Source organism: Helianthus annuus, chromosome 14 (genome assembly GCF_002127325.2).
Source record: "Helianthus annuus cultivar XRQ/B chromosome 14, HanXRQr2.0-SUNRISE, whole genome shotgun sequence".
NCBI classification, from domain to species: Eukaryota; Viridiplantae; Streptophyta; class Magnoliopsida; order Asterales; family Asteraceae; genus Helianthus; species Helianthus annuus.
The window spans coordinates 84,827,154-84,899,242 of record NC_035446.2 but is presented as its reverse complement, the minus strand read 5'-3'; the positions used below and the strand labels follow the sequence as shown (position 1 = coordinate 84,899,242).

The window sequence follows — 72,089 nt, the reverse complement described above, 5'->3', positions numbered from 1 at the left end:
TTCAAACGGGTTAATTTGACTGCACATAACCAAGACCGGTTAAGGTCAATTCCCCGACCAAGCGGTATTTTATATACCGTACCCCAAGCCCGTATAGGGAAAATAAGTTAAACGTATTTACCTGAGCAAAGTATAAACCAATATAACGAGGGCACGTAGCTTTTACTGGGCTCCTAGATCTAGAAATTAAGGTTTTAATAACCTATTAGAATCCTAACGGGTCTTAAGCTTAGACCGGTTAGTTTTATATAAAGATTACGGTTTTAAACGCACAATAAGGCGAAGACCGTTTAGAATGTTGTTTTGTCCCAACAAGCTTGCACACTTGTTTTATATGGGTAACATAATCACATTCTGGATTTTGAGACCAAAAAGATATGGTTTAACCCGTTTCGGCTATAATGGTCAAACTAGTCACATAAGCCGATCCAAATGCGTATAGTGCGTAACGAGTAACCATAAGAATCAAATACAAGTTTCTGAAGTCAATATGCTTATAATATGTTGTGATATCAGAATGATACCTTCCATTATGCCCCAAATGATTTTAAACCAAAACTATGCCTCATAAGGGTGTTTTGGTCATTTTATAAGGTGTAAAAGGGTTTAATTAATCACCTTAGTTACAGGTCTGATTACACTAGTAAATATACTTAATTTACTAAGTTATATCAGTAGGGTATCAAATTTATGTGAAATTTATTATCTTTAACCTTACTATGCACCGTAGGGGCATTTTGGTAATTTCACATGTGCCTAAAAGGTCAATTCTAGAATTCTGAGTTCAAAACATTTGCCTACTGTTTAATATATAACAATTCACTAATTACATCAGTAGGTTCAACCTCTTAAGCTTAATAAGGTTCTAGTGCATACTTATGCGTTAAAAATGCCTAAAAAGGCGATTTGGAGTCATTTCCGGGTTTTCTGTAAAAAGCTGATATTTTTAATATTGCAGAAGGCTCAAAATAATTTATTTATCATAACAAATCAGTAGAAATTGGTTTGAGGTCAAAAGGATTGTAAAACTCATTTTATGGCTAAAAAGGGTAAAATCGGCATAAACCGAATTAATCCTAGAATACTAAGTTATGCTCAACCTAAAAATAAATAAAAATCACCAAAAACCCCAAAATATTATTTTATAACAGTGGGTAAAGAGTTTGGTATAAAAATTTGGGTTTTGATAGGCTATACGTAATTTACGCCATTTAATTAGTAAGGAAGCTCTTAATTACGCTATTGAGCATAACTCTAAATCTAGACCTCAAACTGACTTGAAATTTTGGGTGCAAGTTTATAAATCAGTAGCTAAGGTGCCTACCCTTTTATAATTTCAAAAATCACGTTTTAAGGTCAAATGGGCATAATGGTCAACATATAAGCGATTAACGGAAACATGCATGTGAATAGGATATCCAATGAACCAAGTTGTATAATCTCAGAGAGTTATACTAACATGCAAATAGGTTCAAAAGAAGCTCTAAGGCAATCCTAATCTTGGCTTAAACGAGTCAGAACTGAAAGTCAAAGCAGAAGTCAAACTTTGCGACTTTCGGTTCCAAACCGAGCCTAAACTGAAAATTGTCGAGTTGAACATGTTGGAACATGTTGGAAAATTGTCGGGATATTAGTGAGTAATTATAGACTAATCCCGAAGTCAAACCTTAATTACGATGGTTTGACTTTTAGCTAAATAACTAAGCTAAAAACAATTAGAGAGGATTAAGGACACTTACAAGAGTCCTAAGAATGCTTATGGGGCCTAAGAAGGATTTGTTGTAGACCAGGAGCTTCAGTAATGACTTGAACAAGAATGCAAAATGAGCAAGTCTAAGTGGTCACAACTTAGCTTCTTATATAGTGGTCCAAATGGTCCAAGATCATGACAAGCAACTCTACAATTGATGTGAGATGGTTCCAGGTGCCTGATGCGTGTTAGTGTATATATGTTTTTAGATGTTTATTTAAGCCCTTTTTACACTTTTAGCCAAGTTTTAAATTTATAAAACACGATATTTACTAACACTAAGCACACATATGGGCAAGTGCACCCATCGTGGACGTAGTATAGTGTTGGTAAGATACCGAGGTCGTCCAAGGACACAAGAGCTTTTAATATCGGTTTATCCTCAACGTCTAATCAAATCAAAAAGTTAGAAAAATGTTTTAAACTAAGAAAAATAAAAACTAACTAAATGCTGAAAAATAAAATAAATAAAAACAGATAGACAAGATGAATCACTTGGATCCGACACGTGTATTAGTATAACCTTTGATTATTTTCGCACTTTTGCACTTGTTTAAGAGATTATCTTAGTTATTGTAGTAGGCCCCTCTTTTGAAGGCGACGTTACCCTCAACCCAGTAGTTTGAGTCAGCAAGGATACAATCCTAAAGGGTCGGATTATTGAAAGATAATGAATTAAGTTATTAATGCAAATTATGGTAGGCCCCGCTTTTGGCGGTGACGTTACCCTCGGCTAAGTAGTCTGAGTCAGCAGGGATACAGTCCTAAATAGCCGGGTTATAGTATTAATAGTAGTTAGCTTATGAGGGGGTCAAAGAGTTTGGATCCCCGCCATCCAATACCTATGGGCATTGAAGGAGATCCTACTAAATTTGACCCAGGTCCCAAGCAGGACCTCTAGACGCTGAACAAGGGCAAGACCTTTACCAAACCGTTCCCTTAACCCCCGACCAGGTAGCCAACATACCTCCATATAGACCGTGGAGATATGAATGGTGAAAATCTTTTATTTTATATAGACAGTAAAATAATGCCAAGACACCACGGACAAACGATAAGGAAAGATCACCTTCAACATAAGTAACTAGTTATTAAAGTCATTAATACAAAACCAAATAAAAAGTGCAAAAGATTAAAAATAAAAAGTATTATACTAAACACTTGTCTTCACCAAGTGATGTAAGAGACTTAGGCAAACATGGCCTTGATTGTCAAGAACTCTTACTATCAATCTTGGATCCCGAGACGACTCACACACTCTATGATGGACAATGGATGATGGTGTTATGGTGATGATGGGTGGTGGATGAAGTGTGAGAGAGGTGGTGTGCCAAGGGATGAGAGAGAATGAAACCAAGCTCCTCTATTTATAGGCTGAACAGAACGCTGGACACGGCCCCGTGTCCGCTGGACACGGCCCCGTGCCCGTCTGACATTCTCTCTCTTCATTAATTGTAATTGCGAATTACAATTAATGCGCCTGCTGTACTTTCAACACGCCCCCGTGTCCGCTGGGCACGGCCCCGTGGTGAGCAATGGAAGCTTCTACTGGTTTGTCTTTTCTGCTGCTTCCTGGGCACGCCCCCGTGTTCACTGGACACGGGGCGTGTTCAGACTTCTGTTCTCTTCTCTTTGTCTTGGGAGGTGCCGTTGAGGGTCCGGGCAGTTTACTTTTGTTCCTTTTCTTGTATTTATGGTAGAATTAGTGGTCTTTTTGCTTCTTTTGTGATTTTGAGCTCATTTCATCCTGAAAATACAAAAGGAAGACAAAAACACTCTTTTTCCAACATTAGTACTTAAAAAGGGTTAGTTTTATGCCTTAATTGATGTGTTTTATATGTTGCATTTTACACACATCAAATACCCCCACACTTGAACTTTTGCTTGTCCTCAAGCAAAACTCTTTTAATGTGGCTTACACTCCCAAATGGAATAGGTAGAAGAGAAGTTTTTTAACTTGTCCTAGAGTGTCGGGAATCCAAGGTTTGTATAGGTTCTATTTTTATTTTATTTACAATCTTATTCGTCATGGTTTATTTTGAACTTTTCATAAGATAAACTACTTATTTGGGCATAGCATGCCTTATTAAAATTCCATTTATATACAAGTTCACATACCTCACGGGAGATCACTCAATCACTCGGCCGAAGGTGTATATTTAAGTGAATCGCTCGAGAGCGGCACGGATTTACATTCTCCATATGCTTGCCAAGCGATCAATCCTCCTCCTTTTTAACTTTTTACCTTTGTAAATATCAAGAGGTCTTTTGGGGTGAAGGCTTGGGTTTAAAGGTGGGTGGTTGGTTAGTGGTTAGTAAAAAGGGCGAAAATCGTAACAAGTGTCGGTTTTCGTGAAATACCTTATTTTTGGTGACATTTATTTTTGAAGTATTTCTCCAAACAAGCTTTTTGTAGCTTATGTTTGTTTTTGACTTCATTCATTTTTTTTTTTTTTTTTGTCACGTAAAGGGTATGTTTATGAAAAACCGAGTTTGTTACTAAAATAAAGGTGAAAAAAATGAAAAAGGTTTTTGGTGGGTAAAAAAAAATTGTTTTGGGGGTAATGAAATGAAAAGTTTAGGCTCAAAGGGGTTTTCTAGGGGGGTTTTGGGTAGGTAAAAAAAAAAAAAAATAATGGTTTTGAAAGAAAATAGTTAGTCCTAATGCCTCCATCATTTACTTACTTGGGTTTAAGTTGGTAAGGACCGGGAATGTATCGTCGTGGCAAGTTCTAGATTTGTAAAGACCGAGCGGCTATTCACACAAGAAACGAAAAATGAGCATTTAATCTAAATATGTGTATTTTTATGCTCAATAAAGGCTCAAAACTCACTTTTTGTGGGAATGGGTTTTTAATGTGACCAAGCATATATAATCGAATTTTAGCTAGACTTGTTATACCGTTTCATAATTTTCTTATGTTAGTTCTTTTTATCACGACGCTATCGGTTGTAAGTTTGTAAAAATATAACCCTTTTATAACTTGTTATTCCCAACTTAAACTAAGACAAGTAAATAAAAAAAATGAAAAAGTTTTTGAAAAAATTTGGGGTGTTTAGCGGTTCCAATAGAGTTTTGTGTAAGGCTTGTTTTAGGATTTTGCAAAATTCCAAGGTTTTAGCATCCCCCCCACACTTAAATTACACATTGTCCTCAATGTGTCCAAAAATAAAGTTTTTTGGTTGATTAGAATATATAAAAGTGTGTTTAAAAACAAAGATTTGTGTTACTGGCACTCTGGACACGGCCCCGTGTCCATTGGACACGGCCCCGTGGCGAACTGCCAGTAACGAAAAACTTACAGAGGGTGAACACGGGGGCGTGTTGGGTGAACACGGCCACGTGTCCGACAAAAATCTGCAGGTCAGTAGCCAAACAGCAGAACTGGGAGATGGACACGGGGGCGTGTCGGCTGGACACGTCCCCGTGTGGACAGTCTGTTAGCCAGAAAAAATAGGGTTTTCTCCCGGTTTCTTCCTCCTAGGGCTGCGAGTGCTAATGTTTAGCATTCCAACCCTTGCATTGCACCTGTTCAAGCATTCAATACCATCCAAACAAACACAAACCATCCTAATCTTACCATAATCAAATATTATCCAAACATAAAGTAAAAACAAAATAAAGATAAAAAGTAGTTAAGGAAAGTAAATTGTCTTGACAAATGGCACGCAGGCCATGAATTGTTCGATGGATAAGAAGGGTAATCAAACCTGTGGGCTCATCACCAGCTAGCCCTTTGCTCCTCCCAGCCTCCTACTCCATATCTTCATCACTGTCTTCACCTCCGCCTCCCTGCCTCGCCATGTACTCCCGGATGCTACCGATATCATCTTGTATATCGTTGACACTGCGTTCGATAGCTCCTACCCGGAGGTGTGTGTTGTTGGCGAGGTTGTAGGTGTTCCGGGTGCACATGAGGTTTTCCTGCAAAAGATCATGTAAACTTTGGAAATTAGGAAAACCGCCTCCTTGAGAGGAGGATTGACCCTGTTCGCCTTGGGGAGGGTATTGGTACTGTGGAGGTGGTGCATGAAGAACTAGAGCCTCTTGCGGGTTCCATGCGTAGCCTTGCGTCCTCTGAAAGCTCACCGTCCCGTCCTCCGCTTCATAGAGCAAGTTCATGGCCCGGCAGATATGGTAATCAACCCGTCCCGACCATGGACTCCTTTCGAAGGACTTCGGGATGTTTGCGAAGTGCTTGAAAAGACGGTACACCCATCCCCCGAAGAAGATTGGTGTAGGAGCAGAGGCAAGGCGGTTCAAGTGCATGTTCCGCAGTAGGAGGTAAGGAACATCGAGAGGCTTCCGGTTGTGGATGCAGTGAAGGACAACCAAATCTCTAACCCCAACAACGCCACTACTGTCGTGACGTTGGTTCAGCGAGTACGTGAGGAGCCTGTGGATGTAGCGATATAACGGGTCTCTCAGTTTGGTACTCTTTGTGCTGCTGGAGTTGTAGATCCCCTCACCGATTTGAGCCCATGCGGCTTGGCGTTCTGTTGCGTCCAAGTCTCGCAATCCCCCGGTATTCTCTTCATTCCCCGCTTCTTCGTCTTTGTACAGCCCAATGATTGATCCGAACTGCGCCATGGAGGTTCTATAGGTCGTACCCCCACATCAAAACTCGACCGCCTCGTGATCAAACGGGTCGCGTCTCGAGCTGAAGATGAACGTGCTATAGAACTCCAATGTGCATTGATGGACCGACCGAAGTCGGGTAGTCAATGCAACGTGCAGTGGACCCGTCACTATGTTATTGAAGCGGTCCAGTTGGTTTACCATTGTCAGAAGATCGGTACATGCCCGCCTTGGATACTCTTCGGGCCTTGTTTGTAGGACCTCGTAGCGAGCCCTGGCGTCAAGTTCGCTGGCATTGAACCGTGTGAATTTGGACATCTGAAAAGAATACAGCGAAAGTTAGTGCGAAACAAGGAAATTCGGGTTGAAAACTGCAAACAGTGGGCTGGACACGGCCCCGTGTTCAGCGAACACGGCCCCGTGTTCAGGCGTCTGTAACACCTAATTTTCATTTTTTCGTCCCGGTTTCGAAAACCTGAAAATTTTTAGCCTAATAGCAGCGGTTTCCCCCGAAAATGAAACCCTAAGTGTCATTTTTCCAAAATCAAACCATTTACCCTTTCAATTTTGTGTTTTTCGGTTCAAGAACAAGGGTTTGTGTTTTTAGTTGGAAATCGGACAAATCTATCAACAATACATGTCTATTTACTCCCTACTACTCTATTCTAAACTACTACTAACAATTTTTATCAAAAATTTTGAGTTCGATCCGGATGAACAAGAAGAACCCTAGATTTCCCCCAATTTTTGATGTTTTAACTACATGCAAGTAACTAATCTAACTACTAAGAAGGATAGAATCATACCTTGACGTTGTTAGGCTTGGTGGTAACGTTCGAAATCGGCAGAAAATCGCTCTAAACCAGAGAGTTTTCGGCGAAACGGGGCGTGTGGAATGGTGTAACTGATAGAAAAAGAGGGTTTTATCCCGACAGTCGCCTCGACACGGCCCCGTGTCCAGTGGACACGGCCCCGTGCCGGGTGAAATTTTTGAAATTTTTTTTTTTTTTTTAACGTGCTCGTGTGCATGCCCCTTATCTCCGAATAGTGGTTAGATGATTTTACTGGTTTCGAATGTATACTTACCTGTAACATGTCGGGTATGAGTTTATTCGTTGACCGTTTGAAGTGCGATTTCCTCTTCTTCATCCTCAATGGATCCTCTGTAGAGTTTCAGCCGTTGGCCATTGACTTTAAATGGTATCCCATTTCGAGTTTTAATTTCTACTGCACCGTGTGGAAAAACATGGGTGACTGAAAAAGGTCCCGACCACCTAGATTTTAACTTACCAGGAAACAATCGAAGTCGCGAATTGAACAATAGGACTTGGTCTCCAACCCGAAATTCATTAGATTTAATATATTTATCATGCAAATTTTTCATTCTTTCTTTATAGATTTCGGAGTTAGAATATGCATAATTCCTAAGTTCTTCTAATTCGTTTATTTGACAAAATCGATTCTTACCGGCAACTTCTAAGTCTAAGTTTACGTTTTTTATTGCCCAGTAGGCTTTGTGAGCGATTTCTACTGGCAAGTGACAACTTTTTCCATAGACTAGTTTATATGGGGTTGTGCCTATAGTGGTTTTATAAGCGGTTCGAAAAGCCCATAAAGCGTCGTCTAGTTTGTCAGCCCATTCTTTTTTATTTATCCCTACGGTTTTCTCAAGTATTCGTTTTAAACCTCGATTCGTCACTTCGGCTTGCCCATTTGTTTGAGGATGATATGCTGTTGAGACCCGGTGATAGACCCCATACCGTGTTAATATTTTAAACCTCTATCACTTATTAATGCTTTTGGCGTCCCGAAACGAGAGAATAATTTTTTTAGGAATTTTACCACTACTCTTCCATCATTTGTTGGAAGAGCTTCGGCCTCTGCCCATTTAGACAGGTAATCGACTGCCACAAGTATATATTTGTTTCCTTTTGAAGGTGGGAAAGGTCCCATGAAATCGAGTCCCCACACATCAAAGATTTCACAAACGAGTATGCCATTTTGAGGCATTTCATTTTTGGAAGAAATATTACCTGATCTTTGGCAGGCATCACATGTCTTTACAAGGTTTTGTGCATCCTTGTAAATGGTTGGCCAGTAGAATCCCGAATCAAATACCTTTCTTGCGGTACTTGCGGCACCATGATGTCCTCCGTATGGACTTTCATGACAATGACGGAGTATTCTTCGTGCTTCATTACCATGGACACACCTTCGGATGAGTTGATCGGCACACATTTTGAAAAGATAGGGGTCTTCCCAAAAGTAATGCTTTACATCAGCAAAGAATTTTTTCCTTTGATGATGTGGCCATCCTTTGGTGACTATACCGCTGGCTAAGAAATTAGCGTAGTCGGCATACCATGGTTCTTGTCTGCTTTCCATCATTTCCAGGGACTCCGTGGGAAATTTTTCGTTGATTTGCTCGTCCCTGGTTGTCTCCAAAGCTGGGTCTTCTAAGCGTGAGAGGTGATCTGCAGCAGTGTTTTCTGCTCCTCTTTTGTCCTTGATTTCAATGTCGAATTCTTGGAGGAGTAGAATCCACCTTATCAAACGGGGTTTTGCGTCTTGCTTCTTGAAGAGGTACCTGATGGCTGCATGGTCTGTATAAACTATTGTTTTAGAAAGAACAAGATAAGAACGAAATTTATCAAAAGCAAGCACCACCGCTAGTAACTCTTTTTCTGTAGTTGTATAATTTTCTTGTGCATCATTTAGAGTTTTACTAGCATAATAAATTGGGTGGAAATGTTTTTCTTTTCTTTGTCCCAATACTGCTCCAACAGCAAAGTCGCTTGCATCGCACATGATTTCGAAAGGAAATTTCCAATCTGGTGCTATCACGATAGGTGCATTGACTAGCATTTCCTTGAGGGTTAGAAATGCTTGATTGCATTCCTTGTCAAAGATGAAGGGTGCATCTTTTTCAAGCAATTTTGTTAGAGGTCTTGAAATTTTCGAAAAGTCTTTGATAAACCTTCTATAGAATCCGGCATGCCCTAGGAAACTTCTGATTGCTCGCACGGAGGATGGAGGAGGTAATCGAGATATAGTCTCAATTTTTGCTCGATCAACTTCCATTCCTTCGCTTGAGATTTTATGTCCGAGTACTATTCCCTCTGTTACCATGAAATGGCATTTTTCCGAGTTAAGGGCGAGGTTAGTTTCCTCACACCGGGATAGCATTCGTTCAAGATTATCGAGGCATTGATCATATGAGTCTCCAAAGATGGAAAAGTCATCCATGAAGACTTCCATGGTTTTTTCAATCATATCATGGAAAATGGCGACCATACAACGTTGGAATGTTGCAGGCGCATTACATAGACCGAATGGCATGCGTCGATATGCAAAAGTTCCGTAGGGGCATGTGAAAGTTGTTTTCTCTTGGTCTTCTGGTGCTATCGGTATTTGGAAGTAACCTGAAAAACCATCTAAGAAACAATAAAATTTATGACCGGATAATCTTTCTAACATTTGATCAATGAAGGGCAAAGGAAAGTGGTCTTTCCTCGTTGCTTCATTTAATCTCCTATAGTCTATACAGACTCTCCATCCTGTGACGGTTCTTGTGGGTATTAATTCATTTTTCTCGTTAGTTATTACCGTCATACCTCCTTTCTTTGGGACTACTTGGACGGGACTTACCCACGGGCTATCGGAGATAGGGTAGATTAGTCCGGCGTCGAGTAGTTTGATGACTTCATTTTTAACCACTTCTTGAACATTGGGGTTCACTCTTCGTTGTGGTTGAATCACCGTTTTGTAGTCATCATTCATTAAAATTTTGTGCGTGCACATGGAAGGACTTATTCCCTTAATATCTACAAGCTTCCAAGCGATCGCATTTTTGTGTTTTTTAAGTAGGTTAACTAATTTTTCTTTTTCTATGCTAGTTAATTTAGACGAAATAATTACAGGTAAACTACCATCTTTGCCTAGAAAAGCATATTCCAAACCCTTAGGGAGTTCTTTGAGCTCGATGGTTGGGTCTTTAGGAGACACCTTATTTCGTGGCTCATCTAGATCAAGAACTTTAAAAGTTTGTTCTATGGCTACCTCTTCGTCGACAAAGTGGTCTTCCTCGTGGTTTGTATCAGGTGGTTCAGCTTCATCTTCAATTAGGGGGTCATTGTTGCCAAAAGGATATTTCATTGAGCGCTCAAGATCTATGCTCCTTTTGAATGCCCCTAATTGAAGAGTTAGATTGTTGAATTTCCGGTTTTTCAAAGCTTTGTGAGTTTGTACAAAAGGTTTTCCCAAGACTAGGGGGGCATCATCTAAGATGACGAAGTCGGTTGGGATTACCATTTGATTTGTTTGAACCAAAATATCTTCGACTACACCGATTGATTTCATTACTTTTCGGTCGGATAGAAAAATGGGTATTTGAAGTGGAGTAAAATCACTAATACTTAACTTTTCAAAAATGTAGTTGGGCATTATGTTAACACAAAGATCTTTATCAATAGTGACATTACTAATAAACGAATTTTGAAAGAAACATGGAACCGGTGTGATGTTAATTTCAAAAGGATCTTCCTTTATTAGCGAGGTTTGATCATTAGTTAACTTAACACTTACTATTTCTTTGATTTTAGCACTAGTGTTTAACTCTTTTAAAAACTTGGCATGAGGGGTTATTAAACAATGGTTTTCGAAAGTAGGTGATAAGAGAATAATTTCCTCTAAATTAGACTCTTCTTGAATTTTAACATTATCGGACTCACCATTTTCGTTGTTTAACTCATGTGTCTGTTTTTCACTTTCTTGTTCTTCCATTTTCACACTTTCAACTATCTCTACGTTTTTATCATTTTTTAGCCCTTCTCTTGCACGGGATTCCTCTTCCCTTGCGCGAGATTCTTTCATGCAACGTTCGATAGTTTTAATGTGTTCTAATATCCTATTAGTTACTTCGGTGAGATTGAAAGAATTTGGATCCTCTAAGCTTGAATCCGGTTGTTCGATCCTTGGTTCCTCATAGTACTCATATGAAGTAGATGGTTCACACCATTGTTCTTCATTATAAGTATATGATGGATAAGGGTCGAAACTTTGTTCTTCATAGTACTCATATGAGGTGGGTTGTTCACGCCATGGTTCCTCATAATAAGTGTATGAAGGTGGTGGCTCATATGTTGAATCTTCAAAGTATGAGTATGAAGGCTCATACCTTGGTTCATCAAAATATGAGTATGAGGAAGGAGGTTCATACCTTTGGTCTTCATAGGATGTGTATGAAGTTGGTGGCTCGTACCTGGGCTCCTCATAATGGTTGTATGAATTGGATGGTTGATATGAGTTATTATATTGAACCGAGCGTGCATTACGACAATTAGTGCAATAATTACCTCTATAATCATCCTCATCATAGGTGTAGTTGTAATCTCTTGAGTATTGATCCATAGGAATCACTCAACAGACTACAACTGAGTCTCGGGACCAGAAAACAAAAATAAGACGGAAACAGAAGCTGGACACGGCCCCGTGTTGGGTGAACACGGCCCCGTGTTCAGGGACTGTATCTGGGCGTTTTAATTAAATTAACTGGTCACGTTGAGCACGGGGGCGTGTTGAGTGAACACGGCCCCGTGGTCAGACTCTGTATCTGGGTATCTACTCTAAAAATATGCAGCACGGGGGCGTGTTCAGCGAGCACGGCCCCGTGTTCAAGCTACTGTAAATGCAAAACTAAACTAAAATGCAGAAAAAAAAATGCGCGCGTTTTGAAAAGGTTTTGAAAAACTGATTAGGCCGTCGATTTTAAGCTTTCTTAAAATCCTTGTGTCCCCGGCAACGGCGCCAAAAACTTGATGCGTGTTAGTGTATATATGTTTTTAGATGTTTATTTAAGCCCTTTTTACACTTTTAGCCAAGTTTTAAATTTATAAAACACGATATTTACTAACACTAAGCACACATATGGGCAAGTGCACCCATCGTGGACGTAGTATAGTGTTGGTAAGATACCGAGGTCGTCCAAGGACACAAGAGCTTTTAATACCGGTTTATCCTCAACGTCTAATCAAATCAAAAAGTTAGAAAAATGTTTTAAACTAAGAAAAATAAAAACTAACTAAACGCTGAAAAATAAAATAAATAAAAACAGATAGACAAGATGAATCACTTGGATCCGACACGTGTATTAGTATAACCTTTGATTATTTTCGCACTTTTGCACTTGTTTAAGAGATTATCTTAGTTATTGTAGTAGGCCCCTCTTTTGAAGGCGACGTTACCCTCAACCCAGTAGTTTGAGTCAGCAAGGATACAATCCTAAAGGGTCGGATTATTGAAAGATAATGAATTAAGTTATTAATGCAAATTATGGTAGGCCCCGCTTTTGGCGGTGACGTTACCCTCGGCTAAGTAGTCTGAGTCAGCAGGGATACAGTCCTAAATAGCCGGGTTATAGTATTAATAGTAGTTAGCTTATGAGGGGGTCAAAGAGTTTGGATCCCCGCCATCCAATACCTATGGGCATTGAAGGAGATCCTACTAAATTTGACCCAGGTCCCAAGCAGGACCTCTAAACGCTGAACAAGGGCAAGACCTTTACCAAACCGTTCCCTTAACCCCCGACCAGGTAGCCAACATACCTCCATATAGACCGTGGAGATATGAATGGTGAAAATCTTTTATTTTATATAGACAGTAAAATAATGCCAAGACACCACGGACAAACGATAAGGAAAGATCACCTTCAACATAAGTAACTAGTTATTAAAGTCATTAATACAAAACCAAATAAAAAGTGCAAAAGATTAAAAATAAAAAGTATTATACTAAACACTTGTCTTCACCAAGTGATGTAAGAGACTTAGGCAAACATGGCCTTGATTGTCAAGAACTCTTACTATCAATCTTGGATCCCGAGACGACTCACACACTCTATGATGGACAATGGATGATGGTGGTGGATGATGGTGTTATGGTGATGATGGGTGGTGGATGAAGTGTGAGAGAGGTGGTGTGCCAAGGGATGAGAGAGAATGAAACCAAGCTCCTCTATTTATAGGCTGAACAGAACGCTGGACACGGCCCCGTGTCCGCTGGACACGGCCCCGTGCCCGTCTGACATTCTCTCTCTTCATTAATTGTAATTGCGAATTACAATTAATGCGCCTGCTGTACTTTCAACACGCCCCCGTGTCCGCTGGGCACGGCCCCGTGGTGAGCAATGGAAGCTTCTACTGGTTTGTCTTTTCTGCTGCTTCCTGGGCACGCCCCCGTGTTCACTGGACACGGGGCGTGTTCAGACTTCTGTTCTCTTCTCTTTGTCTTGGGAGGTGCCGTTGAGGGTCCGGGCAGTTTACTTTTGTTCCTTTTCTTGTATTTATGGTAGAATTAGTGGTCTTTTTGCTTCTTTTGTGATTTTGAGCTCATTTCATCCTGAAAATACAAAAGGAAGACAAAAACACTCTTTTTCCAACATTAGTACTTAAAAAGGGTTAGTTTTATGCCTTAATTGATGTGTTTTATATGTTGCATTTTACACACATCAGTGCCCCTATGTGGCTAAATACTGCCTAGCAAGACCCTGGTTTCGAAAACCATTCATTTAAGTTGGTGTAATAGGCTGAATAGGCAGCTGTCCATTTTCTGCTGCCAGCGACTGCCTTACGGACCGTAAGCTTAAGGCCTTGCGGTCCGTAAGCTCCTCTTGCGGACCGTATGCTAAAACAGTTACGGTCCGTAACCGACCCTTGCTGAAATCGCCCAGGTACCCTCCTTACGGACCGTAAGACTAGGGCCTTGCGGTCCGTAACCGGTGATCAGAAAACAAAAATTTCACAAACTTTAAGTCTTGACCATGCAACCTCGTGGATTCCGAATTACATGCTAACTTTCTCAGTTGTGGGACCTAGTGGCTCAGCCATTGCATGCTTGTATGTCCCTTTCATATTTCTACAACCTTGGCATCTTGTAATCTCTTAAAGTGACGGATATTTCCAAAGATTTAAATCTTGGACTCTCACAAGAGTTGGTCATGTTAGTTAACTATTATTAATTTCTTTTACACAAGAATTTTATTCAGCATTTTAGTACCAACACTCCCAATAATCCAAATTCCATATAAAAGATGGAACTTTAGAAACGACCGGCTAATATATATATAAGATGTTTGTCAAATGATTTAAGGATCTCGGGATTTATAAATTTGGGTCGCTCAGAGGTATTTTAATAATATGTCACCCTTGGGTCGTTCAGAGGTATTTTGAAATAACATGACGCCCTTGCATTTAAAATCCTACCATACATCTTTATATTTAATCCGGTTTTCCTGACACCTTTGTCCCTCATGACACGTGTCTTTATTTTATTGGACAGGAATTTCCGAGGTGTTACATCCTCACCCCCTTAAAAGAAATCTCGACCTCGAGATTTTAAGGAAACAAATGAGGGTATTTTTCCTGCATTTTGGACTCTAACTCCCATGTATATTCAGGACCTCTACGAGCATCCCACTTTACCTTGACAATAGGCACAAGCTTTCTCCGAAGCTTCTTTACCTGTCGATCCTCAATCGACACAGGTTTTTCCACAAATTTTAAGCTCTCGTCTATATGCACATCCGTGTGTGGTATGACTAGCGACTCGTCAGCTAGACATTTCTTCAGATTGCAGACGTGAAATACATTATGAATACCATCGAGCTCCTCAGGTAAGTTTAACTTATAAGCCACTGATCCTACACATTCGATGATTTCGAATGGTCCTATATACCTTGGGCTTAACTTACCTTTCTTGCCAAATCGCATCACCCATTTCCAAGGAGATATTTTGAGCAAAACTTTATCGCCAACCTCAAACTTGAGAGGCTTTCGCCTTTCATCCGCATAGCTCTTCTGCCTATCTCGAGCAGCTTTCAGGCGGTTGCGAATTTGGACAATCTTGTCCGTTGTCTCGAAGACTAAGTCAGGACCTGAAAATTGAGTATCTCCCACTTCTGCCCAGCAAATGGGCGTTATGCACTTTCTACCATATAGTGCTTCAAAAGGCGCAGCCTTAATACTAGTATGGTAGCTATTATTGTAGGAGAACTTGACCAACGGTAAATGCCTGTCCCAACTACCTCCCAGATCAATTACACATGCACGCAGCATGTCTTCCAACGTTTGAATGGTACGCTCACTCTGCCCATCCGTCTGAAGATGGTAAGCCGTACTGAAATTCAATTGAGTGCCCAGAGACTGTTGGAAACTCTTCCAGAAATGAGATGTGTATCTAGTATCCCGATCTGAGATAATAGATACTGGTACGCCATGCAAGGCCACAATCTTATCCACATACAGTTGGGCTAGCATGTCAGAGCTGAAGGTTTCTTTAATTGGCAGGAAGTGTGCTGACTTAGTCAGTCTATCAACTATGACCCATATAGTATCATTTCCCCTCGGCGTCTTAGGCAATTTGGTGATAAAGTCCATTGTTACCATCTCCCATTTCCAAGTGGGAATTTCAGGCTGTTGCAGCAAACCTGACGGCTTCCGATGTTCAGCTTTGACTTTAGCACACGTCAAGCATTTAGCTACATAAGCAGCTATAGACTTTTTCAAGCCTATCCACCAATAATTCGCCTTTAAATCCTGGTACATCTTATCAGCTCTAGGATGGACGGAATACTTGGAACTATGGGCTTCCTTGAGGATAACATCACGAAGTCCTCCGTATACAGGAACCCATATTCGTCCATTTAATCTCAACATTTCGTCTTTGTCGTAGGACAACAGTTCTTCAGTTACTCCTAATTTCTCCTCAGGATAGTTAGCTACCAACACAGCTTCCTTTTGTGCAGCTAACAACCTTTTATTCAAACTGCTCTTAATTTCAATGCTCTTGGCATTGATCCTTATCGGCTTCACTCTTTCCTTCCTGCTTAAAGCATCTGCGACTACATTGGCCTTGCCTGGATGGTATCTTATTTCACAATCATAATCGTTCAAGGTTTCCATCCATCGTCGCTGCCTCATGTTCAAATCCTTCTGTTTGAACAGGTGTTGAAGGCTCTTGTGGTCGGAATAGATTACACACTTCGTCCCATACAAATAATGCCTCCAAAGCTTTAGTGCAAATACAACGGCACCCAACTCCAAGTCATGGGTGGTGTAATTCTTCTCGTGCACCTTTAATTGACGTGAAGCGTAGGCTATGACCTTGCCCTTTTGCATCAACACACAACCCATTCCGGTGTGTGATGCATCACAATACACCACAAATTCTTCAATGCCTTCAGGTAGAGTCAGCACTGGTGCGTTACTTAACTTCTGTTTCAAGATATCAAAAGATTCTTGCTGCTTAGGCCCCCAATTAAACTTAATGTTCTTACGTGTTAACGACGTCAAGGGTGCAGCAATTCTTGAGAAGTTTTCAATAAAACGCCTATAGTATCCAGCCAAACCTAGGAACCTACGAATCTCTGAAGGTGTCTTTGGCTCCTGCCAGTTCATGATAGCTTCTATCTTTGCGGGATCCACTTGAATTCCACGCTCACTCACAACATGACCAAGGAACTGGACTTCGCGAAGCCAAAATTCACACTTTGAAAACTTGGCATAGAGTTTCTCTTGATGGAGCAGCTTTAGAATGCACCGAAGATGCCTCTCATGGTCAGCTTGGTTCTTTGAATAGATGAGGATGTCGTCAATGAAGACGATGACAAATTTATCCAGATAAGGCTTGCATACGCGATTCATGAGATCCATGAATGCGGCAGGTGCGTTAGTGAGCCCAAAAGGCATCATGAGGAACTCGTAGTGACCATAACGAGTCCTAAACGCGGTCTTATGTACATCCTCCTCCTTAACTTTCAATTGATGATAGCCTGACCTGAGATCTATCTTAGAAAAGTAACTCGCTCCCTGTAGCTGGTCGAATAGATCATCGATTCTAGGCAAAGGATATCTGTTCTTGACAGTAACCTTGTTTAGCTCACGGTAGTCAATGCATAAACGCATTGATCCATCCTTCTTTTTAACAAACAGAATTGGCGCTCCCCATGGAGATGAACTAGGTCTAATGAAACCTTTAGCTAGCAAGTCATCTAGCTGTGTCCTTAATTCCTTCATCTCCGTTGGTGCTAATCTATATGGTGCTCTGGCCACTGGTGCAGCTCCGGGGATGATGTCAATCTTGAATTCCACCTGTCTATCTGGTGGCAAACCAGGTAGTTCTTCCGGAAAAACCTCGGGATAATCAGAAATGACTGGTATGTCTTCGATCCTGGGCTTCTTCTCGTCAATGGTTACTTGTGCCATATAAATGACACAACCCTTACTCGTGCATCCTGATGCCTTAAGCATGGCCACATGCTCTGGTATTCCGTGTTGAGTATCACCCTGAATAGTGAGTGGCTCACCAGATGGGGTCTTGATTACTACCTGCTTCTTGCTGCACATTATCTGGGCTTGGTTACGCGATAACCAATCCATTCCTATTACTACATCAAAGCCGGCTAGCTTAAAGGGTAACAAGGACAAAGGAAAAGAGTGGTTCCTAATGGATAGGACACATCCTTCTAACACAGTCGAAACTGTTTCTATTGTTCCATCAGCTAATTCCACTTCATATCTCATACTTAAAACTTTAACAGGTAATTTCAACAGTTCACAGAACTTATTATCCACAAAGGACCTATCCGCTCCAGAGTCAAACAATACCCTTGCGTAGACATCATTAACGAGAAAAGTACATGTTATGACATTATCATCCTGAATAGCTTCCTTTGCATCCATGTGGAAGATCCTTGCATTAGTCTTCTTTCCCTCTTCTGTTTTCTTGGCAAGCTTCGGGTAGTTGGGTCTGATATGTCCCTTCTCATTACAATTGTAACAGGTGGCATCCTTAAGTTTCTTACAATCTAATTCCTTATGATCCGGGGAGTTGCAAATCCCACATAGTTTCTGCTGAGATTGGGATCTAGACTCCTGCCTGCATTTCCCGAAATGGTGCTTCTTACAAACTTTGCACCTGGGCTTTTCACCCGACTGTTGATCTCCCTTCTTGGATCCCGACCCTTTCTTGTGGTCGTCATTGCCCTTACGCTTCTTATCTGAGCGTCGCGAACCATCATCTTCGCATTTTCGTTTCTCGGCATCTGCGGCTCTCAGTGATCTCTGTCTAACTGCGTCTTTTGTAAGGGACAGAGATATGTCAGCCACTGATCGAAAAGTAGTGGGCCGAGAGGCCTTGACGCTTGCTTTAATTTCTGGGGCCAGACCCCCAATGAAACGGGCTATCCTTTTTGGTTCAGGTGTTACAAGGTAGGGAACTAGCCTTGACAAGGTATTGAAGGTTGTGAGGTAAGCCTGGTAGTCCAGGTTCTTCATCACCAGAGACAGAAAATCAGACTCTATTCCTTCGACCTCGTGCTGAGGGCAGTAATTCTCCTTGATTAGGGCAACAAATTGTTCCCAAGACATGTTGTATAGCGGTATCTTTTCGGTGGCTTGAATCAGCGACTTCCACCAATGCAGTGCATCACCTTTAAAAGATTGTGTCACAAACTTCACAATATCTCTTTCAGCACAGCCACTTATATCTACTACTGTCTCCATTTCATCAAGCCAAGTCATACAGTCCACTGCCCCCTTCTCCCCAGTGAAATCCCGGGGTTTACAAGACACAAAGTATTTATACGTGCAACCCTTGGCACGTGGGGCATCATAAAGCACAATCTTCTTGGAATGATTATCATTTTCATTCGAAGAATGTCTATCGTCATCCTTCTTAGATTCTTCCTTTTTAGACTTGGGTTTGACAGATGGTGGCTTGCTGTGAGACTCCGAATGAGTCTTAGACTTATTATGCGGTGTAGACAGGGTCCTACTATGGGTCCCACTGTACTCACTGTGCTGTCTTTCTAATGCCTTTGTAACCGCATCATCTACCAGTGCTTTCAACTCCGCACCAGTTAACTGTATCTTTGCATTATCGTGGTTTTCCACCGGACGACTATTCACTTCATCTGACCCCGCCATGTAGCTTCAAATGCTACATATAACAATAATGGGCAAGGTTTTATTTAACAGGTAATACAGTATTTTATGTATTTTATTAACCATGGTTTTAAATAGCCATTGCAGGTTAATTTATTAATTAATTCAGGATCTATATTATAACCCTATATTATAGTTAAGAATTAACATATAACTTAGTCACAAGGACAGTGTTAGTTTATAACCCGGATTCTTACAGAATCAAGGTATTAGGGTCTGAATCACAGTTCATTACCTTATTCTAGACAGTGAGTTGCAGACTCAAACTGTCTTTTAGTCCCTAGGACACTAATTATTACCCGTAGGCACTTCATTCCCAAGGAATGGACATTTACTTACAGGGAATTTCAAATTAACCCAATTTTCAATGATGGCCTATGTGACTTTTACTGTGTCACAATTTGCCCAGTATGTCAACATATTTACAGATGTTAACAAAATTTGGAATCTTCTAGACAGGTTCTGCCATCTTGGCCATGTCTGCGACGACACGTGGCTAGGCTTTACCCCTTAGATTCTCTTTATAACGCAGATCAATCCTAAGTTGAGACGTTAATTATGGACCTGAATCTAATTATGGAGATACCATTTTGGCCTTGTCTTAAAATGACATGTGGCTAGGTCTTGTCCCTTTTTAGATTTTACCATTTTATATTAATGGTAGGTCTTCTTTAATTTAGGAAATGTTGTTTTCATTTTATCTTTTTGTTTTAAGTTTATTCATATACTTATTTATAACAACAATCATGAAAATTTTAAATGCAACATTTCACTAAATAAAGATTCAACAGTACAATACTTGCCCTAAACGGGACTTCTACAAATAACATGCCCACGCAGGGGCGAAACACAACAAACAATAAACAAAACAACAAACAAACCCATGCAGGGGTTAACTGAAAGACATGCCCACGCAGGGGCAGAATTCAAAAAGACAAGCTCGCGCAGGAGCTGAATACAGAAACAACAAGTCCACGCAGGGACTGACTACAACTAAGCAACAAGCAACAAGGTCTTCAGTGACCCCTCCTCTTGGACTTCCCCTTTAGCAAGTCTGACAGACCCTTGAAGAAGCCTTGCCGCTCTTTGCGGTCTTCTCGAACTTCTCGTTCAACTTGGTTCAACCTATCAAGAACCTCCTGCTGACGTTCTGGCGGAATCAGTTGTGGCTGCGGTGGCTGGTACATAGGTGGAGGTGGTGGATGCTGGTACCCATAAGTCGGGTAACCAGTGGTCCATGGTCCTCCGTATGGTCCTTCAGGGTGAAGAGCGTTGTAGTCCCGAGCTACTTGATATGGATCGACCTCCGCATAGCCGAAGTCGTAATGAGTATGCGCTGGCTGCTCAAAGGGGTTATACGCCGCTGAACCAGCGTATGCAGGGATTGGGTTGTCAAAACCCAACGGAGGTGCCACAGGCACTGAGTTGACTTTGGAATGGGGTTTGATGGACCCCCCATTTGTGGTTCTTCCTCTTCCTCCTGGAGTGGCGGATAATGACTACCACTCGATGGTTGGGGAGTACTGATGCGGACTCCCCCTTGCACGGACATCCGTGCGTTTAACCTCCTCCGCCTCGGTGGCTCCGGAGGCGGCTGCTGTTCCACTGGTGGTGGTGGTGGCGGAGTGACTGCCACGAAGGGAGAATCCTGGGAAGGATCCTGCTGCTGATGTTGCTGCTGCTGCTGATACGGGGACGAGTGCTTAGAGGGCGTGAAGTACCAGTCCCACTTCTTGATTCTCTCCTGGTAACTGTCCGGACCGCGATACGGCGATCCGTGGAACGATGACCCATCCGAGATTTCGATGGGGTGGTTCGGCGTTCCTGTAGCAGGCTCCATGGGATCAGTATCCTCGTCCATGTCATTGCCCTCAGAGAAGTGGTCTGCCGGTCCGAGTGGGTTAAAATCCCCGGGTTCTGGAAAAATGTTGGCCGGGTTGAATCGGCTTTGGAAAACTGGGGTTGGGTCACCAAAGGAGTGGTGAGAGTTGGATCTCTGCAAAGGTATGAAAGAGGGTGGTTGCTCGTTGGGCTCATTTTCCGATTGAGGCCCAAAGGAATGCTGGTAAGAAGGTGAAGAGCTGAGGGAAACTGACCGTCTCCCAGGTTCGACATAGAGCCTCCACAGCTCTCGTGGGCTAGTGCTCATGGTAATGGATGGGGTACGCCGGTGCGAAGGCCCGGCTTCGTGATCGTGACCCGTGACTGGTCCCTTGCCTCGACCGCGAAGAAATCTTGGGGGTATGTTGACCTGCATACAAGTTTTAGATAACAACAACAATATAATAATAATAAGAGCCAAAAATAAAACAAAACAAAGTTTGTCCTATGTTCTTTGTCTAGACTCGGAACTCGGAGAATGTGCAATTCGTGCACTGAGACTAAACACAAAAGGCTAGTGTTTAATTCACTCAGTGTTGGCTCTGATACCAACCTGTCACACCCCTAATTTCCACGTGTCACCGGTGGGCCCGGTGGGGGATTAACGTGACGTAGTTGATATCATCATAGTCAAACAACACAAATTATAATGCACAGCGGAAGAAAAGATAGATTCATTTCAACTTAAATTATTGTAATATTCGAGTATCACAAATGTCGAAATAGAATCCACAGGCAAAATCAAATAAAAAGGAAACTTCATTTCAAAAGACTTCATGCATCCTAAGCTTGCGAGACTTCTATGGATGCTTAAGGAGTGACCAGCCTATTACGCGTAGTACCTGCACTTAGTCTTTTTGGAAAATACGTCAGTTTACACTGGTATATACAATTTAACTGACTCATTTTGAAAATGTTTAAAATTGATTTAAATGCTCGTGGCATAAAACTTTTTATAACTTGGGATAATTATTTGCTTAATAATATTGTAAAAGAATTACATGTTCGTTCTGCGTTCGGTAGCCCGGGTCATGCCGGGTTAAAGATTAATAGACACACCACTTAATATAATTCCGCCGCGAGACTTCTCTCGTACCGACGATTATACATGTTGTACAACACTACGGGTGTACGCCTACACCCGAGTGCTAAGGTCGTGGCCATTCTTTGAATGATGCCAAGGATATCCGGGACATGGTCATTAAGCCCCCAAAGGCATTAAACAAACAAAACAGCATTTTCAAACGGGTTAATTTGACTGCACATAACCAAGACCGGTTAAGGTCAATTCCCCGACCAAGCGGTATTTTATATACCGTACCCCAAGCCCGTATAGGGAAAATAAGTGAAACGTATTTACCTGAGCAAAGTATAAACCAATATAACGAGTGCACGTAGCTTTTACTGGGCTCCTAGATCTGGAAATTAAGGTGTTAATAACCTATTAGAATCCTAACGGGTCTTAAGGTTAGACCGGTTAGTTTTATATAAAGATTACGGTTTTAAACGCACAATAAGGCGAAGACCGTTTTAGAATGTGGTTTTGTCCCAACAAGCTTGCACACTTATTTTATATGGGTAACATAATCACATTCTGGATTTTGAGACCAAAAAGATATGGTTTGACCCGTTTCGGCTATAATGGTCAAACTAGTCACATAAGCCGATCCGAACGCGTATAGTGCGTAACGAGTAACCATAATAATCAAATACAAGTTTCTGAAGTCAATATGCTTAAAATATGTTGTGATATCAGAATGATACCTTCAATTATGCCCCAAATGATTTTAAACCAAAACTATGCCTCAAAAGGGTGTTTTGGTCATTTTATAAGGTGTAAAAGGGTTAAATTAATAACCTGAGTTACAGGTCTGATTAAACTAGTAAATATACTTAATTTACTAAGTTATATCAGTAGGGTATCAAATTTATGTGAAATTTATTATCTTTAACCTTACTATGCACCGTAGGGCATTTTGGTAATTTCACAAGTGCCTAAAAGGTCAATTCTGGAATTCTGAGTTCAAAACATTTGCCTACTGTTTAATATATAACAATTCACTAATTACATCAGTAGGTTCAACCTCTTAAGCTTAATAAGGTTCTAGTGCATACTTATGCGTTAAAAATGCCTAAAAAGGCGATTTGGAGCCATTTCCGGGTTTTCTATAAAAAGCTGATATTTTTAATATTCCAGAAGGCTTAAAATAATTTATTTATCATAACAAATCAGTAGAAATTGGTTTGAGGTCAAAAGGATTTGTAAAACTCATTTTATGGCTAAAAAGGGTAAAACCGGCATAAACCGAATTAATCCTAGAATACTAAGTTATGCTCAGCCTAAAAATAAATAAAAATCACCAAAAACCCCAAAATATTATTTTATAACAGTGGGTAAAGAGTTTGGTATAAAAATTTGGGTTTTGATAGGCTATACGTAATTTACGCCATTTAATTAGTAAGGAAGCTCTTAATTATGCTATTGAGCATAACTCTAAATCTATACCTCAAACTGACTTCAAATTTTGGGTGCAAGTTTATAAATCAGTAGCTAAGGTGCCTACCCTTTTATATTTTCAAAAATCACGTTTTAAGGTCAAATGGGCATAATGGTCAACATATAAGCGATTAACGGAAACATGTATGTGAATAGGATATCCAATGAACCAAGTTGTATAATCTCAGAGAGTTATACTAACATGCAAATAGGTTCAAAAGAAGCTCTAAGGCAATCCTAATCTTGGCTTAAACGGGTCAGAATTGAAAGTCAAAGCAGAAGTCAAACTTTGCGACTTTCGGTTCCAAACCGAGCCTAAACTGAAAATTGTCGAGTTGAACATGTTGGAACATGTTCTTACATTAATTACCAAGGTATTTTACTGATCAAACAGGTCGCATGTAACCTACATTGCTAATTATGCATTAATTCGCAAATAACCTTTCTGTTGACTTTTTATAATAAGCTTTGACTCGACAATTAGCATAGTTAGAGTGGGATTCTGGAAATACCCTTTTGAGGGTTTGTTACCCACATAATTACCTACTTAAAGGTATTTTTAATTCGGGATATTTAGTGAGTAATTATAGACTAATCCCGAAGTCAAACCTTAATTACGATGGTTTAACTTTTAGCTAAATAACTAAGCTAAAAATAATTAGAGAGGATTAAGGACACTTACAAGAGTCCTAAGAATGCTTATGGGGCCTAAGAAGGATTTGTTGTACACCAGGAGCTTCAGTAATGCCTTGAACAAGAATGCAAAATGAGCAAGTCTAAGTGGTCACAACTTAGCTTCTTATATAGTGGTCCAAATGGTCCAAGATCATGACAAGCAACTCTACAATTGATGTGAGATGGTTCCAGGTGCCCCTATGTGGCTAAATACTGCCTAGCAAGACCCTGGTTTCGAAAACCATTCATTTAAGTCGGTGTAACAGGCTGAACAGGCAGCTGTCCATTTTCTGCTGCCAGCGACTGCCTTACGGACCGTAAGCTTAAGGCCTTGCGGTCCGTAAGCTCCTCTTGCGGACCGTATGCTGAAACAGTTACGGTCTGTAACCGACCCTTGCTGAAATCGCCCAGGTACCCTCCTTACGGACCGTAAGACTAGGGCCTTGCGGTCCGTAACCGGTGATCAGAAAACAAAAATTTCACAAACTTCAAGTCTTGACCATGCAACCTCGTGGATTCCGAATTACATGCTAACTTTCTCAGTTGTGGGACCTAGTGGCTCAGCCATTGCATGCTTGTATGTCCCTTTCATATTTCTACAACCTTGGCATCTTGTAATCTCTTAAAGTGACAGATATTTCCAAAGATTTAAATCTTGGACTCTCACAAGAGTTGGTCATGTTAGTTAACTATTATTAATTTCTTTTACACAAGAATTTTATTCAGCATTTTAGTAGCAACACTCCCAATAATCCAAATTCCATATAAAAGATGGAACTTTAGAAACGACCGGCTAATATATATATATAAGATGTTTGTCAAATGATTTAAGAATCTCGGGATTTATAAATTTGGGTCGCTCAGAGGTATTTTAATAACATGTCACCCTTGGGTCGTTTAGAGGTATTTTGAAATAACATGACGCCCTTGCATTTAAAATCCTACCATACATCTTTATATTTAATCCGGTTTTCCTGACACGTTTGTCCCTCATGACACGTGTCTTTATTTTATTGGACAGGAATTTCCGAGGTGTTAGAACATGTTTTGTATAACATGCTTCTGGAGCTGAGTGAGGTGTCGTTCAGTTGGAAGAAAATGCTTATCAGGACGTTCAACAAGATCATGGTTGTGCTCCTCAACAAACTTACAGACCTTCCATGATCCAGCCTCAAAAATTACACATAACAGTGCACCACAATCAGTCCTCTTTGAAAAGTTGGATCACACAATCCGTTCCTTTTGATTCGGGTCCAACGTATCAACCTTCCTGTCCTTAAATACTCCAGCTCCCGTACACAAGTAATACTTAATATGTCTTTCACCTTTGGCGTTTATCTTTTCAGTCCCTTTCCTGACTGAAAAACTACAAGCCTTAACATACGTAACATACATTGAATAACAATCATCGATGCTTGTGAATATCATGTCCATTTTGGGCTTTCTAACACCCCAAAAATATAAAACTTTATATTTTATTAGAAAGTATTAATCAAACAAGAATCAACTAACTTGGAACTTATAACCCAGTTAGCTACAAGTCTTAAAGTAACTTATAATAACGTTAAAACACCTAAACTTAAAGTTAAATAAAAAGTTGAGGGACCAAACTAGTCAAGACTGAAACTTAATTGTTAACATAGTAAACAAACACACCAAACACACACTTGTGTGTGTGCTTGGATCGAACAAAAGGAAGGGCGACCAGGGGATTTCCTTCAAACCCTAGTTCTTCACAAAAAACTCAACTTGGAGGCCTAAATCAAGACTGAATTGAAATCTGATTACATATTAGTGATCACCTTGACAAAGGGATCATAAGGTATGCAAAATTGTGGTATTTTGATGCATCTTGAATTCTAGGTTAATTATGAAAAACGAAAATTTGGCTTGATTATGTGTTGGATAGATTAAACTAGAGGTAATATGATGTCTAGGGATAAACCCTAGATGATCTCTTGATAAAACCTTGCATGATACTTGTGGTGTTGTAGTCACCATTTTAGGTGATTAATGGAATTGTAGAAATTAGATGAACACTAGGATCATAATGCTTGTTCTAGTGTAATTTGAAGTTATGAAGAAAATTCTGGAAATGTTGATGTTAAAATTTAGTGTAGATGTGTCTAATTGAGGCTAATAGAGATAAAAATAGCAAGACATGAACTTAGCATTGACTATGTAAAATCTGATCCGCTATGTGTTTGTTAAAACGCCTAAATGAGGATTTAAAATGCTAAAGACTGGACGAAAACGCAGATTCGAAAGTTATAATGAATTTTGCGTTAATGATTATAAAAGAGTTCTAAATTTGGTTGTGAATGGAACTCTTTAGGTAAAGAATCCAGATCGTCAAGTGGACAAGTCGGAGGTGATACGCGCTTGAAGGGTGCACTTTAAAGGTACGCGACCTATGGTTTCGTTACATTATGTTATTTATTTTTTCTAGTTAGTTGTATTAGAACTTAGCCAATGAGTAAAACCCGTTAAGTCACGGAAGTGATGAAGTGCCTTAGACAAATAAAACGGGTCAAAACATGTGTTAGAAATAGAGTTTGGAATGTCCTGAAATGGTGGTTTCCATTCGGCATCCAAACGGGTCAAAACAAGTTGAATTGTAAACGTTGAAGTCAATGACCATCACATGTTGATTGGTTATAACAAAGCGTAAGCCGTGTAGCGCAACAGCCCCAAATCTCAACGAAATTGTTCCGTTTTCATGGTTTGACATTAGAACTTGTTTATATGTATTCTATTATGGTAAAAACTAATATTTAACGTGGTTTTGGCGTAGGTATGATCTCGCGTGACACCGGATGAAGATCAAGCGATTTCCAAGAACCGAACGCACTAAACAAAGCTTCCACATTTGATCTACTTTTGTTTTAGTAATATGTAAACACTTGAAATCATGTTTTGAAAGTTTATTTAGTAGGATGATGACTTGAATGTTATGATCTAGTATGATCTTAAAACTAAGAATGTTTTTGTAAACTCAAAATTTTTGTACTAAATGCGTGTTGTATATTATTAATTCTGTTATTTTAAGATGGGTCTTACAAGTTGGTAATTAGAGCGTCAGGTTATCAATAAAGTGTGTTCGGTTCAAGCTTGATCAAGCATCCGGTAAGAGTTAATTGTTTTAAGTAGATTTAGTGAATATAGAAATGAAACATGAATTGACATGCATGAAAAGAGTGTGTAAACTCACTCAAACACGGGAAGTGCATTAAACAAGAACGGTTGAAGCAAGTTACAAACTTGATTAAACCAAGAAAGTAAATTATATGTTATAAATGAAATGTTTAACGGTTGATGTAAACATTTCAGTTTTAAAGATGACGGATAAAGGTAAAGATGATGCGGTGCCGAGAGTCACCGAGCAAATGAGAGAAGTGATAGCCGAGGAGGATGGAAAAGCAATCGAAAATAGTTTGTCTTGTTTTATCGATATGATTCAAAACACGGTACTATCGGTGGTGGACGAGAGAATCAAGAAATTGGAAGATAGTGCCAATCTAGCAAAGGAAAAGTCCGGAGGACGAAAGCCTTGTTCATACAAAGAGTTCATGGCGTGCAAACCGCCAGTTTATAATGGGGAGGTTGACCCGATAGTATGCTAGCGATGGCTAAGTGATATCGATGGAGTATTTGAAAGAACCCATTGTGATATAGATGACTACGTAGCCTATGATACGGGTCAATTAAGGGGTCAAGCGAAAGACTAGTGGGATAACAAAAAGAAAGAAATTGGAAGTAAAGCGGCTAAGGCAATGACATGGGATGAATTTAAGACGCCGTTTCTTAAACATCACAGTCCCAAGGCGGTCATAAATCAAATCAAAGAAGAGTTCATGCAACTTAGGCACAAAGGGTGAGTCCATAGACAAAATCATGGGAATGTTTAGTGGGAAAGAAAGACGGGCAAGACACAAAAGGTGAAGCCCCAAAGGCAAAGGCTAGACCATTCCACCTGACTGCCGCAGAAGCAAAACTAGAACCCGAGGTGGTTTCAGGTATATTTGCCGTAAACTCGATTCCTGCACGTGTATTATTCGATACGGGTGCGAATAAATCCTTTATTTCATATGGGTTTATTCGACATCCTTCATTTGTTATAACAAAATTACCTATGCCTTTAGAAGTATAGATAGGTAATAACAAGAGTTTTATCGTTTGTGATGTATGTCAAAATTGCAAATTGAGCATTGAAGACGAAGAATACACAATAGACTTGATCCTGATGTCGATGGGAGAATTTCAAGTGATCGTGGGTATGGATTAGTTATCCCGATACCACGCAAAGGTGGCATGTTTCCGAAAGGAGATAAAACTGACGTCTCCTAGCGGAAAGCACGTTACCATATACGGTGAAAAAGGGGGTAACCCTGTGGTATGTACAACGCTAGAAGCTCACAGACTTATGAAACATGGATGCAAGGCATATATGGTATACGCAAGTGAGTCGGAGAAAGAATCCCCAAAAATCGGAGACGTATCGGTGGTACGTGATTATGAAGATGTGTTCCCGGAAGATTTACCGGGAATACCACCAGAATGGCAGGTAGAGTTCGGAATCGAATTGATTCCGGGTACAAAACCTGTGGCCAAGGCGCCGTATCAGCTCGCGCCGTCGGAGCTACAAGAATTGATGTCTCAGATCCAAGAACTGCTCGACAAAGGGTTTATTCGACCGAGTGTATCCCCGTGGGGCGCACCAGTACTATTCGTGAAAAAGAAGGAGAACGGTATGCGCATGTGTATTGACTACCGAGAGTTAAACAAACTCACGATGAAAAATCGATACCCACTTCCAAGAATTGATGACTTGTTTGACCAGCTACAAGGAGCGAGTTGGTTCTCAAAGATTGATCTCAGATCGGGTTATCACCAGTTGAAAGTCACGGAGGAAGACGTACCGAAGACGGCCTTTCATACGCGGTACAGGCATTATGAGTTCCTCGTAATGCCCTTTGGGTTGACTAATGCACCCGCGACTTTCATGGACCTCATGAACCAGGTTTGCAAACCTATGCTGGATAAGTCGGTAATCGTATTTATCGATGACATTTTAGTATATTTGAAAAATGAAGCTGAGCATGTGTATCATTTGCAATAAGTGTTAGAGACACTCAGACGAGAAAAGATGTATGCAAAATTCTCAAAGCACGCTTTCTGGTTACGAGATGTCCAGTTTCTCGGGCATATCATTAGTGCCGACGGGGTACTAGTGGATCCGTCAAAAGTAGAAGCCGTGTCAAAGTGGAACACTCTAAAGAATCCCTCAGAAATCCGAAGCTTTTTAGGGCTCGCGGGTTATTATCGGAGATTCATACAAGATTTCTCCAAAATTGCCTTACCGTTGACCAAATTGACTCGCAAGGAGGAAAGATTTGTATGGGGCATCGAACAAGAGAAAGCCTTCCAAACACTCAAAGAAAAGTTAACTCACGCTCCGGTGTTAACGTTACCGGAAGGAGTTGACGACATGGTGGTTTATTCGGATGCGTCGCATTCGGGGCTCGGATGTGTTTTAATGCAACGAGGCAAGGTTATAGCCTATGCTTCAAGGCAACTGAAGATCCATGAAAAGAAGTACCCGACTCATGACCTGGAGCTAGCAATAGTGGTATTTGCTTTAAAAATATGGAGGCATTACTTTTATGGGGTAAAATGTACTATCTTTACCGACCATAAAAGTTTGAAATATTTCTTCGATCAGAAGGAATTAACCATGAGACAGAGGCGATGGTTGGAAACAGTCAAGGACTACGACTGTGAAATATACTACCACCCTGGGAAGGCCAATGTAGTGGCGGATGCGTTGAGCCGAAAGGCAGACTATGCCCCTATACGGGTACAATCAATGCAGCTTATTGTGACCTCGGGCTTACTAGAACGAATCCGAGAAGCACAAGTTGAAGCAGTGAAGGTGGAAAACTGGAAAAAGGAAAGAATAGTCGGCCAATTTAAGGATCTCGAAGAAGACAACCATGGTTTGAAAACATGTTTCAATAGAATTTGGGTTCCTAACACGTGTGGAGTTAAAAAGCTTCTACTTGATGAAGCTCACAAATCCCGTTATTCCATCCATCCGGGAGAGACCAAGATGTATAACGACTTGAAACAAAACTATTGGTGGCCCGGAATGAAAAGAGATGTAGTAAAATATGTGGAGAAATGCTTGACATGTCTACAAGTCAAGGCGGAGCACCAAAAACCATACGGTAAACTCCAACGGTTGGAAATTCCGGTTTGGAAATGGGAACACATTACAATGGACCTTTTAACCAAACTACCAAGGACGAACCGCGGATTTGATGCAATATGGGTAGTTGTTGATAGATTGACAAAGAGTGCTCACTTTATCCCGATACGTGAGACTTATACGTCAGAAAAGATGTCGGGGGTTTACACTAATGAGATAGTGGCATGCCACGGAGTGCCGGTATCCATCGTGTCCGATAGGGATACCCGATTCACTTCAAATTTTTGGCGAGATTTCCAAGAGCAAATGGGAACAAAATTGTTCATTAGCACTGCGTACCATCCTTAGACGGATGGACAGAGTGAAAGAGTAATACAAACATTGGAAGACATGCTACGAGCATGTATAATCGACTTCGGAGGTATTTGGGATGTTTATCTACCATTGGTCGAGTTTTCATATAATAACAGCTACCATACTAGTATCAGGATGGCTCCGTACGAAATGCTTTATGGTAGGAAATGTCGGACCCCAGTGTGTTGGGGTGAGGTGGGTCTACGTGAACTTGCTCATAAATACATAATTTGAGCCACTAATGAAAAGATTGATGTGGATCGGGCACACTTGAAAGCGGCTTAAGATAGACAAAAGTCGTATACGGACAAAAGGAGGAGACCGATTGAGTTTCAGGTTGGCGACAAGGTCATGCTTAAGGTATCTCCATGGAAGGGGGTTATTCGGTTTAGAAAGAGAGGAAAATTAAGCCCGAGATTTATTGGGCCGTTTACAATTGTTGAACGAGTAGGAAAGGTAGCATACCGCCTTGAACTACCGGAGGAATTAAGCGGAATTCATAGCACATTTCATGTGTCACATCTTCGGAAATGTCTAGCGGACGAAACAAGTTATATCCACTACGATGACATTGAGGTGGATGATAGCCTTAACTATGTGGTGAAGCCCATTGCGATTTTGGATCGTAAGGTGAAAACCTTAAGGAACAAAGAGATCAACCAAGTAAAGGTTAAATGGGAACACAAGAAGGGTTCGGATACCACATGGGAATCCGAAGAGGAGATGCAACGGCTCTATCCTACATTATTTGGTACGTAACTCGGTTTCGGGGACGAAACCCTTTTTAAGGGGGGGTGGCCTTGTAACACCCCAAAAATATAAAACTTTATATTTTATTATAAAGTATTAATCAAACAAGAATCAACTAACTAGGAACTTATAACTCAATTAGATACAAGTCTTGAAGTAACTTATAATAAGGTTAAAACACCTAAACTTAAAGTTAAATAAAAAGTTGAGGGACCAAACTAGTCAAGACTGAAACTTAATTGTTAAAATAGTAAACAAACACACCAAACACACACTTGTGTGTGTGCTTAGATCGAACAAAAGGAAGGGCGACCTAGGGATTTCCTTCAAACCCTAGTTCTTCACAAAAAACTCAAAATGGAGGCCTAAATCAGGACTGAATCAAAATCTGATTACATATTAGTGATCACCTTGACAAAGTGATCATAAGGTATGCAAAATTGTGGTATTTTGATGCATCTTGAATTCTAGGTTAATTATGAAAAACGAAAATTTGGCTTGATTATGTGTTGGATAGATTAAACTAGAGGTAATATGATGTCTAGGGATAAACCCTAGATGATCTCTTGACAAAACCTTGCATGATACTTGTGGAGTTGTAATCACCATTTTAGGTGATTAATGGAATTGTAGAAATTAGATGAACACTAGGATCATAATGCATGTTCTAGTGTAATTTGAAGTTATGAAGAAAATTTTGGAAATATTGATGTTAAAATTTAGTGTAGATGTGTCTAATTGAGGCTAATAGAGATAAAAATAACAAGACATGAACTTAGCATTGACTATGTAAAATCTGATCCGCTAGGTGTTTATTAAAACGCCTAAATGAGGATTTAAAATGTTAAAGATTGGACGAAAACACAGATTCGAAAGTTATAATGAATTTTGCGTTAATGATTATAAAAGAGTTCTAAATTTGGTTGTGAATGGAACTCTTAAGGTAAAGAATCCGGATCGTCAAGTGGACAAGCCGGAGGTGATACGCGCTTGAAGGGTGCACTTTAAAGGTACGCGACCTATGGTTTCGTTACTTTATGTTATTTATTTATTCTAGTTAGTTGTATTAGAACTTAGCCAAAGAGTAAACCCCGTTAAGTCAAGGAAGTGACGAAGTGGCTTAGAAAAATAAAACGGGTCAAAACATGCGTTAGAAATATAGTTTGGAATGTCTTGAAATAGTGGTCTCCATTCGGCATCCAAACGGGTCAAAACAAGTTGAATTGTAAACGTTGAAGTCAATGACCATCACATGTTGATTGGTTAAAAACAAAGCGTAAGCCATGTACCGGACACGCCAAACTCGTTGTAAAAATGAGCCCTTGATATGGGAATTAAGTTCGGAATTTATGCTTGTTAAGTAGTGTTAAAAAGCATGTTTGAATCCTTGAAAACAAGTATGACGATTACTGCGTACGTAACCCTCGTGAGGGGAGCGAAACGCTATAGTGGGTAGACCCGGGGTTGGGTAAAATGGCCGAAAACATGAGATGACACAAAACAAGTTGTTGAACTTGTAAACAAACGGGTCGAATAAATAAGAAGCCGAATTATAGGCCAATGTTCTTAAACTGAAATTTTATGTGAATTGTGTTGATAAACGCGTCCGTAATTAAATTACGGTCGCGTAGGAAAAAGAATTTCGTAAAACGAACTTGTGTAGCGAAAGTTATGCAAGTTTATAGTTTATATTTGGTTATTTTCGTAGCTGGGCAAAGTGCAGCAATTTCCAGCAAACATTCTGTGAAAAAGTGGGTGTCGTGCTATGCGACGGCTGTCGCGGGCCGCGTAGGCTGAGTATTAAGCTTTCGCGGGGCGCGACAGCCCTAAATCTCAGCGAAATTGTTCCGTTTTCATGGTTTGACATTAGAACTCGTTTATATGTATTCTATTATGGTAAAAACTAATATTTAACGTGGTTTGGCGTAGATATGATCTCGCGTGACACCGGATGAAGATCAAGCGATTTCCGAGAACCGAAAGCATTAAACAAAGCTTCCGCATTTGATCTACTTTTGTTTTAGTAATATGTAAACACTTGAAATCATGTTTTGAAAGTTTATTTAGTAGGATGATGACTTGAATTTTATGATCAAGTATGATCTTAAAACTAAGAATGTTTTTGTAAACTCGAAATTTTTGTACTAAATGCGTGTTGTATATTATTAATTCTGTTATTTTAAGATGGGTCTTACAGGCTTTATCTCTTCACTAACATCAGGAATGATAAATGGTAAACCAGTTTTGAGGCAAAACCTTTCATTCGAAGAAACACCTTCATCTGAGAAAACACAATGAGAAACAATTTCAGAAAAACACCATTAAAAATAGAAATTGTCTCACTATAACATTATCAATGAAAACGCCATTACTTGAATAATAAACAAGACATAATAAACATATAATTGAAAACACCACAATGAAACACCATAATATAAACACCATTACTTAATTAATTAACAAATATGATGAATTAACAATATTAATGCAACGTGATAATCAAAAAGCCATGAGATGAATAATTAAAAATAATTAACAACATGAATAATTAACAAACATAACATCATAATTAAAACGCAATAGTTAACAAAACTATTTTTTTACAAATCAACAAATAGTAATAACTGATGTTTACAAATACTACTCAATAATATTCATAACTATTCAAGTGAAAAAGCCAATGATCGTAAAACATAAGAAATATATTAGATCCCAAACGACAATTAAAATTAATAATGAAAACTCCAATTATCAATTCTTACTAATTGTTAAACAACCAATGAAAATGCGAATAAATTGGATACATGAACAACGCCATTGCAAGCTACAACACATTGTGAAATATCAATTAAAAAAAATAATAAAAACAAGTATAAAAAGAACAAAACACCATATATGTTGTATATGTGTTACATGATTTGTTGGAACAAAATATGAAAACGTTATCAAATATTACTTTGTCGAACAGAATCCACGTTAGACGCCATAGATCTGAGAAAGCTTAGAAATGAGGTAACAACTAATACGAAATCTTTGGAGTTTTATTTGAAATAGATTTATAACGCTAAATATGGTGGGAACGTACAAAAGGACAATCGTACCCCTGCATATCATTTAGCGCCCCCTGTCACGTGTTGAGCCAAGATCCATTCTCACTGTTCTCACACTTTAGGGCGTTTTCTCCTGATCCCGTACATATATATATATATATATATATATATATATATATATATATATATATATATATATATATATATATATATATATATATATATATATATATATATATATATATAGAAAAAGTATATCGTACATTACGGCTTAACGTACTTCACGTACAACAACGTGCGTGATTTGTTCTATAACATGCATGATTAATGTTTTCAGTATGCGTGATTATTGTATTTCAACATGCGCGATTTTGGATTTTTGAGTTACAACGTGCGTGATTTTAAAATGAACGTGCGTAATTACCTGTCGTACGTGATGTACGTTAAGCCGTAATGTACGTTAACCCTCCTCACTCTCTCTCTCTCTCTCTATATATATATATATATATAGGGCTAACGTAAAATGAAAAATTATACGAGTTGTGACAACTTAGAGAACTGTTTTAAGAAAGGTTTTTTCAAAAAAAATAAAAAATAAATTTTACCAAAAATCATAAAAAATAATTTTTCCAAAAAAGAAAAACACCCTTTTACAGCTGCTCTAAGAGGCCGAAAACACCGTTTTGAAAAAAGAAATTTATTTTTTTTACGACAGTCTTTCTAAACATTTTAATCTACGGGTGAGAAAAAATGGGGGCAAAACTCGCACGGGAAGGGCGAGTTCTCTAAGTTATCACAACTCAGAATGGTTTTCCCTTGATCTTGTTACTATATATAGGGTTCGGTTCTTTTGTGAACAACCCCCTTGATTGTGAACACTAGTGAACTAATCTTAGCCCTTGATTTTTAATACACAAGTGTAAACAAAAGTTTAAATCAAAGGCCAATGTTTGATAGTGAAAATATACTAGTGTATTTTACGATTTGATGATGTAAATTTCAGCCACGATTTGTTCACTCAATTCACAAATACACTAATGTTCGCTATGGAACCACATCGTATGTATATATACATATATGTATGTATATATATATATATAGGAGAAGGATCCGTTAGGAACCACCCTTTATTGCGAGAATCGCGAGAACCAATGTGAACACAATCAAAAATACCTAAAAAAATCTAAAAAACACACAAATTTTTTTAAATATTTTTTTATGTAAAAATCGCTAGTTTTTATAGCCAATTTTTTTTTTTTTTTTTTGCTACTAAAAGTTACGATTTTTACATAAAAAATATTAAAAAAATGTGTATTTTTTAGATTTTTTAAGGTTTTTTGGGGGTTTAGTTTTTAGCATTTAGCTTGGGTGGGGCGGGGGTTAGGTTTTTGGTGGATGGCGGGGGGTTAGTTTTTAGCATTTAGCTTGGGGGGTGGGGGGTTAGGTATTTTTAGGTGTAGTGGGTTTATTTTGTTGTGTTCACATTTGTTCTCGCGGTTCTTGCAATAAAGGTGGTTCTCACATGAACCTTACCCTATATATATATATATATATATATATATAAACGAGATCAGAAGAAAACGTCTAAAAGTGTGAGAACAGTGAGAACGGATCATGGCTGTACACGTGGCACGCGATATAATGAAGGGTGGAGTGGCTTTTTTTGTCCTTTTATATTCTTTTTTTTTCAATTTGTCTCACAACAGCGCTTCATTTTTTGGCATGTAAGATTTTTTTTTTTCGCGTTTAGTCAGATTCAATAACTACCTAACGTTTTATTGTTTTTTTAGATCTGCCTCGATGAATTAATCGTTTTTGTATCATATAGTAAATATTTTGGCGTTTATGGCGTCCCCAAATTCATTAAAATAATTAGTAATTCTAACTTCTTTTTATCCATGGCGTTCCCAAATTCATTAGGCGTTTTTGTAGATTTTAACAGTTCAATAAACCCCATATACTTTATAAAGGTAAATTTCTTGGCGTTCATGATGTTTTTAAATTCATTATAATTCATTAGTAATTCAAAAGATATCACAACCCGATATTTCCACGTATTACCGGTGGGCCCGGTGGGGAGTATCGTGACGTAGTTGATATCATCATAGACAATTATTCACAGTTTAATACACAGCGGAAGTCGAAAGATAGAAATATTACAAACCAAATGAAAGTAATATCAATTATTACAAAAACGGTTGTAAAGGATCCACGGGCGAATCAGAAGTGTAAAAAAAAAAGAACATTGTTCAACAGATCTTAAGTAAAGGCTTGCAAGACTCTTATTTATTCACTCAGGAGTAGCCAGCCTATTCCGCCTAGTACCTGCACTTTAGCCTTTTGGAAAATACGTCAGTTTACACTGGAAAATACAATTAACCGACTCATTTTGAAAATGTTTATGAAAATTGATTTAAATGCACAAGGCACAAAATATCTTTTATAACTTGGGATAATTATTTATATATAAACTTGTGAAAGAATTAAATGTTCGTTATACGTTCAGTAGCCCGGGATGATTACCGGGTTAAAGATTAATAAACACACCACATAATATATTCCGCGGCGAGTCATTCTCGAACAGGCGGTTATATTATTTTTACATACGCACCGGCAGGTGTATGCCTACACCCCGTGCTTAAGTCATTGCCATTTCAATAAATGAGCCGAGGATATCCAGGACATGGTCATTAACCCCCCAAAGGCTTAAAACAAACAAAATCACGGGTCATCTCAATAAATTAGCCTTCATACGATTAAAAATTCAATGCCCGACCCAGCGGTATTTTATATACCGTTCCCCAAGCCCGTATAAGGGAAAATAAGTTAAAAGTATTTACCTGAGCAAGTATATATATCAATCAGCGAGTGAAAGTATCTTTTACTGGTCTCCTAATCTGGAACGAAGGTTTTAATAACCTATTAGATTCCTAACGGGTCTTAATTAAGTCTAACTTAGACCGGTTAGTTTTAAAGGAAGATATACGGTTCATAATGCACGATTAAGCGAAGACCGGATTAGAATGTGGTTTAGACCTGACAAGTTTGAAGACTTGTATAATATGGGTAAACTAAACACATTCTGGATTTTGAAATAAAAAATGATAAGGTTTGACCCGTTTCGGTCAATTTATGCGAACTAGTCACATAAACCGTACCGAACGCGATAAATGCATAACGGGTAACCAAAAGAGTCATGTGCAGGTTTCACAAGTTAACATGCCTTAAATATGTTGTGATATCAGTAGGATACCTTCCATCATGACCAAAGTGAATTTAAACTCAATTTAAGCCCCGTAGGGGTATTTTGATCATTTAAAAGGTTATAAAAGAGGTTAAACATTAATCTGAGATTCTGGACTGAAAAGATCAGTAAAAACATTTAATTAAATAAGTCATATCAGTAAGGTATTGCATACATGTGAAATTTATCATTTATAACCAAACATATGCACCGAAGGGGCGTTTTGGTAATTTCACATAAGCTTTAAAGGTCATTTTAGGAAATCTGAGTTCAAAACTTTTGCTTACTGATAAAGTATAAAATTTTACTTAAAATATCATTAGGTATTAAGTTTTATATGTCAAAAATAGTTTTAACTCATACTATGCGCTTAAAACGCGTAAAAGTCGGTTTTAAGCGATTTTCGGGTTAAAATAGGAAATCTAAGTTTTTGATCAGTTTATAAAGTTCAAAATACTTAATTTATCATATAAAATTAGTAGCAAAAAGTTGGGTATCAAAATATTATGTAAAACTCACTTTAAGCAAGAAAAGGTTATAACCGACAATTACCGAATCAAAGCTAGAATCCTATGTTATGCTCAGTTTAAAAATAAATAAAAATCTTCAAAAATCCCAAAATATTATATTACATCAGTGTGTACAAAGTTTGGTGTCAAAATTTGGGTTTAGATAGGCTTTATGCTAGTAATGCTGTTTAATTAATAAAAAGCTTTCTAATTACGATATTGAGCATAACTCTTAATCTAGACTTCAAACTGATGTCAAATTTTTAGGACAGGTTTATAAATCAGTAACAAAGGTTTTGGTCCCTTCATATTTTCAAAAATCTCATTTTAAGGTAAAAAGGGCATAATGGTCAACATTTAGGCATATAACGGAAACATGCACATGAATCGGATAACTAAGGAACCAAATTGTATAACCTTAGAGGGTTATACTAACCTATAACCTGGTCCTAATAGAGCTCTAAGGCATTTCTAAACTATGCTACAATGGGTCAGAACTGAAAATCAAAGCAAAAGTCTACTTTTGCGACTTTCGGTTCCGAACTGAGCCTAAACTTGAAATTGTCGGGTTGAACATGCTTATACATGTTCTTACATTAATTACCAAGTTATACAAGTGTTCAAACAGGTTTCATGGCTCCTACGTTGTTAATTATGTGTTTATTTGAAAAATAGCTTTCTGTTGACCTTTTATTATTCGGTTTGACCCGACATTTGACCAAGTTAGGGTGATAATCAGTAGGTGCCCTCTTAGGGGTTTATTACCTACATAATTACCAACTTATATCTACTTTCAATTGGACTACTGACTGGACCATTATTGATTAATCACTAAGTCAAACCTTAATTACGATAAGTTTGACTTTTGGTCGTTAAACTAATTAAAACTGAAATTAGGAGGTTAAGGACACTTACAAAGGTCCTAAGCACGATTTTGGAACTTAAGGAAACTTGCTTGAAGATCAGGAAGCTCCAGAGAATTATTTGAAGTGCAAATGAAATGAGCAAGGACAATGGTTGCAACATGAAGCTCTTATATAGGATTTTAGATGCAACAAGATCATTACAACATAGTCTACCAATATTCCCTGATGATCCCAGGTGTCCCTATGCATGAAAAACCACTGGCCAAGCTCCTGAATTTCGAAAACCAGCCTTCTAAGGCGGTGTAACCTGCTGTAACAGGCAACTGTCCAAAAATCTGCCCAGTTATAGGTCTTACGGACCGTAAGCCTTAGGCTTTGCGGTCCGTATCCGCTTTTCAGAATTTATCGCCCAGTTCCGCCACCTTACGGACCGTAAGGTGGTCTCTTTGCGGTCTGTAAGCTTTCATTAGAAGACAAAATTTTGTAAACTCTTAGGCTTTGACCATGCAACCTTTATATCTTCGAATCTTATGTCTTTTTCCGGTAGAGGGGACCATGTATTCAGACCTTGCATACCCTTGCATGTGATGCCATGCATTTTGTACCATTTGAAAGAAGGTTTTGAAATGGAAATTTGTTGTAAGCACACACATGGGATCCATTCTTTGCAAATTTTGAATTTATTACCACCAGAAATAACCGGATTTGAATATATATCAGATGTTTATAAAGTATATTGAGGTTTGGGATTTATAAGTAGGTCACTCAGAGGTATTAATTAGCATGTTGACCCTTTTAATCCTACCATACACCTTTCAACATGATCCGGGTTTATAACACGTTTACCTTTCATGACACGTGTCTTTATAGTATTGGTCGTGGTTTTACGAGTTGTTACAAAAGAGTACAACTAAGACGAAATCAAACAAAAACTAATAGTTTTTCTGTGGATGGTATTACATCAGAGATGTAACCATCGCTTTGTTCATCACTCTCATCAGACTCATCATCATCATCTTGTGCATTGGCGTATAACGCCATAATCTCGTCTCGTCTTTGTTGCATCCTATACTTAAATATCATCATAACGCTAGATATTGCATCGTTTGAAGGTGCTAAATCACAGAGCTGTTCAAGAAGATGTAGTCTATCTGTGTTCAGCATTTCGTCCATTCTCAATGAATAATCCACCATGTGTTGATAACTCACATTCACCGTTCTTGATTGTTCATCCAAACTCCAACTGTTAACTTTTGGTAGATCAGTATCGTCAACATCATCATCATCATCTGTTGGAACTTTTCTCTTTAATCTTCTTATTACCATTCGAGTCCTTTCACAATCATAGGCCACTGGAATCCCAAGGGCCAGAATATCCCTCTGAATGGCTTCATCCATACTAAGTATGGCCTTGATTGTCTTGACTTTCACCCTTCTCCTGTCAGAGAACTTTAGGACGAAACGTCTCTCTGACCTCTCAAACCTCCATGCAATAACCTGAGCCAATTTTTTTAAGTTGTATGGTGTTTTAGACAATGTGTAGCGTGTTTAGTGAATGTGTGGAGTGTTAAGCTTTGTTTACCTGTTCTACTTATATAATGAGATTTTTTTAGGCGCCAGGTAGATATATGTTTTTGGCGCTAAAAAAACATTAGTAATTTTTTGATGTTTATTTTGTGTATCATTTGTCGTGCCATGTAGGATGCAAGCATATAATGTGACAGGTAATTATGGAGTTTTGTAAAGATAAATAAATTCAATTACCATGATGTGACTTTTAATATAATAAATGTTAGTAATAAAGTTTCCGTCGTTTCAGTTACTGTTTGTAGTTACTGTTTTGTTCAGCTTCATCTGTTAAGGCTGTAACACGTCCCATCTTTTCAGTGTCTGGCGTTTAGATAAAGATGGCATATTGTTTTATACATTGTTTTAATGCGATTAGTTAATTTTTGGAGTTTTTAATAATAATTGGTTAAAGTAATTTTATTATAAGTTTTGGCATTTTTGGCGTTTTATATATCAACAATGTGTTTGGCCAGGATTCGTTCTCACAGTTTTCATACTATTAGGCGTTTGGTGTTTGTAGCATTTTAGCGTTTTATAAACATTTTTTTATAGAAATAATGTATTTTATTAGTGGAGAATTAGATAACAAACAACAGACGATGATAAAAAATAGAAAATGAAAAAAAAACTTAAAGATGCTAATCCAATTTCTCATCCAAATCTTCACTGTCATCAGTCTCTGTAGGATCGTTGAATCGATCAAATGAGTCAATCAGAAGAGTTCTAGACCAAACCAAAGGTAGAATTCAATGATTTGGACTTCATTGCAACTTGATTAACACTAGGAATCACTTTAACTGTCGTTAGTATTGATTTGAAAGCAATTACAGCTTGTTCGACACTTCGGCAGAGCTCCGCTACCGGAATCACAACTGTTACAAATGAAATCATGAGCTCACCTATTTATAGAAGTCACAGTCCGCACGAACCACATATCACCAGGTCTTGCGACCTGGTCAGTTCGTACGAACTGGTTCAGCCAGTTCGTGCGAACTGGTCAATCTACCCTAAACTCCTATTTTCTAGTCTAATGAGCTCCGTTTTATCCAATCTAGTTACAAAACTCGATACAAGACGAAGTCGACATACATATGCACCAACAAACTCCCCCTTGGATGTTGACGAGTCTTTAGTACGAGTCTTCAGTATGTCAAGTCTTCAGTCTTGATCAGTCTTCTCGCTCTCTCCAAAATGTCTGACACTGTAAGCATCCTTCAAACTTCTCTCTTCTCTTTCTCAGAATCTCAATCTGGCACTATCCTCTCTCTTGATCAGATCTCTTAATTCCTTACGCTCTTTAGCATTAGCAGCTGGCGTGAATAGCAGGATTCGAACCTGGCTATACTGTCTTCAGACTCCCCTTTGCTAGCAGACTCCCCCTTAAATTGTTTCGGGATCTCAATCTGACATAGCTCTCATTCTAGGATTGTAACCTGGCTCAAACTCTGCTCAGGCTTAGAATCGGGGATCTGTACAAACTCTACCCAAAAGTAAATTTCACTTATGACAATTTTAATCCCTGCTTACCACTTGTATTCGAAACATTCAAATTTGGTTTCAAATTAATGAACCATTTAGTTATTTCAAAATCAATTCTCATTTCAAAAAAAAATTAAAAAAAACTCTCCCAACCCTTTTGTCCATCATGTTTTGCACTCGGAATTTTGAAAATCAGCTTTCCATCATCAGTTGTCGAAAATAAGATGAAATAAAATCTTTTTGATTTTTCAAAATTTTATGCTAAAACATACTAATGGAAAGCAGTAAAGAAATATTTACAGATAATATTTTTGCGAGTTTGTGTAAGAGGATCATATCAGTTTTTGAGACAAATCACTAACACCGTTGAGCTTTAAAACACTTTAAGTTCTAAACGATCACTTAGATTGTCAGTATACTGATCCACTTAAATTTTCACACAAAGTTCAACTGTTTCGAGATACGAGATTAGTTTTTTAAAGAACTTAACCTTATTCGCGTGTACCACCTCAGAATATACTCCCGTATCCAGACTCCTATATTCGGTCTTACAGGTGAATGTACACTAATGATATCTGTAAACGGGTAATGCGAGACCATGAGAGCTCAGGTTAGAACTTCCGTTCAGACAAAGAGATGATGGCTCGACTTTAGGTGTGCCCCGTTTGGGGATCTTTTCTTCAACAGCACATGAATAGCATTTTTTCAATGTTTCATCATTTTTATGCTGAGGGTGGGCTTTATGATTAAAGCAGTGCATAATATTATACGAGGACTAGGCTATTGCTTCCGCAAAATCAGAAGTCTTGGTATAATACCCCAGATATCATCACGCACAAAGACCTAGTATGTCAAAAATAGAAAGCCCTTCAAATAAGATTTCAGGGGTTACCTATATATCCGAGAGATGTTCCCCACGAAATAAGCAAGTATATGATATTTAGGTTTATATCTCGAAAACAATCTACTGAATGTATAAAAACCTACTGGCATATCATCAGTGAGACCGTTTAAAAACATTTGACTTTCCATTTCTTTAGCATCCTGTGATTGTCTACTGATGTACTATTATTTCCTCTTTTTCACAACAAAACTCATTTTGAATTTTCAATGTTTTTGGATTTTAGATTTTATCATGTTTTTGGATTTTTCAAATTTTCAAAATTTCTAAATTTTTTACTCCCCCTAAAATCAAAAATATGTTTCAATTTTTGATTTTGCGGGAAAATTTGAAAATAAACTCAATAAACTGTACAAATAAAGTGACAAACTGATGTGAATTGCTTCAATTCGCCATCCACTTGGCTTAAACAATCAGAACTCCCCCTGATAACAAACTATTTTCCCATTAAGATTTCAAAACACTTAAGTTTGTTTTAATCAAAAAGTTTTTCCAGAAAATTTGTTTGCTTATCATTTCACAAACATGGGGTTTCATCACATTGTTTTCAGATTACCACTTGTAAGTTCATTTTTCCTTTTCTTTCACCACTTGTATGAATGTTAACACAAATTAAATCAACAGAACTAATTTTCAAGAATGATGGCGATTCATGCTTCACGATTACCAACTTGGGAGCTCCGGCAAATCAGGATTTTACTTTTTAAAGAATCTCACCCATGCCTGATCAATCATGGGTGAACCATCCTCATTTGGTTTAACAATTTTTGACTCATAAAATTCTTTCACTCCCTTCACCTTTCCATCAGTCATCTTTCCAAAAACGTGTAACACTTTGCCATTAAATGCCTTTTCAGCATCAAATTCTTCCTTATCAGAGAAGAATTGTTCTGAAATTTCAATCTTATCATTTTTTGATTTCAAGTTTCCATTTGACAATGGTGGAAAGTTTTCATCATCCATCGTCGGAACAAAATTCTCATCATTTACCACAACATGTGGCTCCTCTGACTTTGATGACTCAGATTCATTGCCAGAACTATCATCTGAATTTTTAACAACCCATTTTTGTTTGTTTAAATTGGCTCTTCTTTTATAAAAATGTTTGGAACTTTCACCAACTTCGAAAGTCGAATTTTTGAACTCTTTAAATTTTTCTATTGGTTGTTCTGTTTTATTAACACATTTCTCTTTCAATTTAGAGTTAGAAGAAACTCCTTGTTTTGTGTCGGTTGGCTTTGGGCAATTCCAAGCAATATGTCCAACCTCGTGACATTTGAAACAGGTTCTTCTTTCAACTCTTGGTTCAGATTCCATCATCATATTCTTTTTTCTTTCAGCGAGAAACTCCTTGTTTGACTGTCTCAAGAATGGTTTCTCCTCATCCTCTTCAGAACTTGCTCCTGAAACAAATTTAGTTTTTGGTTTATAAGTTTTTTCATTTTTATGATTTTCGGGTGGAATAAAACCTAATCCCTTCTTTTTGAAATTATTGTTATGGTTTGGTTTCTTTTGATAACCAGAACCAGAATTGTAACCCTTTTTCTTGTTCAATCTTTGTTGAACTCTTGAAGTATATTTTTTAGGTTTTTCAGTAAGATTCACATCCTTTGTTTCAGAAATATTAATTTATGTTAATTTGAAAACCTTGTTAATCATTTCAGTTTTAACACTTCTTATTGAAAATTCTTCATCAGAATAAAAATTGGTCAGAATCATTCAAAGTATATGCTACTTTGAATGTTTATGCATTCAAATTATTTTGTGACATCAGAAATTCTTTATTGTAAACCCTTTTGACCGGTGAACTCGAGCTTTTCTCTGACGAACTCGACTTTTCAGATTTAGACTCTGACATTGACTCTTCATCTTTATCCAACACCTGATCGACCACTTTCTTAATTAACTCGGACTCATGATCAGTGTCAGACGCTGTGAAGGTGACATCAATATCATCTGGTAATCTATTGATAGACTCAGATTTCAGATTCAGATTGAGTGCATCAGCCACCTTTTCAAAATCTCGGGGGGGGGGGGGGGGTATAGCCATCCCACATTGGATTTGGAACTCTGTTATACTTCAAACCAGTTTTCTTACCAGAATTTCCTTTATCATCTGCAAACTTATGAGCTGCAACGGCAAGATAGATACGATCAATAACATAATCTGAACTTTGATAACTTCGAAGTAAATTGTTCACTCTTTCGGTTTTAATCTTCATTGCTGCCAATTCTTGTTTCAGGTCAGCATTCATCTCAATATATCCGTTGATTGCAGTTTGCTTTTGAAGCACTGTTGCTTTCAGAAGATTTTTCGTCTGAATATCTTCATCACAAGCTCCTTTGTACAAGTTCACTTTGCTGCTTAGGAGATCATATGATTCCTTTATGCTTCTCACATTATGCAGTAAGTTCTCTTTGAGCTTTTCCAATTCAGCCAACTTTGTATCTTTCTCAGCACAATCTTTGCAAGATACTAAACACTTTGCACAAGGTTTTTCAACCTCTACAATCTTTTCAACTTCAACTATTTTCTCGACTTCGACGATTTTTTCAACTATTTTCTCCACCACCTTTTTAATTACAATCGATTCTTTCTCAACTTCCATCTTCACTTCATTCTCTTCAACCTCGACCTTCTGTGTCTGTTTTTCTTCAACTTTTGCTTTTTCTTCAGCAGCCCTTCTTGCTTCCAATTCACTCTTCAGTCTAGCAGCCCTTTTCACTTTCAACATCTCGATTTTATCTGCAAAAAACAAATTAAAACTATAAGTATCCAATTATTTTCTAGCTTTATTAATATACTCTTCCTCATCATCAGTGTCTTCATCACTTCCTGGAGACTTAAAAATCGGTTGTCTTCTAGGACTTTTCTTAGACTTGATTGATTCTTCTCCCGGGGTTGAGTCTTTAAAGATTCGAGCAACAAATGCTTTAGAAACTGAAGGTCGGTTAGGATCATAATCATCCCAATTAAAGCCTTCTGGAATTCTCTCATCGTCTTGGTCTATCAGACCATAACAAGCTTTACCCTTTGATTCTTTAATAGTACGTGAGTGTGAATATTGTTGTTGATATGGTTGTTGAGCGACCTGATGATAAATTGCTTTTCGATGATAATCGTTGTTTCCGAATGGATCTTGTCTTCCGGTTGATTCTCTGTTTGTACATTCTCGTTTAAAATGCCCTTTTTCTCGACAACGAAAACAAGTAACCTTTGATTTGTCAAAACCTAGCTGAGATGTCGTAGCTTCACGAAGATCATCTCTTCCGGTGATTTGTTTGAATTTTTCTGCTCTTCTTAAAACACTAGCTAAACACCACTTGATGTCCATCAACTCAAGTTCCTCAGAATCAATCTGGTCATAATCCTCTTTAGTGAGCATCGGATTTTCGATTCTTCCAGCAACTAAGCATTCATACGACTCTAACACAGTAACAAGATATGCCATGTGTTGCTTTGCAATATCTGGAGGGAAATTTTGACCATTTTGAATGTTTAATGTCACATTGCATTGCAAATTTGTTGAACTTTGTTGTTGAGAACTTGGTGTTGAGAAATTTGGTTCAAAACTTGTATAAGACGAAGAATATCCACTGCTCTCATTTATATTGCTTGAATTTGTTCCGGAAGTACCATCAGCACTGAATGCAGTTTGAATCTTCGGACTCAGAGTGGTCTCAATCTTGTTTTCTCTATAGTATAGACTAACATCCTGTTGAGCACCCGGATTTCTCATTGTAGCAGTTTTTCGCATTGCTAGCTCATGTTCTTCCAACTTCTAGATAAACTTACACAAATTCATATCTTCAGATTGTCAGTTATGCTTTAAAATCAACAGATATGTTCCCCATTCATTCTGTGGTAACGCATCAGCTAGCTTATCAACCCATTCTTCATCTTCTTTCTTGATTTCCAATCTTTTGATTTCCTGGACAAGATGACAATATCTCTCGATAATCTACCTAGTCGTCTCACCTTCAAAAGTTGTAAACATATCAAAAGATTTTTTTAGTAATGCTCGTTTATTTTTTATCATTTCGGCACTACCCTTAAACTTTTTAATCAACGTTGTCCAAATTGATCTAGCAGTTCTCTCATGTTGAAGCAAAACAAAAATATCTTCTTTTACCGCTTGTTGGAGAATGCTAATCATCATTTTTCACTGGTGTATCTTAATTTTTCTTGCGGTGTAAATTGACTTAATGGTTTTTCATTTTCAAGATCGTCTTTTGGTTTAGTGTAATCTTTCTCTAACGATACCCACGCATCAAACTTGTTAGCTTGCACCCAGTTTTCAAACCGATCTTGCCATCCTTTAAAATCCTCAATGTACATAATCTTTGGAGGCTTTTGGAAAGTTCCCGTTTCATTTTCAATACCGACAGTTTCGGCAACTGTAACTGGAGTAGCTGGGGCAGTAGCAAAAGCGTTGTAAAATTCGTTTTCCATGTTTCGGTGCAAAAGTATGCAAAAACACAAAGTTCAAACGAACAAACGAACTGGATTTGGTACGATCTGACTCAACCCGTGCGAGCTGAACAACTTCAAACGAACTGAGTTCAAACTACCTTTTTAAACGACCTGGTCAGGTTTCAAACGAACTGGATAATTTCATGCGAACTGGATCACAATTTCAAACGACCTGACACAATTTCACGCGACTTGGACTACCTCGCACGACCTGGATCACTTCGTGTGAACTGGTTCAAATGACCTGAGCTAATTTCAAGCGATCTGGACACTTCGTGCGACTGATAACAACAAACTCAAATGACTTGGTCAATCCGTGCGACCTGATGATCAACTCGTGCGAACTGAACCTATTATCACACGATCTGAGAACATATCGAACGATCTGAGATGTTTTTCACACGGTTTGGTTAATTTGATCAGGTTTTAGGTCGAATTAGATTCTGATTTTTTCAAGGATTGATTAAAACAGTGTTTTACTTGTTATATGTGAAAATCAGATCATTTTGACCGTGAAAACATTCTGTTTTAGAAGAAAATGTGTAGAAGAATGAGTAGAAATGAGAAGAAATCAGTTTTTATCAATGAAAACAAGCTGAAATGGTAAGAACTCCTCCTCCTGAGCTCTGATACCACTTGTAGGATCGTTGAATTGATCAAATGAGTTGATCAGAAGAGTTCTAGACCAAACCAAAGGCGGAATTCAATGATTTGGACTTCATTGCAGCTTGATTAACACTAGCAATCACTTTAGCTGTCATTAGTATTGATTTGAAAGCGATTACAGCTTGTTCGATACTTCGGCAGAGCTCAGCTACCGGAATCACAACTGTTACAAATGAAATCATGAGCTCACCTATTTATAGAAGTCCCAGTCCGCACGAACCACATATCACCAGGTCGTGCGACCTGGTCAGTTCGTACGAACTGGTTCAGCCAGTTCGTGCGAACTGGTCAATCTACCCTAAACTCCTATTTTCTAGTCTAATGAGCTCCGTTTTATCCAATCTAGTTACAAGACTCGATACAAGACGAAGTCGACTGACATATGCACCAACAGTCTCTTCTTCTTGAAGTTTTTGTGCCTTGAACCTTTGAATACCTTAGCTAGATGCCGATTTTCCTACATAACGCCCGTCTTTTAGACGAAGCTGATCAGTGGCATCCTGTTTTTTTGGTGTGATCTATTATTGTTTATTGACATGTTATTGTAGATTAAAACCTGTGTGGATACTATTATCATCATGGAGTCTAAAATAGCATTTACACTGGGATTGATCCCTTCATATCTTCCAAATATTCATCAAGAACAAAGCACACAAAATGACACATCACTGTCATCAGGCTCTTTTTCTTGAATATTTGTCCATCTCATTCAGCAAAATCTTATAGAGATACCCACCTCAGGTAAGAATTCATTCAATGAAACTTCATGCAGAACCATACTGAATATCCAAGAAATGAGGTTTGCCATCTTTGTTTTTTTTAACTATTTGTTGGCGTTTTAAAGTGAGTGGTTTTTAGGAAACATGGCGTTGTTTTTGGGTGTGATCAATGGATTGTGCAGAGACGTTTCTCTTTATAGGATGTTTTGGTGCGTAGTTTAGGTAGGATTTTATTATAATAAATGCTAGTAATAAACTAATCGTCGTTTCAGTTACTGTTTGTATTTACTGTTTTGTTCTCTATTAAGGCCGTAAGACATCCCATCTTCCAAGTTTGGCATTTTTATATTTAATGGTGTTTTGTAGACTAAGATGATAAAAATTACACTAACATAGAAAAAAGTACACAGGAAAAATAGTTTTTATTATTTGGTGTTTTGTAATTAATGGCATTTGTGGCATTTTTGGCGTTTTGTAACTAATGAGAGTGTCACACCCTGATATTTCCACGTATTACCGGTGGGCCCGGTGGGGAGTACCGTGACGTAGTTGATATCATCATAGTCAAACAACACAAATTATAAATGCACAGCGGAAGCAAAAGATAGATTCATTTCAACTAAATAAATTGTAATATTTAAGTATCACAAGATAGTTGAAACAGATCCACAAGCGGATCGAATAAAAAGGAAAACTATTCAACAGACTTTGACATCTAGAGCTTGTGAGACTTGATTATTGATGTCTGGAGTAGCCAGCCTATTACGTCTAGTATATGCACTTAGCCTTTTTGGAAAATACGTCAGTTTGCACTGGTAAATACAACTTAACTGACTCATTTTGAAAAGGGTTTGAAAATTGATTTGAATGCACTTCGGCAAAAAAATATCTTTTATAACTTGGGACAATTATTTAAAAATAATCTTGTATACAGTTTTACTCATTTGTCGTCCATTAGGGCCGGTTTGTAGGGCCGGTCTAGATTAACTGACACACCACAGGTATAATAACCACAAGGTTGATTCCTTTAAGTGGACTACCAGTTTTTACATATGCAGCTGTCAGGTGTACGCCTACACCCCGTGCTTAGGTCGTGGCCATTTCTTTGAATGATGTCAAGGATATCCGGGATATGGTCATTTAACCCCCAAAGGCCATACACCAAATAATACATATTAAACGGGTCATGCAAATACATTAATCACAATCCGATTTAAATGACTACACACACCCGACCAAGCGGTACTTTTATAGTACCGTATCCCAAGCCCATATAGGGAAAATAAGTTAAGAGTATTTACCTGAGCAATGTATAAATCAAAAACAGCAAGTGCACGTATCTTTTACTGGGCTCCTAATCTGGAACGAAGGTTTTTAATAACCTATTAGAATCCTAACGGGTCTTTAATTAAGCTTAGACTTAGACCGGTTAGTTTTCAAAAGGAAGATACGGTTCAAACGCATGATAAAGCGAAGACCGGTTTAGAATGTGGTTTTGACCCGACAAGCTTGTATGCTTGTTTAATATGGGTAACTTAAAGACATTCTGGATTTTGAGACAAAAATGATAAGGTTTGACCCGTCTCGGCTATTTTATGCAAACTAGTTACATAAGTCGATCCGAACGCGAAAATGCGTAACGGGTAACCATACGAGTCATATACAGTTTTCCTAAGTTAATATGCCTTAAATATGTTGTGACATTAGTAAGATATCTTCTATTATGCCCAAAACGAATTTAAACTCAAACTATGCCCCGTAGGGGCATTTTGGTCATTTTAAAGGTTATAAAAGAGTTTAATTATTAACCTGAGTTACAGGTCTGATATAATTAGTAAAAATACTTAATTTAATAAGTTATAACAGCAGGGTATTATATATATGTGAAATCTATCATTTATAACCCAACTTTGCACCTTAGGGGCATTTTGGTAATTTCACATAGGCTTAAAAGGTCAAAACTGGAAATCTGAGTTTAAAACTTTTTCTTACTGTTAGAATATAAATATTTACTAAAAATATCAGTAGGTATCAAGTCTTATATTTATAAAATGGTTTTAATACATACTATGCGCTTAAAACGCGTAAAAATGTAGTTTTAAGCGATTTCCTGGTTTTATAAGAAAAGCTGATATTTTTATTATTCCAGAAGGCTTAAAATATTCTAATTATCATACCAGATCAGTATAAAAAGGTTTGGTATCAAAAGGATTAGTAAAACTCATTTTATAGCCGAAAAGGGCAAAACCGACAATAACCGAAACAAAGGTATAACCCTATGTTATGCTCAGCCTAAAATTAATAAAAATCTTCAAAAATCCCAAAATATTATATTACATCAGTGGGTAAAAATTTTGGTATCAAAAATTGGGTTTAGATAGGCTATATGCTAATTATGCGGTTTAATTAATAAAAAGCTTTTCATTTACGCTAATGAGCATAACTCCTAATCTAGACCTCAAACTGATGTCAAATTTTAGGGACAAGTTTATAAATCAGTAGTGAAGGTTTCTATTCTTTCACTTTTTCAAAAATCACATTTTAAGATGAAAAGGGCATAATAGTCAACATTTAAGCATTTAACGGAAACAGGCATATGAATCGGATAACTAATGAACCAAGTTGTATAATCTCAGAGGGTTATACTTATAGGTAACTTGGTCCTAATAAAGCTCTAAGGCATTCCTAAACTATGCTCTAATGGGTCAAAATTGAAAGTCAAAGTAAAAGTCCACTTATGCGACTTTCGGTTCCAAACCGAGCTTAAATTGAAATTTGTCGGGTTGAACATGTCTAGACATGTTCTTACATTAATTACCAAGTTATATGAATGATAAAACAGGTTGCATAGCTTCTTCATTGTTAATTATGCATTAATTTGAAAATAAGCTTCATGTTGACTTTTTATAATTAGCTTTGACCCGACAATTGACCTAGTTAGAGTGGGAATCAGAGGGTGCCCTTTTAAGGGTTTATTGTCCACATAATTACCAACTCATAGGTACTTTCAATTTGAAATTTGACTGGACAATTTAAGATTAATGACGAATTCAAATCTTAATTACGACGGTTTGACTTTAGGCTAATTAACTAAGCAAAACTGAATTAAGGTACTTACCAAGGATATCCGGGACATGGTCATTAAGCCCCCAAAGGCGTCAAGCCAACAAAACAAGTTTTTAAACGGGTCACATTGATAATACCCAACTACAAATGAGTTGGGGTCAATTGCCCGACCAAGCGATATTTTAGATAACGTAACCCAAGCCCGTATAACGGAAAATATGTTAAAAGTATTTACCTTTGCAAGTATAATTCCTTAAATTGAAATAAATTGCAGATAGCTTTTACTGGTCCCCTAATCTGGAACGAAGGTTTAAATTAACCTATTAGAATCCTAACGGGTCTTTAATTTAGCCGTAGCCTAGACCAGTCAGTTTCGAAGGATAGTTATGGTTTAATCGCGTGAAAGGCGAAAACCGTGAATGGAGTGTGATTTTGACCCAACAAGTTTGAAGACTTGTTCTATATGGGTATAATAATCATACTCTGGATTTTGGGGTCAAAACAATATGGTTTGACCCGTTTCGGCTAATTTATGTAAACTAGTTACATAAGCCGAACCGTGCGCGCAAAAGGCGCAACGGGTAACCGTAAGAGTCCTACACTGTTTTCCTGAGTCAACATGCCTTAAAGAGGTTGTGGTATCAGTAGGATACCTTCCATAATGCCCGTAACGAGTTTAAGTTGATATTATGCCCCGTAGGGGTATATCGGTCTTTTTAAAGATTATAAAAGAGGTTTCAGAGTTCTACAGGAAATCTGAGTTTCCCGAATAGTTTACAAAGTCTAAAATACTTTATTTATTAATTAAAATCAGTAGCAACTGGAATCGGGTCAAAAGACCTTGTAGAACTCAAGTTATGGCCGAAAAGGGTATATTCGGTATTTACCGAACCGTTGCCATAACCGCAGGTTATGAGCAGGTTAAAAATAATTAAAAATCTTTAAAAATCCCAAAATATTATTTTACATCAGTGAGCAAAAGGTTTGGTGTCGAAATCCGGGTTTAGATAGGCGTTATGCTAATTGCGCTATTTAATTACTAAAGTTTCGCAATTTGCGCTATTTAGCATAACTCATATTCTGGACCTCGGATTGACGTGAAATTTAAGGACATGCTTAGAGATCAGTAACCAAGGTTATGATCCTTTCACATGTTCGAAATTCTCGTTTTAATTTAAAAAGGGCGTTACGGTCAACTTTTAAGCATTTAACGGAAATGTGTAAAAGGCTCGGACAAACAACGAACCGGTCACAGAGGATTATACCATCATGTAACCTGGTCCTAAGAGAGTCCTAAGGCATATCTAAATCAAACTTTAACGAGTCAGAACTGAAGTCTATGCAAAAGTCAAACTTTTGCGACTTTCGGCTTCGAACCGGGTCTAAACAGAAAATGGTCGGATCAAACAAGCTTAGACTAGTTAATATACTTATTATCATGTTTTATGAGTGTTTAAACAGGTTACATATCATCTACATTACAGATTACGTGTAAAATCGCAAAATAGCTTTCTGTTGACTTTTTCTAAGCATGTTTGACTCGTCATTTGAACTAGTTAGAGTGGTGATCAGGGGGAACCCTTTTAAGGGTTTATTACCCACATAAATACCAACTTATAGCTACTTTCAATTCGAGATATGACTGAGCCATTGAGGAAAAATCTCGAAGTCAAACCGTAATTACGACGGTTTGATTTTTAGCTACATAACTAAGCAAAAACTAAACCACAAAGGATTGAACGACTTACATAAGTCCAATGCAGATAGGAGAAGACTTGAGAGTGTTCTTGAGCTCTAGATGTGATCAAGAAGGTGTGAGGAACATTGTTGCAACATTATGGCCTTTTATAGGCAATGAGGATCACTAAGATCATCACACAAGGGTCTACAAGGCTCCCTTGATGATCAACAACTATCCCTCAGTGCTAAAATATGATTAGGGGTCGCCCATATCTCTGGAAGATCTTGGCATTAATGTTTTACCGCTTAAAACAGCCAACAGCCAACTTTCTGTCGCTGGGCGTCGCTTACGGACCTTATGGCATGGGCCTTGCGGTCCGTAAGCCTATGGCGGAAATACTTTTACCCTTTCACCCCCTTACGGTCCGTAAGGCATGACCCTTACGGTCCGTAAATGCTCATCAGTGGCAAAAAAAAATTAACCTTTCATGCATTGAATGGTCAACTTGCATTATATGTTTTTGAATCTGGGACAAGTCAGTATGATGCCCCTTTTAACCCATGCCTAGCAAGATATCACCATGTATTATGGGCTTGCATAAGGATGGGGTTTAAGAACCATTATTTGTATTGCATTATTTCTTAAAATCCAATATTTAGCAAACTTGGACACTTTTGTTTATTAGTAACTACCGGATTAAGATATATTAGATGCTTATTAATTTTGATTAGGGTCTTGGAATTCATAATGCCGAAGTCGCTCAGAGGTAGAAATTAACATGTCGACATATTCGAAAAATCCTACCGCATATCTTAATTAAATCCGGTTTACATTATTTTTGTCGTAAGCGGCACGTGTCATTTATTTATTGGACACAAAATTCCGAGGTGTTACATCCTCACCCCCTTAAAATAAATCTCGACCCAAGATTTACTGGAACAAATAAGGGTATTTTTCTTTCATCCTGGATTCAACCTCCCACGTGAATTCGGGACCTCTACGGGCATCCCACTTTACCTTCACTATAGGTACATGCTTCCTTCGAAGCTTCTTTACCTGTCGATCCTCAATCGACAAAGGTTTTTCCACAAATTTCAATCTCTCATCTATATGCACATCTGTGTGTGGTATCACCAGTGATTCATCAGTGAAGCACTTGTTTAGATTGCAGATGTGGAACACATTGTGAATTCCATTGAGCTCTTCCGGCAAATTTAACTTATAGGCAACAGACCCGACACGTTCGATAACCTCGAAAGGTCCTTTGTATCTCGGGCTTAGTTTGCCTTTCTTGCCGAAACGCATCACCCCCTTCCAGGGTGATACTTTAAGTAACACTTTTTCACCTACTTCGAAGTGAAAATCTTTACGCTTCGGATCCACGTAACTCTTCTGCCTATCTCGGGCAGCTTTGAGACGGTCTCGAATCTGGACAATCTTGTCCGTCGTTTCGAAGACTATCTCTGGTCCTGATAATTGGACATCTCCAACTTCCGCCCAACAAACAGGCGATCTACACTTTCTACCGTATAATGCCTCGAAAGGCGCAACCTTAATGCTGGTATGGTAGCTATTGTTGTAGGAGAATTCGATTAATGGTAGGTTCTTATCCCAACTACCACCCAAATCGATAGCACATGCACGCAGCATGTCTTCCAACGTCTGAATAGAACGCTCACTCTGACCGTCTGTCTGAGGATGGTAAGCCGTACTAAAATTCAAACGTGTGCCCAAAGATTGCTGGAAACTTTTTCAGAAATGAGACGTGTATCTAGTATCCCTGTCGGAGATAATAGACACAGGTATGCCATGAAAGGCTACAATCTTATCAACGTATAACTGGGCTAACATGTCGGAGCTATAAGTCTCCTTGATGGGTAAGAAATGCGCTGATTTAGTCAGCCTATCAACGATAACCCATATTGTGTCATTTCCTTTCCTTGTCTTGGGTAACTTGGTAATAAAATCCATAGTTACGCATTCCCACTTCCATTCAGGAAGTTCAGGCTGTTGTAGCAAGCCAGATGGCTTTTGATGCTCAGCCTTGACTTGCGCACAAGTTAAGCATTTTGCTACATAAGCGGCTACAGACTTTTTCAAGCCTATCCACTTATAATTTGCCTTTAGATCCTGATACATCTTATCAGCTCCCGGGTGAACAGAATATTTGGAACTATGGGCTTCCTGGAGGATAACATCTCGTAGTCCTCCATAAATCGAAACCCATATTCGTCCGTTCAATCGTAAAATTCCGTCCTTGCTAAGAGTTAACTGCTCCTCAGTTACTCCTAACTTCTCTTTAGGATAGTTAGCTTCCAACACAGCTTCTCTCTGTGTAGCTAACACCCTTTCAATCAAATTATTCTTGACTTCAATGCTCTTGGCATTGATTCGGATGGGTTTCACCCTCTCCTTCCTACTTAAGGCATCAGCGACTACATTCGCCTTGCCGGGATGATATCTGATTTCACAATCATAATCATTTAAAGTCTCCATCCAACGGCGTTGCCTCATGTTTAGCTCCTTCTGATTAAACAGATGTTAAGGCTCTTGTAATCCGAATAGATCACAAACTTGATACCATACAGGTAATGCCTCCACAGTTTTAGTGCGAACACAACGGCACCCAGCTCCAATTCATGGGTGGTGTAGTTCTTCTCGTGCACCTTTAACTGTCTCGAAGCATAGGCAATAACCTTGCCTTTCTGCATGAGCACACATCCCATGCCAGTGTGTGACGCGTCGCAGTAAACTACGAACTCTTCGGTACCTTCAGGTAATGTCAACACAGGGGCGTTGCTCAGCTTTTGCTTTAGAATATCAAAGGATTCTTGCTGCTTAGGGCCCGAAACAAATTTTATCTTCTTCTTGGTCAGGGAAGTTAAGGGCGCAGCAATCCTTGAAAAATTTTCAATGAATCGCCTCTAGTATCCTGCTAATCCCAGGAAACTACGAATCTCAGTAGGCGTCTTTAGCTCTTGCCAATTCATGACAGCCTCTACTTTAGCGGGATCCACCTGGATACCACGCTCGCTGACAACGTGTCCTAGAAATTGGACTGCTCGTAGCCAGAATTCGCACTTAGAGAATTTGGCATAGAGTTTCTCATGATGTAGCAGTTTGAGAATACAGCGAAGGTGTTTCTCATGGTTAGCTTGGTTCTTCGAGTATATAAGAATATCGTCGATGAAGACGATGACGAATTTGTCCAAGTACGGCTTGCAGACGCGATTCATGAGATCCATGAATGCAGCCGGTGCATTAGTGAGCCCAAAAGGCATCACTAGGAACTCGTAATGACCGTAACGAGTCCTAAATGCGGTTTTATGTATGTCTTCATCTCTGACTTTCAGTTGATGGTAGCCTGACCTCAAATCGATCTTCGAGATATAACTTGCCCCTTGTAACTGATCGAACAAATCGTCGATCCTCGGGAAGGGATATCTATTCTTTATCGTGACCTTGTTAAGCTCGCGATAATCAATGCATAGACGCATCGATCCGTCCTTCTTCTTAACAAACAGGACAGGTGCTCCCCAGGGAGACGAACTGGGTTTGATGAAACCTTTAGCTAGCAGTTCATCCAGCTGGGTCCTCAACTCCTTCATTTCGGTTGGTGCTAGCCTGTAAGGTGCTCTAGCAATAGGTGCTGCTCCAGGGATGATATCGATCCTGAATTCCACTTGCCTATCTGGTGGCAAACCAGGTAGATCTTCAGGGAAAACTTCTGGATATTCCGAAATGACGGGAATGTCTTCAATCTTCGGTTTAGGCTCTTCAATAATCACCTGTGCCATGTAGATGACACAACTTTCTTTAGACATTTTGAAGCCTTGAGCATAGTCACTTGCTCAGGCAATCCGTACTGGGTATCTCCCTGAATGGTAAGCGATTCACCAGACGGAGTCTTTATCACCACTTGCTTTCTGTTGCAGACGATTTGAGCCTGGTTGTGAGATAACCACTCCATACCCAATACTAGGTCAAAACCGGCCAATTTAAAGGGAAGTAGAGATAGAGGAAAAGAGTGGTTCTTAATGGATATCACACATCCATCTAACACAGTGGAGACGGTTTCTATGGTGCCGTCTGCTAGCTCTACCTCGTAATTCATATTTAAGGTTTTGACAGACATATTCAGCAATTTACAAAATTTATGATCTACGAAAGACTTATCAGCGCCCGAATCAAAAAGTACTCTTGCAAAGATATCATTTACAAGAAAAGTACCTGTGATCACGTTATCATCCAGCACTGCTTCTTTCGCCTCCATCCTGAAGACTCTAGCATTGTTCTTCTTGGCCTCTTCAGGCTTCTTGGCATATTTAGGGCAGTTGCTTTTAATGTGCCCTTTCTCGATGCAGTTATAGCAGGATGCATCCTTTATTTTCTTGCAGTCCACGGTCTTGTGTTCCTTGGATTTGCACAACCCGCAAGCATATGACTTCGACTGAGTCTGCGAGTTTGACTCAAGCCTACACTTCCCAAAGTGATGTCTCTTGCAAGTCTTACACTTGGGCTTCTCACCAGTCTGTTGCCCTTCCTTCCTTGACTCCGACCCCCTCTTGTTATCACCGTTTCCACGGTGTTTCTTGCTCGACCTTCGTGAAGTTTCATCTTCACGCTTTCTCTTTTCAGCTTCTTTGTTCCTTAGCGATCTTTGTCGGTCCGCATCCAGAGTAATGGACAAAGATATGTCGGCTACAGATCGAAAGGTCGCTGGCCGAGAGGCCTTCACGCTTGCCTTTATTTCGGGGGCTAACCCACCGATGAAACGAGCGATTCTCTTTGGCTCCGGGGTTACCAGATATGGAACCAATCGGGACATTGTGTTGAAGCTCGTTAGGTAAGCTTGGCAGTCAAGGTTTGTCATCACCAATGATAGAAAATCGGATTCTATCTTCTCCACCTCATGTTGAGGGAAGTAATTCTCCTTGATGAGAGAAACGAATTCCTCCCATGTCATGCTGTATAGAACAACCTTTCCCGAGGCCTGAACCAACGACCTCCACCAAGCGAGGGCCTCGCCCTTGAATGATTGAGACACAAACTTTACCACGTCTCTTTCTGCACAGCCGCTGATGTCCACCACGGTGTCCATCTCGTCAAGCCACGTCATACAATCGACCGCTCCTTTCTCCCCAGTGAAGTCCCGGGGTTTGCATGATACAAAGTACTTGTAGGTGCAGCCTCTGGCGCGAGATGCGTCAGTATATACTCTTTCTTGACGGACACTGTTTTTATTGGACGAATGATTATCATCGTCCTTTTTTGGCTTGGACAGCGGTTTGCTGTGGGTTTTCGGCTTTGAGTGTGGTTTGGGTATGGTTCGGCTCCGAGATTCGGTATATTCCTCATATTGTCGATCCAGAGCTGCCTTGACAGCGTTATCGACAAAAGCTTTCAACTCTGCGCCCGTCAGATGAACCTGGGCGTTATCGTATTCGTCTTCCTTCGAGTGGCTATTTTCTCCACTAGGATCAGCCATGGTAACTTGAATCTGTTACAGAAGATAACGAAAATTTTATTTAGGAGTTTATTATGGAATTGTCTTTTATGGAAATTCATTAACCATGGTAACAGAGACCATATTTGGTTAATTTGTTACTCACTTTTATTTAGGATTTGAACATACTTATCCTAATTACAAATAATATTGTTATTGGCACAAAAGCCTAGTCACGAGGACGTTATTATAATATTAGCCGAGATTGCAGAGAATCAAGGTATGAAGGTTTGAACCGTAGTCCTTTTACCCTTTCTGACAGGGAGTCATAGACCACCACTGTCTTTTGTCTTATATGACAATCATTATGGCCCGTAGGCACTACATCACTAATGGATGCTTAATAATTCGGCCCGTAGGCACTACATCACTAATGGATGTTTAATAAATGATCATCTTTATTGATGATTTAACCCATGATTTATTATATCATTAATTTGGGCTTTGGAATCCTTAGAAGGATTCTTATATAAGAATGACGCGTGCGATTTTAACGAATCACATCTGCCATGAACGTTAACATGATTACAGAGGTTAACTGGAATTCTGAATCTTTTATTCAGGTCTTACCATCTTGGCCGTGTCTAAAAAGACACCTGGCTAGGTTTCACTCTTAAGATTCTTTACTTAGGCAGATTTAAATTTAAAGGGAATGATTTTGATTTATTTCATATATAGTAATAACAAAAATGAAATTTATAACATAACATTCCATAAACTTCAAATACGATTACACTCTGCTCTAAACGGACTTTTAATTAAATAAGTACCTACACAGAGGTTTGTAGAAAGACAAGTCCACGCAGGGACCAACACAAGATAGATGTCCGCACAGGGACTATAAAGATAAGTCCACGTAGGGACTGAAATACGATAAATGTCCACACAGGGACTAAATTGCAAATACAACATTACATAAGGAGACTAATGGTCTCGTTTCTTCCTTCCCTTCAGTAGGTTTGCTAAGCCCTTGAGAAATCCACGATTACTCTTGCGTTCTTGTTCGAAGTCTCGTTCCACACGGTTTAACCGGTGGAGTATTTCTTCTTGCTCCGGTGGAGAAAAACGTGGCTGCGGCGCCGGTTGCTGAACCAGAGGTCTAGAGGGTATTGGATACCCATCAGCTGAGTAATCTGCTCTCCAAGAGGTTCCATGGAGGGCATTATAATTAGCTGCTATCACATATGGGTTGGCATCATAGTTATAGTTGTAGTGCGTGTGAGTCGGCTGCTCAAACGGATTGTACGCCGTGGAAGCGCCGTACGCTGGTATCGGATTGTCATATCTGAATGGTGGCGGAGGTGGTGCAAGTGGTGCAGAATTCACCTCTGCAGGGTGACCAGAAGGTTCCCCTAATTGTGGTTCTTCTTCAGGTACTGACGGAAAGTGACTAGCACTCGAGTGGCGAGGGGTGCTGAAATGAAATTCCCCTCCTCGGGTAGACATCCGTGCGCCTGATCTTCTTCGCCTTGGCGGATCTGGAATTACTGGTTGAACCGGTGGCGGTGGTGGTGGCGTAACGGCCACGAACCGCGAATCCTCAGAAGGATCCTGTTGTTGCTGTTGATCATGAGGCGAGTAATGTTGTGAAGGTGTAAAGTACCAATTACATTGGTCAAACCTCGCCTGGTAGCTATCGGGACCTTGATAGGGCGTTCCATGGAAGGATGACCCATCCGAGATCTCGATCGGATGATTGGGAGTTCCCCTTGCAGGCTTGACGGGGTCTGTATCTTCGTCCATATCCACTGCATTATCTTCAGAAAAGTGATCCTCTGGTCCTAGAGGGTTATACCCTATTGGCTCTTGGACATAGTCCGCCGGGTTAAACTGTCCTGTGAAGAAGGGTGAAGGATCGCCATAAGATCGGTGCGAAGCAGATCGCTGTAGAGGTAAAAAGGATGGTTGAGGGTTATTTGGATTGTTTTCCGAGTCTGGTCCAAATGAATGGCGGTATGAGGGTGTTGAGCTATGCGAGGTAGAATGTCTCGCAGGTTCAAAAAGATTTCTTCTTCGTCTCTGCGGTTCCTCACTTCTCGTACTGGAAGGAGCTCGCGTGTTCGAAGGTCCAGCTTCGTGATCATTGTGAGTAATGATCGTTCCTCTTCCTCGTCTGATTGCAGGTGGCATATTTCCTGCTTTCAAAACTTTAAATAACAATAAACAATAAAAAGACAAACTGGAATAACAATTCGAATTTGTCCTATGTTCTTGTCTAGACTCAAGTATGTGCAATTGTGTAACTGAGATTAAACACAAAGGTTAGTGTTTAATTCACTCAGTGTTGGCTCTGATACCAACCTGTCACACCTCGATTTCCACGTGTCTCACCGGTGGGCCCGGTGGGGGATTAATGTGACGTAGTTGGCAACATTATAGTCAAACCACACAATATATATGAATGCACAGCGAAAGCATAAAGATAATATATTTCAACATTAAGTGTAATATCATTGTATCACCATTGTTGAAATAATAATCCACGGGGGATCAAATAGAAATAACAAAAGTGTTGTTCAACAGACTTCAGGCATCTTAAGCTTGCGAGACTTCTAGTGATGCTAAGGAGAAATCCCAGCCAATTACGCATAGTACCTGCATTTAGTCTTTTTGGGGAAAATACGTCAGTTTACACTGTTAAATACATTCAACTGACACTTTTGTAAAAATGTTTAATAAAATTGGTTTAAATGCTCAAGGCACAAACTCTTTATAACTTGGGATAATTTATAATCAAATCTTGTAAAGAATTACATCTTACTATGCGTTCGGTCGCCCGAGTCGTGTCGGGTTAAAGTTTAATAGACACACCACATAGTATAAACCGTGGCGGGTAACCAACGGCTACAGTTTTATAGTTATGGACATAATGCCGGGTGTACGCCTACACCGGGATGTCAAGGTCGTGGCCATTCGTAAATGCTGCCAAGGATATCCGGGAAATGGTCATTAAGCCCCCAAAGGCGTCAAGCCAACAAAACAAGTTTTTAAACGGGTCACATTGATAATACCCAACTACAAATGAGTTGGGGTCAATTGCCCGACCAAGCGGTATTTTAGATACCGTAACCCAAGCCCGTATAACGGAAAATAAGTTAAAAGTATTTACCTTTGCAAGTATAATTCCTTAAATTGAAATAAATTGCAGATAGCTTTTACTGGTCCCCTAATCTGGAACGAAGGTTTAAATTAACCTATTAGAATCCAAACGGGTCTTTAATTTAGCCGTAGCCTACACCGGTCAGTTTCGAAGGATAGTTATGGTTCAATCGCGTGAAAGGCGAAAACCGTGAATGGAGTGTGATTTTGACCCAAAAAGTTTGGAGACTTGTTTTGTATAGGTATAATAATCACACTCTGGATTTTGGGGTCAAAACAATATGGATTGACCCGTTTCGGCTAATTTATGTAAACTAGTTACATAAGCCGAACCGTGCGCGCAAAAGGCGCAACGGGTAACCGTAAGAGTCCTACACTGTTTTCCTAAGTCAACATGCCTTAAAGAGGTTGTGGTATCAGTAAGATACCTTCCATAATGCCCGTAACAAGTTTAAGTTGATATTATGCCCCGTAGGGGTATTTCGGTCTTTTTAAAGATTATAAGAGAGGTTTCAGAGTTCTATAGGAAATCTGAGTTTCCCGAATAGTTTATAAAGTCTAAAATACTTTATTTATTAATTAAAATCAGTAGCAACTGGAATCGGGTCAAAAGACCTTGTAGAACTCAAGTTATGGCCGAAAAGGGTATATTCGGTATTTACCGAACCGTTGCCATAACCGCAGGTTATGAGCAGGTTAAAAATAATTAAAAATCTTTAAAAATCCCAAAATATTATTTTACATCAGTGAGCAAAAGGTTTGGTGTCGAAATCCGGGTTTAGATAGGCGTTATGCTAATTGCGCTATTTAATTACTAAAGTTTCGTAATTTGCGCTATTTAGCATAACTCGGATTGACGTGAAATTTTAGGGACATGCTTAGAAATCAGTAACCAAGGTTATGATCCTTTCACATGTTCGAAATTATCGTTTTAATTTAAAAAGGGCGTTACGGTCAACTTTTAAGCATTTAACGGAAATGTGTAAAAGGCTCGGACAAACAACGAACCGGTCACAGAGGGTTATACCATCATGTAACCTGGTCCTAAGAGAGTCCTAAGGCATATCTAAATCAAACTTTAACGGGTCAAAACTGAAGTCAATGCAAAAGTCAAACTTTTGCGACTTTCGGCTCCGAACCGGGTCTAAACAGAAAATGGTCGGATCAAACAAGCTTAGACTAGTTAATATACTTATTATCATGTTTTATGAGTGTTTAAACAGGTTACATATCATCTACATTACAGATTACGTGTAAAATCGCAAAATAGCTTTCTGTTGACTTTTTCTAAGCATGTTTGACTCGTCATTTGAAGTAGTTAGAGTGGTGATCAGGGGGAACCCTTTTAAGGGTTTATTACCCACATAAATACCAACTTATAACTACTTTCAATTCGAGATATGACTGAGCCATTCAGGACTAATCTCGAAGTCAAACCGTAATTACGACAGTTTGATTTTTAGCTACATAACTAAGCAAAAACTAAACCACAAAGGATTGAACGACTTACAGAAGTCCAATGCAGATAGGAGAAGACTTGAGAGTGTTCTTGAGCTCCAGATGTGATCAAGAAGGTGTGAGGAACATTGTTGCAACATTATGGCCTTTTATAGGCAATGAGGATCACTAAGATCATCACACAAGGGTCTACAAGGCTCCCTTGATGATCAACAACTGTCCCTCCGTGCTAAAATATGATTAGGGGTCGCCCATATCTCTGGAAGATCTTGGCATTAATGTTTTACCGCTTAAAACAGCCAACAGCCAACTTTCTGTCGCTGGGCGTCGCTTACGGACCGTATGGCATGGGCCTTGCGGTCCGTAAGCCTATGGCGGAAATACTTTTACCCTTTCACCCCCTTACGGTCCGTAAGGCATGACCCTTATGGTCCGTAAACGCTCATCAGTGGCAAAAAAAATTAACCTTTCATGCATTGAACGGTCAACTTGCATTATATGTTTTTGAATCTGGGACAAGTCAGTATGATGCCCCTTTTAACCCATGCCTAGCCATATATCACCATGTATTATGGGCTTGCATAAGGATAGGGTTTAAGAACCATTATTTGTATTTCATTATTTCTTAAAATCCAATATTTAGCAAACTTGGACACTTTTGTTTATTAGTAACTACCAGATTAAGATATATTAGATGCTTATTAATTTTGCTTAGGGTCATGGGATTCATAATGCCGAAGTCGCTCAGAGGTAGAAATTAACATGTCGACATATTCGAAAAATCCTACCGCATATCTTAATTAAATTCGGTTTACATTATTTTTGTCGTAAGCGACACGTGTCATTTATTTATTGGACACAAAATTCCGAGGTGTTACAGTTGATCTCCATCGATACAGGTTTCTTATCATCTCATAAATCTGCATATCATTATGTGATAATGCTTCTCGACTTATTGATGAAACATATCCTTAAATCATTAGTGTGTAACGCATTGCGAGCTCCACCAAGTTCCTTAAATAGGTTTTAACTTATAAGCTATTTGATCTTGATACATTCGGTTCCCTCGAATGATTCTATATATTCAGAGCTTAACTAGCCTGATAATTAACAAATCGGCACACCCTTCCAAGGTGATATCTTTTGTTGAACCTTATTCCTTAACAAGAACTTAGGAAGGTTACTACATTCATTAATCCTTGATTTTCTGCCGAATAATGGCAACTTACAGATGATTATGGATTTTCTTGATCCTATTCGTTGTTTCCAAGGCAACTTTCAGATCCTGATAATTGGACTTACCAATCTTCTGTCTAACAATAGATGTTTAACATTCCATCTATACAAGGTCTCCCAAGGAGCAGCCTTAATACTTATATATCAACTATTATAAAAATTCATATTTATGGTGAGATGGTTATGCCAATCTATAGCTTAAAACCAATCTTAAGGGATAGCTAATCCTTACAGTTAGTCGAACAAATCGACGATCCTGGGCAGTTGATGGCGATTCTTAATTGTTGCCTAAATAGGGTTGTGGTAATCAATGCATACGCAAGATGAACCGTTTTTCTTAGTTAACTATACCGAATTCTCAGAATATTGAGTTAGACTATATGAATTCTCTATTTTAAAACTTACTTAATCAGGGTTTTGATTCTTCCAATGATGGTACTAGCCGTCTTGGAGATTTCGTAATAATACAGCCCTAAATGGGATATAAATCTTAACTCTACTAGCCTCTTAGGAGGTAAACAGGGTAATCTTAGGAGAAGATAATCAAGATACAAGGATGTTACAGAGATTTTCCAAATCTCAGGCTCCAGTTCATTCATCATTGTTTGTGTCGAATAAGTGACACATTTATGTTACAAGTCCACGAATTCCTTAATCAGAGACATTTACTAGGACAATTCCATTCTGGATATCTTCTTTGAATACCATTAGCTGACTTTAGTACCATATGACCATCGAAATATCTTTATGGTTCCATGCATTAAACCTCCATACTGATCAGGCATTGAAGCAATCTATGGAACACATTAAGATACACCAATCCTCATGTGGCGCTTTTATCATACCTTCTGCTATTCGCAATCGATAAATATCAAAGAGATATCAATTATATGCTGACGCACTTCTTCTAGAGAGAGGATACTTCTAGAATTCTTACGATTGGAGGTTTCTGATAGGAACAGAAGAAATGGTTCTTATGGTTTTGCCTGTAAGTTTTACCTTATACTTAACATCAAGGGTTCTTACGGGAAAAAATTTTAAAAGTTTGCTAAGCTTATGGTCTTATGAGAGACTTAGCGGCACCTGAACCCAAATGTAATTCCTACTAATAAAATCACAATAAGTGTTGGTGCAGTAATGTCTATCGCCTACGTCAATCTAAAACCGTAGCTGAAACTGAAGAAATCTAGGCTTATATTGTAATATTTTAATAGAAAAGGCAAGGTGGCATTTCTGTAAATAAGGAAACCTTCCTTATCACCTTGTCCTATAAATAGAACCGTTAGGGTTCTCATTTAGAACTTTTGGAGACTTTTGCACTTTTGCCATTTTGGAGATTTGGAGCTTAGAGGCTAGAGAGAGAAAGTAGAGAGAGAAAGCCAAAAGGTGATTCATGGTGCTTTGTACGATTTCATACATCTCTATAGAATCACAGATTGAGTACGTTCTCGTGTGTGCGGTCATGTATGTTCACTGATTCCGCACGTTGAACGTGTCACATGCAATCGTTTCGGAGTCAAAACCGGTCCTAACAAGTGGTATCAGAGCAAGAACTCGATTGCACGGATCAAACGCACGGAATCGCACAGGATTTCATCGAATTCAGATCAAAATTTCACTCAGATTTGCACAAATTCTTCATCTTTTCATCTTTTCACATTTTTATCTGAAAATCACAAAATTAAACGGGTTTTAACGGTTCAAAATTGCTGATTTTTGAATATATTGTGCGAACATACCTGATCTAAAAGCCTACAAATTTTCAGATCTAAATTCTAAGCCGTTTGGGAGAAATTAAAGATTTTTAGTTCAAAATATTCATGAACATGTTGACTGTTGCTGTTGGTATGAAATTGAATGTCGTCCGATCAGACAGAAGTCCGATCAGCTAGCTAACCGAACCAAAACATATCACTGAATTTCATTTAAGTTGTTGACTTTGTTGACCTACCAACCGATCGGTCAACATTATCACTTCATTTCATTAAAAGCTTTTGACTTCGTTGACCTAACCGATCGGACAGCTAGCCGATCGGCTAGCATTCCTGACCGATCGATCAGCAATTCGTTTCTACCTATATCAATTCATTAAAGTCAACTTGATCAGCTTTTCAGTCAACGAGATCAGTGATTCATGTGAATCATTAAATGCATCTAGTGAAGCATAATTTTATAGCAGTAATCATCAAGGTGTTTGCATGAGATAAATGTTGAATGTCAGCCGTTTTAATTGCATGTGCTATCATAATTGCTAAACATAAAGGCCCAATGAGATTTTATTAAGTCATATTAACTGTCGGCCCATGCATTGTTGTCGTCCACTAAGTCTTTAAGGTCCAATTATAGTTGAGATTCTAATAATATTTGTTGTTGGCCCATGTGTTTACTGAAAAGTAATAACAGCAGCCCAAATATTTTCAGCGGTCCACTTAAATAACCTTGAGTGTCAATCTTTTGAATGTGTATAGCAACAGTGTTGTCGGCCATTGATTTTTTAAATCAATACATGGCATGTGCATTAATGGTGGTCCAATAGAAACATAGTAGTTTCAGATTGCATGTGAAATATTAATTGAAGTGTGAACATTAATTGTAAGCATATTTCCTTGGTCCAATTAGTATTCAAAAGCAAAATTAGATATCAGCCATTTTAATTGAATTTGCTATCATTAGTTTGCATGTAACTTCAATTTGAAAACCAAAGTTCATTGGAGAAAACGCCAACCGATCGACCGGCACCTTGTCCGATCGATCAGCACCCTGTCCGATCGACCAAGCACCCTGTCCGATCGATCGATCCCCTGTCCGATCAATCAACACCCTGTCCGATCGACCAAGAACCCTGTCCGATTGATTAATCTCCTGTCCGATCGACCAGTACCCGTCCGATCGAACTGCAACCTGTCCGATCGATTAGCATTCGGTCCGATCGATCAACCTCTGTCCGAACAAGCGGTAGTTTGATTCATTGACACCTCATTCAATTTACTTCTTTAAAAGTCAATCTTGTCAGTTAAACTCATTAAATACAAACAACAGAAGTCACGTGTAGCACTAATATAGATAGATTCATATAATTTGGTCCAATCACAATTTATATCAAAACAAATTTTGTCAGCCACCTTGATTATGTTTAAAGGTCTGTCATCGGCCCATGTGATTCAAATTGATGGCCCAATCACATTAATTTGGTTCTGTCAATTCCATGTGATTTTGGTTTGTTAAGTCAAGTTCATTGTTTGAGGTCAAAGTGTAAATAGGCTAACTGATCGACCAAGTATTTTTATCGTCTAGTGCATTCAATCGGACAGCATAAATTTTTGTCGTTTTGTGTCAACCGATCGAACAGAGGGTCGAACAAAGTGTCACTCTATTCAAAGCATAGCTAGCCGATCGGACAGCAACTCTAACCGATTGGACAGCATTACCACCTGATTCAACATAAAATCCCAGCCGATCGGACAACTTTTCAACCCGATCGGACAGCACTGATTGTTTTCACTGTTGATTTTTGTTGACTCACTCGTTCGAATATCCGTCCGATTCAAGTTGTTTGATAATTTGTAGAACTGATTGTGTTTGCTTGATTTTTTTTCAGGTGATTCGAAGTGATTCAAAGTGATAAACGAAGCAAAAATCTAAGGAATGAAAAATTCAAGAAGCATTTCGAAGATGTCGGAAATTGGCGAAGAGTTTTATAACATGTTTTATAATGCATTTACGTCAGAAGATACTCTAGTGACACCAAAGAATGCTACAATCGTGATATATGAGAGTTTTGAATCATGATAACGTGTACGGAAATCATCAGAGACCGCCAAAGCTCATGAATATCGAAGATTATCACTGGTGGTATGAAAGATTTGAAAACTGGGTTCAAGCTTATGCATATAATAGCTGGATTTGTTTAACAATAGGATATGAAAAACCAAGAAAAGAAAAACGTGAATTAATCACACTTAAAGATTTCACAGCTGATGGTAAAAAGGAACATTCAAGTGAATTAAGAATGAAAACTCTACTTCAACAATCTATTAGAGAGGATATTTTCTCACTACCTCAGCATGGTGAAACGTCTATTTCAATTTGGGAAGCATTAAAGTTGAAAGCTGAAGGTGGAAAAGATATCAAGAAAAATAAAATATCACTGTTGAAGAAAGAGTTTGATTTGTTTAGTTGCATGAAGAATGAAACAGTTCGTCAAATGATAGAACGATTTTGTCATCTAAAGATTGAAATGGAAAGGTTTGGAATCCACAAAGAGAGAGAAGAGATGGTGGATAAACTTGTTGAGGCATTACCACATGAGGAAGATTGGAAAACCTATGTGATTGTGTTGAAAAATGATGATAAATTTGATGATATGATATTAGACAATTCTGATTGAAAAGATAGAGGGACATGATCTGTTGATGCAAAAACAAAACAAGATGTCTAGCTCTAGTTATCAACAGAATGTTGGTTTGTACTATCGCAGAGGGATGCTACAAAACAATGAATCTCCAAGGATCAAAACTGGTTTTAGTGTAGAAAAGACTGATGACTCGTCAAAGAATAAATCTTCAAGTTATGATCCAGGATATCATTCTTCATCTGCATGGGGATCATCAAAATCTAATCCAAACTAGGATTGGAAAAATAATCCACTTCTGAACAATGAGTTTGCTCAACAGCACATGAGCTTCTTAGCCTCTTTTCTGGTATCTTACGAAGGTTTAATTGCAGGTAAGATCGGGAATCCAAACATGACGAAGGAGGATTACGATCAAGTCGATCCAGAAGAGATGGAACTCATGGACATTCGCTGGTGCATGGCAAGCGTCATCCGAAGAGCTCAAAGATTCATGGAGATAACTGGCAAAAAGTGCTTGGAAGGCCCGGAAGTGAAGATAGGTTTCGATAAGAACAAAGTCACTTGTTTCAAGTGTAAACAAAAGGGGCACTTCAAGAGAGAATGCACGAGCAACAAAGCCGATGATAGCGTGAATCCTTTTTATGAGTATTACTACAAAAAGGCCATTTATCATCAGAACAACGAACGACCAACCAGAAAGCAGATTGAAGAAGGATCTTCAAAGGAGAAGAGACAAGCTGTTTTGTCACTTTGTGATCGAAGTGAAGCTAGTATACAAAATGAAAGTTCTGAAAAACTTATTTTGAAAAATTTTGATTGGAATAAATACTTTGATGAGGCAGAAGGACCCATATTCATAATTCATGATGATGAAGGGTATGATTAGAGTCAACATGACAAGGAAAATGGAAAAGCCAAGGCCATGGTTGCTGAAATCAAATAAAGCCGAGAAGAAAGGCATGCTCGTCTTAGATTTGATGATGTGTATGATGCTTACAAAGAAGCAACACTAGCAGGCAGGTGGAGCAAAGAAAAGGAATGTTATGTTGATCCTCAAGGAAACCCGACGGTTGATCCTAAGAAGGTTGATCTTGAAGCATTAGTTGATGCTATACCTACTGTAAGTGTTTGGTGCAAAGGCCTTGCGGAGATTCCAAGGTACAGAGAGAAGGTTGAAGAAGGCATTAGGAAGGTAATATATGCCAGTTTGGAAAAGAAGAAGAAAACGGTTAAGGAGATTGTAAATGAGAGTGAGAAGCTAGTAAATGAGGTGAAGAAAGCTGATGAGAAAGCTGAGGAAGCTGTTGAAGAGAAACAGCAGGTGTTTGAGGAAGTTCAGAATTCATAAGCAAACGAAACCACAGTGCCAATCACTGAGGTAACTACTCAAACTGATACTTCTGATAAAATTGATAATAAAGCTGAACAACAGTGCAAGAAATGCATGGAAACGTGCAGTGCTTGTACTGAAAAGGATGAAAAGCTTAAAATCAGAGACATTGAATTCCCCAAAATAGAAAAGATTTTCAAAAATAAAATTCATGAAATGATAGAAAGTGAAAAGTTTTTGAAACAAGAAAATGAAAAGCTAAAACAAAAATGTGATGAACTTGAAAAAGAAAACAAAATACTGAATGAAAAGTGTTCAGCTGTTTGCAACGAATGTGTCTCAAAAGATAAAACAATTCAAGAGTTGCAAAAGGAATATGATGGAATGAAATTGTCATATCATACTGTAAAAGAAGCGTATGAAACTTTGAAAAGTAAAGTCAAAAGTTTAGATGATAGATTGTGTGCATGTCAGAAAAACACTAAATTTCTTGAAGCCAGATTTGAAGGAAAACAAAAGGTTTTAAATCAATATATTGATGATGTTGCTAAGCATAAACAAGAACTGGCAGATAAAGAAAAGTTGGTCAATAAATTGCAAAGTTACCATGCGTCTTCATACATTCTGGAACGTATTTTCAACATCACACCCGATGGGAAAGAGTCCGAAAAGAACAAAAAGGGAATTGGGTCTGAATACCACCAGGTTCCACCACCGTTGGAGAATAATTATACATTCTATGATGGCGAGAAGGTGGAAAAACCAATAAACATGGTTGACCAGTTACCCGACAACATTGATGTGACTTACACCAAATCTGATGACATCAGTGATTCAGAGGTGGTTGGTATGGTTGTTGAAAGTGTTCATGGAACAAGTTCTGAAGAAGAGAAAGAACTCCAATTTAGAGACAGCCTAATGAAGAGTTCTATGCTCAAAAGAAAAAGCAACAACAGGTTAAAGATGTGTTCAAGAGAACATGCTTTAAGTGTGATCAAATTGGACATCTTAGTCGAAAGTGTCCAAATCTGAAACCTGTTGATGTTGAGAAGAAAAAGAGGTCTGATATTGTGAATCAGAAGTCAACTAAGTTTGATTCAAGGCAAACTTGGAAGCTGAAAATGTCAAAGGCTGACTCACAACAAACATGGAAATCAGTGACACCCAAATTAAGAACAACACAAAGTTGG

General features: G+C 38.7%; 1 protein-coding gene across 1 annotated transcript; it reads right to left on the bottom strand.

Annotated features, from left to right (window-relative positions):
* Positions 1 to 34,453: 34,453 nt before the first annotated feature.
* Positions 34,454 to 47,068, bottom strand: LOC110906902. The gene is made up of 7 exons (XM_022151962.1): positions 46,948 to 47,068; positions 46,144 to 46,317; positions 45,409 to 46,056; positions 44,610 to 44,713; positions 44,028 to 44,321; positions 40,571 to 40,858; positions 34,454 to 34,516 (listed from the first exon to the last, which is right to left on the bottom strand). The coding sequence occupies exons 1-7, from the start codon at positions 47,066 to 47,068 to the stop codon at positions 34,454 to 34,456; spliced, it is 1,692 nt and encodes a 563-aa protein (XP_022007654.1).
* Between the last annotated feature and the right edge of the window lie 25,021 nt (positions 47,069 to 72,089).

Coding starts and splice junctions, on each gene's coding strand:
- LOC110906902 (XM_022151962.1), bottom strand. CDS start 47,068: ATGCGAAAAACTGCTACAATGAGAAATCCGGGTGCTCAACAGGATGTT. Junction 46,318..46,947: donor AACTGCATTCAGTGCTGATG/GTACTTCCGGAA, acceptor ATGGTCTGATAG/ACCAAGACGATGAGAGAATT. Junction 44,322..44,609: donor TGATGGAATCTGAACCAAGA/GTTGAAAGAAGA, acceptor GAGTCATCAAAG/TCAGAGGAGCCACATGTTGT.